Source organism: Neofelis nebulosa, chromosome 4 (assembly GCF_028018385.1).
Source record: "Neofelis nebulosa isolate mNeoNeb1 chromosome 4, mNeoNeb1.pri, whole genome shotgun sequence".
Classification (NCBI taxonomy): domain Eukaryota; kingdom Metazoa; phylum Chordata; class Mammalia; order Carnivora; family Felidae; genus Neofelis; species Neofelis nebulosa.
In genome coordinates this window covers 28,377,763-28,449,851 of record NC_080785.1, presented here as the reverse complement: position 1 = coordinate 28,449,851, position 72,089 = coordinate 28,377,763, and the positions used below count along the sequence as shown (strand labels likewise).

The window sequence follows — 72,089 nt, the reverse complement described above, 5'->3', positions numbered from 1 at the left end:
ATTGTATACACAAATTCTAGAAGTCTAGAACCCAGGGAAGTTGATATTTGAGCATAATTAACAGGAAAATCCAGGAAGCTACAGGTTGACAATAAATCGGTAGAATACGAGGATTCAGGTTCCTACACAACCATGAAAGGTACCACAACACCCAAAAGGTGGCCAGAGGACACCAGCTGTGGCATGATTTCTAATTTAGGTTTGTTCTTTTTTTTCACATGCATTAACTTGGGAGCTAGAGGGAGAAAAAGAAGATGTAAATTGGAAGCAGGCAAGGTCATTACATGCTGACCCTGGGGCCCATTTGCAAGTTCAGTTGCTTAGCCCCTAGTGTAACAAATGTTCCATCTCCTGCCCCTTGGACCTTTCATCTTTTCTGATCTAGATCCCCTGTGTTACAGCACCTGAGCCTAAGAGATCAACCACTGGCGCCAAGATGTTAGGTGTCACTCGAGTCCAAAGAACTGCCTCGTGGGCATAGATGTTCTAACCCTCCCGGTGCCAGAAAGAACACTAAACCCATTCGTTTCTACATTTCTAGGGTAACTGTACAAAGGTGAAGCAGTATGTGAGCTCTGACTTAGGGCGCTACATAGTCAACGTGACCAGAGCTGCTGAGGTATGCAGCCTTCACCTCTGCCAGAGTAATGGGAGATGCATAAGGAAGATATGGAACTCTCCGGATTACCTTCACTTGAACCCTGTAAATTACCACATAGAAGCCTCCGAGGATGGAGAATTTACTGTGAAAGGAAAAGCATCTGATACAGACCTGGAAGTGATGGAGGAGAAATTTTCCTGTCACTGTTATCAGGGATACGAAGGAGCTGACTGCAGAGAAACGAAGACGCTGGATGGCTGCTCTGGGGTTTTCTCTTTTTCCGGCTCACTGATAACACTATGCCTGCTGGTTTTAGCAGGTTATCAAAGCAGTTGGTTGTGAGATAATTGAGTTTAAAGGGAATTGTATGGCCTGTAATCACTTAGAGAAGAGAGGAAACTTAGGACAGTTTTTTTCTCTTATGAAATCCATTGAGAAATATCATAAGTAGACATTATGTATGTCACTTAACATAAGCAGGAACATGCTGCTTTATTTGACTCCGATTTGGCTGAGAAACCAGATCCAGGAATAAAATCAATGCACTCTTCTTCATTACTGGAATGTTTAAGTTGTGGTTAAACCGGAGCTAGTATATTTTAGTCTTTATATGAACGTGTGTGTGTGTGTGTGTGTGTGTGTGTGTGTACACACATATATTTAATTATTGGTTTCAAAGACTGTTTTTTCTGGCTAGCAATTTATTTAAAAAAATTTTTTTTAATCTTTATTTTTGAGAAAGAGAGAGAGTGTGAGCAGGGGAGGGGCACAGAGAGAGGGAGACACAGAATTCGAAGCAGGCTCCAGGCTCCGAGCTGTCAGCACAGAGCCCAATGCGGGGCTCGAACTCATGAAACGTGAGTTCATGACCTGAGCCAAAGTCGGACGCTCAACCGACTGAGCCACCCAGGCGCCCCTCTGGCTAGCAATTCATTAAGGACAGATTACTAATTATCTGATTCAACAGAAGAGGACACTGCAGGGTATGAACTGGTCACTCAGTCTACTGAAGAGGACCAAATGCAGAGTGTCTGTTCCAGTCTTACGTTCACACTGGGCTTCTCTTCCCCACCTGAGCTCATTGAGCACAGAACCAGGTCCTGGTGTGACTTCTCATAGGGGTGCAGAGATTGAGGCAAGGGGAGCTGTTCCCAATTCATTACAAAGCCGTCTCTTCTAATATGGTGCTTCTCTCACCCACTATGAGTCCTCTTACAGACCCTGGCAATGTAAATACTGTGAAAGGCTTCAGAATAGTATCCACACTTGCCTAGACTGACATTGCTCTAGATCCAGAAATTGATGTTTTGCTAATAAAAAGGTGGTTTGTGTCTTTGCTAAACTTTTGCAAAAGTCATCACTAAAAGAAATATTTAATAAACAGTTAAGAGACCTAGAAGTGCTATTGGGAAGGGGTCCTACCAATAAATATTTGATATTTTGACCCCATATATAAGTTTTGATCAGTGCGGTTATAAGGTCAATTTGAACTTAATTTGAATCGTGGTTTCATTACCCATCTGGACGTGTGACTCTGGGCAAGTTATTTATATTTCCCATTTTCTTGCTGACATTTGATAATATAATTCTCACCTCAGTGAATTATTCTGCAGAGTAAATGGAATAGCATGTCCCATGCATACTTTGGCTCTTAATAGATGTTGCTAATCTTCAAGTATCTCCCTTGATCACCAAAGTAATGGAAACACTTATGATAAAACAGGGTCTTGGGTAGTTTCCTCTTTCTGATGTTACGTTCTGTTTATAACCACTTATGCACTGTGTTCTCTTGAGAGGCATGTACAATTGATAGGATTTCCTTCCCCTGGAGAAAATTTCCTCCGAAGGTAAACCCAAGATAGGTATGATGCTATTTTGGAGGCATGAGAATTGATTTAGCCTCCTGCTCCACTTCTTCTCCCTTTCTAGAAACATTTGCAGCCCAGGTGTACTGTTTGAATTCCAGGTCCAGCTTGTCAAAGTTACCGACATGGTTAGGGTCCAATTTCTAAATGTGAAATACAAACAAAATGACATAAAAACCTTTTATAATACTATGAATTAAAAATATCATTGCACAGATTAACTTCTTTTTTTAATTTTTTTTTAAATGTTTATTCATTTTTGAAGGAGAGAGAGACCAAACATGAGCGGGGGAGGGGCAGAGAAAGACAGAGACACAGAATTCAAAGCAGGCTCCAGGCTCTGAGTTGTCAGCACAGAGCCTGACACGGGGCTTAAACTCATGAACCATGAGATCATGACCTGAGCTGAAGTCGGTCGCTTAATCGACTAAGCCACCCAGGCACCCCACACAGATTAACTTCTTAAAAATTAAGATTTTTTTCCAAATCAAAGTTGATATAATCACATAATAGAAAATTTGGAAAATAGAAAAAATAAGGGAGGTCACCAATAATCACTGTAACATATATTGGCAACTTTTGGTATATTTCTTTTTAGCATTTCTTCTAAAGACTTTTTTTCCATGATTGTAATAATGACATATGCATAATTTTACATCCTGTGCTTTTCATTTAACCATGTTGTAAGGAGTTTTCATGCTATTTCATAATCCTCACCGATATTATTTGAGTATCATCTTTAAAGCCACAGAATAGTCTGTCAACTGAATGTGGAAAAATTTAATCAACAATTTGCCTTAAGTTTTAAGTTTAAAAAAAATTTTTTTTTAACATTTATTTATTTTTGAGACAGAGAGAGACAGAGCATGAACGGGGGAGGGGCAGAGAGAGAGGGAGACACAGAATCGGAAGCATGCTCCAGGCTCTGAGCCATCAGCCCAGAGCCCGACGCGGGGCTTGAACTCCTGGACCGCGAGATCGTGACCTGAGCTGAAGTCAGACGCTCAACCGACTGAGCCACCCAGATGCCCCAAGTTTTAAGGTTTAAATGTCAAGCTTTTACTACTTAGCCACCTAATCAGAGAATATTTCCCAGATTACCCTCCTAATTCATTCATTCACCTAATATTCAGTTTTTACATTAATCAATTTATTAAGCATTACTTATCAGGTACTATTGAAACATATCCTTGAACAAAACAAAGAACTTTGTCTTCTTAGAACTTACATCTAGATGGACATTAAACATACCAATTAGCAATTTAAAATATTTTTTAAGTTAAAAAAAAATTTTTTTTTGAGAGAGAGAAAGTGGGGGGAGGGGGAGAGAGAATCCCAAGCAGGCTCCATGCTGTCAGCACAGAGCCCGTTGTGGGGCTCGAACTCATGAACTGTGAGATCATGACTTGAGCTGAAATCAAGAGTTGGATCCTTGCCGACTCAGCCACCCAGGTGTGCCCCGTTAGGAAATTTATATTAGATATGAAATCTATGGGGAATAAAAGAGAGAGCAGAGTGGGGAAGGATGGGATTTTTCATGTATTGAGCCTCACTGAGCAGATGCTGTGTGAATGAGAGAGAGTTAGCTATGAGGATGTTTGGGGGAACAGTATTTCAGGCAAATGAATCAACGGGTACACATTTGATAGCTGGTGTGGTGTATTCAAGGAAGAGCAAAGAAGGCACTAGGGCTGGATCTTCTCTTCACCATTAACTTCCTTTTATTTTTTGGTTGGTAGCATTTATCACCATCTGACATAGTGTATATGACATATTTGTCTCTTTCTTTCTTCCCTTACTAGAATGTAAACTAGAAAAATGACAACTTCATTGTGTTCAGTATTTGCTAGAACACTACTTGCTACAGTGCCTACCACATAGTATATGTCCAATAAGTATTCTGAGTTTTTTTCTTAAATTTATTGAAGTACTCCCTACACCTCATGTGGGGCTCGAACTCATGACCCTGAGTCTGAGTCACATGCTCTTCCAAGTGAGCCAGCCAGGTGCCCCCCAGAATTAATGAATCAATCAATGATTCAGAAATCTGAATCAGTGGAAGCAATATATTTGTCATAAGTTTTTTTTTTAATTCTGCACATTAATAGTAAGTTATTGCAAAGCCATACTTAAGCATTAGTGTTCTATTCTAATCCTAGCACATTAGCCTCTGAAATCTGTAGTTTAACTCCACTGTGAAGATCTCAGGCCTGAAGAGAATAAATCGCTTGGCAAAGTCAAAGAGTCAGTTTGTAAAAGAACCCAATCTGGGGGTTAGGGGATGAGTGAAATAGGTGATAAGCATCAAAGAGTACACTTATTACGATGGGCACTGAATAATGTATAAAATTGTTGGATTACTATATTGTATACCTGAAACTAATATAACACTGTATTTTAACTCTACTGGAATTAAAATTAAAAACTTAAAAAAAAAAAAAAAGAAAGAATACTTCCCACACCCCCAGCAAAAAACAATAACAAATAAAAAAAATGCCCAATCCAGAATCCGAGTTGCCTAATTTTCTTTCACCATAACTGGTTGTAATGGAATCCAAATATATTCATTCAGCTTTGATTATGAATTCAATGCATTTCAAAAAATTAATTTGGGCTACTATTGCTAATTATGTTCAATCAAACTCCAGATATTCCAGTTTTAGATCCTCTGTTTAATTTGACTCACTTCTGGAAAGGAAATATACATCCTGAGCTGCTTTAATGGACAATCTTTAGATTGTCCTAACTTCCCTTTACGGAAACAACAAAGTACTTAGCCTCTCTAAGCTGCCATATTCTCTTTTATAAAAGGAAGATAATAATGGTATCTTTTGTCTTTTTATACAGATGTAATGAAATCAAGTACGTAAAATACTTAGCATAAAACCTGGCACATAAAAAATCCCTAGCAAATGTTAGCTATTATTATCAAGTACTTTCAATATTGCTTCCCATAAAAACTGTGATAGGCAATATTATCTCTATTTTGAAGTAGAGTTATGTATGATTTAGAGTATTGAAATGACTAACTTAATATCACAAAGAAGTATCAAAGCCTGAACCCTTTTTAAGGAAATTTAAAGTAGTTATCTTTTCATCAGATCTCAGCAGAATACAGAAGACTTATTTGTACCAAGTTTATTTTTACTAATTTACGGGGATACATAAATTACAAGCATACTGATTCTGTTTTCAGATAATCCATGCTTTTTTTTGACCCCATGTAGGAAAACTGTTAAATTAACCAATCTACTAGCAACGTACCCTTAGCTTGCATAGTCTAAATATCTAAATGCCATTTACCTATAAAAGAAACCAGCGTCTCTTAGGAGAATGTCTGATTCTAGGTCTAAGACAGGAAATGTACAAAATCTGAAACATCTTGTTATACCATTAAGCAAGGATGCTATCAAGGATCACTAGACTTGTATCATAAATACTCACTAGCCAACATAAAGAGTCTTCCGCTGCCAAAGGTGGGAAAATTCAAGAATCACTAAAGAAATAACTGCAGTGGATTGAAATGCATGAAATGTATTTAAATCCATGAGGTCAAAGAGATATTAAAGAAAAACCTTCATTGACTGCTTTGAAGGATGTTAAGGAACCAACCTATTATTCTGAAAACTGGTAAATAACAGGAAAGAATCAACCATTTATTGAGCTATTTCCTATATGAACTCTATATACCTCAGGGTAACCAAATAATGGAAGAGGGAAATTTTCTTTTTGAAGCCAACGAATGAAGAAGGCATGATAAAATTAGAATATAACCATTTTGCGATTCCTAATGAATTACTGGCTCAGGCACAGATCATCAATGGCTGCTAATATCATGAAAAGAGATAAAGCCAGACATTACCTACCACCTAACTGAAGTATATAACACTAGCTAAGAACAAATCCTTCCAGAAATCAAACAGAAATCTGATCAGCCTTCTACCAATTCACAGGAAGCATAAGGAACAAAGGAAAATGCAGAACAACATGACAGGGATATAAAGATCAAAATTCATATCCTAGGGAGATTTGTAGGACAAATAATCCGGTTTTATCAACAAATACATTGTGAAGGAAAAAAAAAAGGAGAAAGAGCCAATATGTATATCAACATGGGCTTGTTAAATGAATTATAGTAGATTTATACAATGGGATAACATTCAGCTTTAAAAGGGAATGAGGAAGTTCTCTGTAGGCTGCTGTCAAAAGACGTTTAAAATACAGTTGTCTTGTTTAGGCTTCTTTTTGACTTCTGTCTAATCACATTGGAGGAAACTCATGACCTTATACATTAGAAATGTATTTCCAACCACATTTTAGAAAGACTTCCTGGAGACAGCTAAACTAATCTAAAGTTTCTTAAGGTCTAGTAGGTATTGTACTCTGAGGTATACAAACACAAGGGCCATAAGTGATTGACCATCTAAACTCAAGGAAATGATAATATCATCAAGAAAAGGGAAACAGAATAAACCATTATTAAGCCATGTACCTCAAATAAAAGTAATATATATATCTATCAATATTTTTTAGAAATTTGCTTATTCTAAATTTGGAGTGGCAGCTCTATTATGTTATATTTTAAAATGATAGAATAAAATTTAATAACAGGAAAAATAAATACTGTGTCAAAGTGAATGTTAATATTGTGCTTTTTGTTTCTACTAGAGAACTAAATGTAAACACTTGCTGCTTCCTTTGTCTTTAAGGTTAATTTTAAGAACTTGGAAAATTTTTAACGTTGCTGAACATCCGTTTACGAACTTGATACTTTGTTCTTCTCTGCAGAGCCAGGAACCATCAATTTTTCACTTCAAATATCCCTTTTATTATGCAAACTTAGAACTCTGTTCTTTGTGTCTGGAAAGTAAAAGTCTTAGGTCTTCATTGAGACCACTTACTCCATTTTGTTCTACTAAGATACTAAGAGAAGTAATTTTATGCATTCAAATTTATTGATACCCCCAAATAACTTATAATTCCTTTGTCAAGGAAAAATAGATAATAAATGTACTACATGTTGGAATGTGTTTGCACTCCTAAGTATAAGAGCATGCTATACTCTCACTTAGGAGCATTTACTCATTTTAATTTGTGTGTATTCTTATAATCTATATTTCCCCCGGGATATATGAAATCTGCCCTTCCCCCTTTTTAAAAATATTAATTTATTTTGCCCTTTGGAGGCAGATAGTGCAAGACTGCTCTACAAAGTGCACAGGGGCTAAGAATCGTAAGACTCACTACTTGATCATCTTAAGACGGTAGGTGATATTCTAGCTATCACATCTGAATTCCAGGCAGCCCAACGGAAGAAAATCCAAAGAAGAAATAAAGCAAACACAATAAATCTCCTTTAGAATATTTCCCAGAAACTGTCTGGGGGAATACCTGTTTATATCCTTTGGCAGAATTTGTTCAGTTGACCCCGTCCAACTGCAAGGAAGACAGAAATGTGGTCTTATTTCTGACAGCCATTTGGCTAGTTTAAAATCTATTACTATTAAAAAAGAGAACAGGAGATTGGAGAATAACGGACAGTCTATGCCACTCCTATATCCTGTACAATGGACACTTTTTTCATTCCACTTTCTTTTCCCCCTGTTCACCAAATCTTCCTGAACAGTGGGGACTATCTTGTTCACCATTGTATCTCTAGGCCAAACTCAGACCAGGCACATAGGAGGTACTTGAAAAATGTTTGTTAAAACAGAGAATAATAATTCAGTTTTTCCTAGCCAGAGATGCATGTTAAAATCACTTGGGGAGCCATCCCAAAACAAGTACTCCTAGGCCTACCACCTCCTGTGGAGTCAGAAGTCTTGAGCTGACATCATATTCTGAAAAAGCTTCCCAATCAACTATAATGTGTATTCCTAGTGAGAAAAACATTAAAATATATAATAAGAGAAGAAAAAGTAATGTAATCTTTAAAAAAGAAACAAAAACATTAATTGGTATTCTGCTTCACATCCTAAGTGGTAGAGACAGAAAATAGATTGTTCTTAGGGATTGTGAGAGCCGTGATGCTGGGATGCCTGTCTGTCCCTCCTTCCTTCTTCTTTCTCCCTCTTTCTTCTTTCTTTTCTCCTTTCCTTTCCTTTTACCTTCTCTTCTTCTAGTTAAATTGGCATTTCTGTCCAGTATTTTAGTTCTTTTCACTTTAATTTCCCTAATTAAACATCATTATTATTTTTATTAAATATGGACATAGTTTGATTAGATTTACTTACATATTGACCTTTTATTCCCTCATTTTACTATTCTATATATCAAACTTCTGTCTAGGATTACTTTCCTTATTGCCGAGGATCATTTTTTTTTTTTTTTTTTTAATTTTTTTTTTTTCAACTTTTTTTTTTAATTTATTTTTGGGACAGAGAGAGACAGAGCATGAACGGGGGAGGGGCAGAGAGAGAGGGAGACACAGAATCGGAAACAGGCTCCAGGCTCCGAGCCATCAGCCCAGAGCCTGACGCGGGGCTCGAACTCACGGACCGCGAGATCGTGACCTGGCTGAAGTCGGACGCTTAACCGACTGCGCCACCCAGGCGCCCTACCGAGGATCATTTTTTATAGTTCCATTAGTGAAAGTCGACTGGTGGAGAACTCTCTGGGTTTTTAATTTGTTAATTTCTTAATTTTACCCTTAATGTAGAAAGATAGTCTTGGTGGGTATAAAAGTATAAATGGATAGTTATTTTCCCTTAAGATTTTTGTAGATCTTTATCATAGTTTTCTATTGTTTTGGGGGATAAAAAACTTCTTTCTATCCAATTGCCTTCCTTTGTAAGTAATCTGGCCCATTTTACAATGTTATGTCTCGTTTTGGAGTTCTATAGTTTTGTTTAGTGTTTTTTTTTTTTCCTGCTTATCCTGTTTATCATTTGATAGTCTTTTGCTTAATCATTTTTATGATTCCATATTTTTACTTTTTAGTATTTAATTTTTACTTTATTTAGTACTTAATATTTGATAGTTATAATTCCTTGAACATTAAGAGATTCTATATCTGTTTTTTTTTTTTAATTCTTGCTAACCTCAGCAATATTAGCTTGTTATTTGTGTGTTCGGTAAGTTTTGAGAATGAATCCATATTTTGTTGATTTTAGTCTGTGAGAATTTTAAGTGTCAAAATTTGGGTTGCTTTCCTCTAGAGAAGAGAAGATTTTTTTTTTAATTTTTTAATTTTTTTTTTTATTTTTGAGACAGAGAGAGACAGAGCATCAGCAGGGGAGGGGCAGAGAGAGAGGGAGACACAGAATCTGAAGCAGGTTCCAGGCTCCAAGCTGTCAGCACAGAGCCTGATGCGGGGCTCGAACTCACCGACCGTGAGATCATGACCTGAGCCGAAGTTGGACGCCCAACTGACTGAGCCACCCAGGCGCCCTGAGAAGATTTTTTTAAATTATACAACTTGAGATATAATTCACATCTTATACAATTCATCAATTTTTTTTTTTTTTTTTTGAGACAGAGAGAGACAGAGCATGAACGGGGGAGGGGCAGAGAGAGAGGGAGACACAGAACCGGAAGCAGGCTCCAGGCTCCGAGCCATCAGCCCAGAGCCCCACGCGGGGCTCAAACTCACGGACTGCGAGATCGTGACCTGAGCTGAAGTCGGACACTCAACCGACTGAGCCACCCAGGCGCCCCTACAATTCATCAATTTAATTTGTTATTTGTTATTTGTTATCATCAATTTAAAGCATCCATGTCAATGGTCTTTACTATAGTCACAGAGTTGTGCATTAATCACCCCATTAAATTTTAGAGCATTTTTATCACCCCACAAAACCCCCAAGCCCATTAGCAGTCAGTATTCATTTTTCCCCAATCCCTCCCCTCCAACCCCAGGGAACATGCACATGCCTGAGAGTGGCAGGTGGAAGAAAGCAGCCCTAAATTGGGTAATGCTCTGTCCTAGAGAAGTGTTTGTCACTAAAAGAGTCATGAGTCTTTCAAATGTTCTCAGCTTGATACTTACAAGATAAAATTTTACTTCACAAGAGGTAAAAGCAAGACCTTTCCTTAGTGGAGCCTATATCTTCCAAGAAGAAATAGTGTGAGATGCTAATGAGAGTCAATATCAGGGGCTATTTTCCAGTTGCTCCCCAGAAATATAGCAAAGACGTTCTTTATTAGCAATGTTAATAAAGCAAGGCTAAATTTAGCAAGGCTAAATTCTGTGTTCCTTAACCAAGATTAAGCATCCTCTTTTCAATCCATTGCCTCTTTTCATAGACTCCCAAGATCTAACCTATAGTTACTTATTTGGCCTTCAACTTATTGAAAACTGACTTTTCCCATAACTTTGGCACCATCAGGTTTGATTGTGAAAATCCAGGAAGAGGTGAGGGAAAGGAGAAAAAAAATTATCCATGAATAATCATTAGTGACTAGGTCAGGTTGGACTAAATTGTCCTGATGAGGTGGATTTCTTGTGTTGCTTAGTTTTATAATTAATCACAAGTAAATAATAAGAGATTTCCACATTGAAATGTTGGGTTTAAACTTCTCTATTCTTTCCTTTTGTTGACCCTTGACCCACATATTATTAATAGACACTAGCAATGCCACACAGATCCCCCAAGGTCCCTTACATAATTTGTTGTGCATCCTCCCTTCCATATTCAGTGTGCTTTCCATCCTCACTCCTTCCCGTTCAGTGTGGTTTTGCTTCCCACAGCCCTTCATTAGATCCTCTGTGTGAGCAGGCTTATACTGCCCTCCTCAGGAGTTTATTGAAATTACACCATTTTTGTCTACATCTCCTTTCTTCTGTTTCTTTCATTCTCTTGAGTGCCTTTTCCTGTGAAAACTTCCTTAATAAATCACTGCACAAGAAACCTTATCTTGGGTTAGCTTCTAGGGAATCTAACCTGAAATCTTTTTGCTCTCCAAATATTTAGAGTCAAGCATAAAAAAAGGAAGTTTGCCTTTTACATGGAAGCAGTATCACAGACAAGTTTAAAATACAAATTGGAGAACACATTTAGAACATGTGGGACTCCTGGAGTGGCTCAGTTTGTTAAGTGTCTGACTCTTGATTTTGGCTGGGATCATGATCTTGTAGTTCCCGGAATGGAGCCCTGTGCTGAGCTCTGCACTGACAGCATGGAGCCTGCTTGGGATTCTCTTTCCCTTCTGCTCTCTGCCCCTCCCCTCTCACACACACACATGTGCTTGTGCATGCATGTGCACTCTCTCTCTCTCTCTCTCTCAAAATAAGTAAAGATTTGCAATAATAAAAAATAAATAAAATAAATAAAATTGAACTTTCCTAAAAAAAGTGCTCTCTTTAAAGGACACTTAAGCAAATGAATTCAAAACAACCCAAACCTAACATGGGAAAAGGACATAGACAGAAAATCACAGCAAAGAAACTATGAAATGGCTCAGTTTTTCAGAATAAAAGAAATAGCAATTCAAGTGACAATGAGATACCACTTTTGCATTACTTAGATTGGCAAAGCCTTTGCAAAGCGTAATAACATAGTGTTAGTTTGGATGTGGAGAAATCAGCCTTCTTAATTTTTGGAGGGAGTGTTAACTGTTAACTGATACAATATCTTTAAGAGTCCACATTACATATTAACTTGAAAATGGACAAACCTTGCCTTTTCAACCCTGATTACTTTTTCTCATTCTTCTTTTTGAATTTTGTAATAGCATTTGCTTTAGTCTCAATATTTGTGTCCCTTAAAAATTCATATGTTGAAATACTAATAGCCAGTGTGATTGTATTAGGAGGTGGGTCTTGTATTAGGAGGTCCATGTATTAGGTCATGAGTTCTCATGAATGGGATTAATGCCCTTATTAATGCCCTAATGGGAAAAGACCCCACAGAGCCTGCTCACCTTCTTCCACCATGTAAGGATACAAAGAGAAGTCTGCAATCTGGAAGAGAGCCCACACCCAACTATGCTGGCATCTAGATCTTAGACTTCCTGCCTTGAGAACTGTAAGAAATAAATTGTTGTTGTACATAAGGTACTGTGTGGCATTTTGTTAGAGCAACCCAAATGGATTAAAACAGTATTTATTGCTCTAAAATTGTCTCTTTATTTACTTGCTTATTGTCTCCTCACACTAAATGCAAACTCCGAAGAGCTTGTCCCTTATCCTCCCTAAGTCCTACATGGTGTCCTCCATGCCCGTGCTTCACATATAATAAATGCTCCATTTAAAAGAGTTGAATTGGGGCTTTTGAATGCTCAGTCTGAAGAGAATGTGACTCTTGATCTCGGGGTTCTAAGTTTGAGCCTCATGTTGGGTGTGGAGGTTACTTAAAAATAAGATCTCTAAAATATAAAATAAAATAAAATAAAATAAAATAAAATAAAATAAAATAGTTTAAGCAATAAATTAAGTAATCAGCACCTATGGTATAGCTTGAGATGCCCCAGTGACTCTAGGACATCTCAATATTCTTCTGCGATGTCTGAAATTCTCACTTGGGCAAATAATGAAGACACTAAGGGAGCCTATTAAACTATTATATCATGAAAATCTAAGAAAAAGTAAATTAGCTAAGGAGTTGGAGCAAGAAACTGAGGTTGTGGGCCAGGTAAGATCAGAATCATAAAGTAGATCTTAATTAATTGCAAGCAAGTGGGTGGCAGACTTTGGCAGCAGTGTGGAAAGCCTTACTTAGGTTGTAGAGATGATAACCAAGAGAAGATTTAAGATAAAGTACAGAGGAGAAACCAGAATTGAAACCAAAGCAGATAGAGTATTACAGTGTTCACCAGAATGTTCTAAGCATTCTGGGTGAAGAAGGGGAGGCATTGGAAGTGCCAGCCAATTTAGGCAAATTATGACAAAAATATTGGAGACTCCCTAGTTTTGTCACCAGTAAGAATATAGAAGGGGCCAGGGTTGAGGTATGCAACAATTCTATTCCTTCTGCTGGTACCCTATATTGACTACAGACAGCAATGCAACTAGAGACTGAGGGTTTCTGGACACAGTCTAGTTTTAGTCAAACCTCTGGTTTGGGACCTTGGTTCAAGCCACACCTCTTTGGGCTCTTTCTTTCTTTTTTTTTTTTTTTAAATTTTTTTATTTTTTTTTATTTTTGGGACAGAGAGAGACAGAGCATGAACGGGGGAGGGGCAGAGAGAGAGGGAGACACGGAATCGGAAACAGGCTCCAGGCTCCGAGCCATCAGCCCAGAGCCTGACGCGGGGCTCGAACTCACGGACCGCGAGATCGTGACCTGGCTGAAGTCGGACGCTTAACCGACTGCGCCACCCAGGCGCCCCACTTTGGGCTCTTTCTAGAGTTCTCTCCTTCAGATGTTAAAATTTGATTCTAAATCTTTGAAGATAGCCAGAAACATCTCACACATCACCCCAGGTAGCTTTTTGATGAAACAAATCTCTTGAACTGAAGAACCCACCTGGCCTCACAGCAACTGGTTTACCTTCCTCCTTTGAACTGCTGAGCTAAGGCCCTCCAAGACTTTGGCAACAGAGTAGATATGGTTCTGAAATCAGAATCTAAGGGATTCAACTGAAATTTGCTTGCCTGAGGAGGGGGAAGTGAGTAGTATCTATAAAACAGGGACAACGCTTGTGCCTACTACCTCTTAGGGTTATTATTAGGAAGAGATGTGTTAATAAGTATAGCGTGTCTGAGAGAGAGAAGGGAAGAAGGGAGAGGGTGGGAAGGAAAGGATGAACATTAAAATGTAGTGTTTATTTAACTGTCTTCTCAGATTTGAGACTGAGGCTAGACTCAAGCCACTGGCCCTTTGTCCTCTGTTTCCTCAACATACTTTAAATGACAAAAATGCGTAGGCTTGGTACTGATGAGCCCATAATTCGCCCATTCCACTGCCTGTTCCTGAGAAAGTTACATGACAAGGATACACTTAAATTTATCACTGTTGGCAAAATTAGAAGGTAACATACATTAACCAGGAAGTAAAAGACCACCATAAATAGTTCAAATTTACCTCTAATTTAGGGAAAGTGTCAGTCTTTTAGTCTAAAGGACTTCTAACTTCTTAGGTCCTGTGATACGGAAAGTTCGTAACTATGAACACAGCATTTCCATTTTCCTGTTCAAAACTGAGCAAATGAAGTAAAAATATAGAACCTAATTGCCACATTTATCTAATCATCTGGAGTAAGTGAACAAAAAACAATAGCTGTGCAAAAATATTAATCAAAGAGGGGCGCCTGGGTGGCGCAGTCGGTTAAGCGTCCGACTTCAGCCAGGTCACGATCTCGCGGTCCGTGAGTTCGAGCCCCGCGTCAGGCTCTGGGCTGATGGCTCGGAGCCTGGAGCCTGTTTCCGATTCTGTGTCTCCCTCTCTCTCTCTGCCCCTCCCCCGTTCATGCTCTGTCTCTCTCTGTCCCAAAAATAAATAAAAAACGTTGAAAAAAAAATTAAAAAAAAAAAAAAAAAATTAATCAAAGAGTACCCATTCTGTTAAACTTCCCTAAACCAAAGCAAGCTGGTGGTTTAGAAGTCAGAGGTCTGACTGCAACGAGGTCTAACTAACTGCGTACCTTTAAGGATACTTAGATTGGACTTGAATTCCTTTTTCTCAAGTGAGGTTGATTCTAATAGCAAAGTATAATGATTAATTATGCCAGTGGAACTATATCCATATCTACATACTGTACTAGACAATTAAAATATTCAGTTTCCCTCCTCAGAAAATATCTTCTTTCATATATTCATCTCCGTAATAATAGTGACTTGTCCAGCAAAAAGCAAGAGCTTCAGAATTAGCTAGAACTGGGTTGGTGGGCAAGTTATTTAATTTTTGCTAATGCTTACTTCCTCATTTAGAAAATGAGGATGATAATTCTTACCCCAGAGTGTTATGGAGACATTTGAATGCCATAATTAATTGTTTAGTAAAAATCCTTAAGTGACTTCATAATTCATTATTGATTATCTGATTTTAGGGACTTGGTTGAAACTGCTTTCCTGTAAACAGTCTCTTCATGACATTTTAATTAGAGGCTTGCTCTACTTAGGTTAACATTTAAGATATAACAAATACTGCACATTTGTTTAAAGCAGTTTAGACACCCAATAAATACTACTTGTATCTTGGATTTTTAAAGTTGTAGCTATTGCATATTAGGAATTAAAAACAAATGAGCCATACTCAATTGAATAAAAACAGTATTTTGGGGGGCACCTGGGTGGCTCAGTCAGTTAAGCATCCGACTTCAGCTCAGGTCATGATCTCGCGGTTCATGGGTTCGAGCCCCGCATCTGGCTCTGTGCTGACAGCTCAGAGCCTGGAGCCTGCTTTGGATTCTGTGTCTCCCTCTCTCTCTACCCCTCTCCCGCTCATGCTCTGCTTCTCTCTCAAAAATAAACATTAAAATAATTTAAAAATATTAACAAATAAATAAAAACAGTATTTTTTCCCTCAAAATTATAAACATTCATTGAGTAAAGTACTAATTATATTCAACCTCAAGAGACTCACTGCCCTTTAATTATGTTGACAAGTGAACCTGTGCCTTGGAAGTTTCTTTTTGAATCTTTGAAGTTATCTCGTTATCTGTTTGTTTTGTGTGTGTTTGGTTTTTTTTCAGCAAAAGAGTAGGTTTCATAAAGATCTTGTCACCATCCCCCGACCTCACACTTGGCCCATCCCCCAACCTCATAGTTGGTCACAACTCTTCAAAAATTCTGAAGCAGAATTTCTGATGCCGAAATTCTGTTTTCCCCATTCTCTCAGAATTCCATTTTTTCTTGTGCCGTCTTCCAGGAGGTGAGTCTCAGGGACACTCCCATCCCGTCATAAAGTAGCCAGATCCTTCGTTGCCAGTCACTCTGATTTCCTGTTTCCCTTGTCTCAGGTGAGACTCCTAGGGCACTTCTGTGCTCTCCTCGGTTCTCGGTGAAGAAGTACAACTGCTGCCTGCTCTTCTCATTTTCAAGGGTAAATGTGCTCAGGTTTTTATGGACTAGTGTAGGGGGACAGAAAGAACTATAAATATTAATGAATCCTTATAATGGCATTACAAGGTTGACTTTGCAGCTAATTTTTCTTTTTGGATAGCACCTGTCACACATTTTGATACATGTGATGTACTAGATGTATTTGTTTATTTTCGTACCAACAGCAGTAATGGTTATTAATGATTACTCGTATTCTCCTAGATGTGGTAAACATGCTAACAGCCAAAAGAAATTTGATGCTGAGTAATAATTTGTTAATTAACTATTGCTTCTTGGAGTTTTGGGACCCGATCTGCCTCCTCTTCTGTGAAGTGGAAGCAGAGCTAGCTGGTTTGGCCAAACTGATGCATAACCAGCAAATGTTGCAGAGATGTCTGCATTCTACGCTAATAATTGGTCTTGCTATTCTTTGTTTTAAATGTCACTTATTCTTGTGTCACTTACTTATTCCACTCATCCAATTTAAACGGTCCAGATAAATGACATTTGACAAGGTAGAAAAATATTTCCATCGGGCTGAGGGAAGAGTTTGAAGGCTGAGCTTGAATAGGTTGCTTTCCGAGTGGACTCCTCCACAAGATGCCAAGAAGCAATCACAGGCGAATTCATGCAAGGCACAGTAACGGCCAGAGCCAGTTGATCTGCTGGTAGAGTCATGATCCGGGAGACTTTCTCATGCAGGTTCCCTCGCAGAATGTGCCGGGTGCTGATGAATGCCATTGGTAAGGCACGGCCACGTCATCGGATGTGGCTCCACTGTGGTATGAATTTGTTGAGTGTCTCACTTCCACCAACCAGAACAATTCCATAATGCTCACATATTTAGAGTAAAAAATAACTTTTTTTTTAGTTTCCTAGAGAAGCTTTCATGTTGAAAGGTCTATGAATCATTAAATAGACCTTGGACTTTGCCTCCTTTTGTCATGCTTTTCCCTGCCTTTCATATAGAAGAGGGTGGGGGCAAGGGATAATATTAATAATAACAGGAACAACTTACTTTTTTTTTTTTTTTTTGGTATTTACTATGTGTCAGGTCTCAGGGAGGAACAAGAAATTGCCTTTACCCTGTTAGATTCTATGCCTGGAGCCTATAAATTGAACTGACAAAAGATAGATTAACGGGAGAAAAACATACAAACCTTAGTTAATATTTTTACATGTACATGGGAGACTTCATGGTAGTTTAGTCACTTATAAACGTTTCTTTGAGGAGTCTTCAGACAGATTGGATTCTTTTCTGGTTGCTGAAGAGATTAAATTAATGAGATCGGAGAACTTGACCAAGGCCACTTAATAAGAAAGGGCCTGTTCTTGGTATTCAAAACCCAAGTGTGTCAGACTCCAAAGCTTTTGCTATCAGAGTGGCTTGATCCATTCCACAGTAAAAAATACATTTTCTACTGAGACCCAGTGTACACATATGTAAGTATATAACGGATGGAAAACGGTTCATAAAATAATATCCTCCTACATGTGATGGTGGTATTCTGGTGATTCCTATTCTGACCTGCCCTATTCTATCCTACCCCAGTCATTCCACTCTAGTCTGTTTCACTTATTTATTTATTTATTTATTTTTAGAAAAGTGCTCATTACAACCAATTAAATCAGTTTTATGGCCCACTAATAGTCTGTGGCCTGCACTTTCGGAAAAACATGTGAGGAATAGGCTTACCCAACATCACTTTCTTGGATAATCATGTTCACAACTACTCTCCTAAAATGCACAGGACTGCTTAGGTGATGTTTTAGCCTTTGTTCTGCCGTGCGTTTTTGTAATTATGCTTTGGCCACAGGTGGCCTCAGTGTGGAGGCGTTATCTGAGCTTCCCTATTTCCTTGAACTAGAAGCATGTGATCTCCTCTGAGGCCAAGTGGCAGCAGCCTCCCAACCTATAGGTGAAGATAAGGGGCCGATATCATTGTAAGGACAACTTTCACGGAGTTTCTAAAATTTGAAGTAAATTTTGCTGCTATGACTCTTCCTCTTACCTTCTGTCATTTTTTACATTCTTTCGAGGAGAGGTAGAGTCATGTTACACCCCCAAACTTCTCCGTATCATCTAAAAATTTCAATATCCACAGTAAACATTTCTTTGGCATTCTAGGACTAGGAATTCACAATCCCTAAATTTTTCTAGCGATACTCCTAATCTAATTATATATACTGGCTTTTCTGGTTGCTGTAAGTCAAAAACAACTGTCTCCACACCAGACTACAGCTGTGTTTCTTATAGTTTGGGGTAAATGCAAATGAACCATAATAAGCAAAATTTCATAACATAGGTAGTCCAGCAGAAATAATATGCAAGTCTAGATTTTACAAGCTTCCTGTAAAAACTACTTCATAGAGAGTGAGATTGATCTAGGTATTACCAGTATATCTTTCAAGAGTTAATACCTAAAGATTGAATAATGTGAATCTTCCAGCTCTCGCATAGTAGAGCTAAAAGTGGAAACAACGTCTCAATCCTTTTTCTGGATCTGGGCTCCTTAACCCCTTGGCTGTGGGTGTCACTGGCCTTCTGGTCCCAATGGCAGATGAAAGACTCTGTTAAGATAGAAAGAAAAAAGTTAAAAGTGAATGTATGAATTAAAAAAAAAAATTAATGTTTTTATTAGGAGCCTGCTATCTCACTAGGTGCCAAATATCTTAAATTGATAAGAAGGAAAATAATTGTCATATTGTCTTCTGAAACTGAGCTCGTATCTTGTTCCTTTTTTAAAAAAAAATTTTAATGTTTATTTACTTTTGAGAGGGCGAGAGACAGAGTGTGAGCAGGGGAGGAACAGAGAGAGAGAGGGAGACACAGAACCAGAAGCAGGCAACAGGCTCTGAGCTGTCCGCACAGCTGTCAGCTGTTTGTGTTAGACTATAGCGCTCACTTCGGCAGCACGTATACTAAATCGTATTAGACCATAGTGGCCACTTGGTTCTTTGATATAATCCCATGTGTAGATTTAGTAACTATAACTTTGACAATTCAGAGAAATAAAACCCAAAAGTCATTTGACTGGTCCAGGAAGAGAAACATTGGTTACTGCTAACAGAAGACCAAATGTGAACTCATAGCTCACGTTGTAGCTAGGATACCTTTGTGAACTTCATTGCGCGAGTCACCAGTAATCACAGAGGTACTTGGTACTCCTAAACTTTGACTTGATTGGTACTAAGGCCTTTTGCCTATTTTGCTAGGCAGCCGAGACATTGCAATTACAGGGAACTAGGGCTGGTCCCAGGTTTATGATGGTGGGATATTGGGTTGATGGCATGTCAGGCATTACCAAGCTCAGTCTGGGGCTTGGCAAGTGGCATTGCGGAGAGGATCTCTAGCAAAGCTATTGTGTTTTAACTAGCCTCTAGAATTTAGAGACTCTTTAAGACTTTTTTCAATTATTCCAGTCATATCTGGGTGTGTCAGTGCCTCATGCTTGGCTATAGAAGACATAATTGTCTTCTGAGTAATGTTTGAACTCTGTGGCTTCTGGATGCTATGCTTCATTTTTTGTTTGAACATTTTCATTTTAAAGTGGTACCATAAGCCATAATTTTGAATTTACTGAGATTCCAAGTACATTGAGTTCATTTACTTAAATAATGATTTACTCATCAAGCATGCATAGTAGTGGGGACTGACAAAGATTCTCTATTGACTATGATAATCATGCTCATTGAACTCTCTTTTTGACTAAGTCTCAAACGATGCTGAGTTTCTGCATCCTTCCCTGTAGAATCTAGTTCTAGTAAGAATCCTGTTAAGTCAGTTTAGCAAGAATTCCCATCCTTCACATCTGGTCACCTGGGATATCTGATTAGGTCTCCTAGTTTCTACTATCCTCCAGGTGATGCCTGATCACCCTGGTCTGCCTTTAGCAAGAATCCTGTTAGGTCAGTTTAGCCAAAATCTTCCCTTACCCCAGATGTTCCCTCAGTAATTTTCTATACACCGCTCCCTCCCCCCCCCCCCCATTTTGCTCCATGGCCGTAAAGTCCCACTTTTTCTTGTTGTATTTGGAATTGAGTCCAGTTCGATACTGAGGTCTCTTTCTCTTACTGCTCTGGTATTTTCTTTGCTGGCTTTGTAAATTCTGGATGATACATTTTGATTTTTGTTTGAACATCTTCATTTTAAAGTGTCCCCATTGGCCGTAATTTTGAGTTTATTGAAATTCAGAGTATATCAAATTTATTTATTTAATTAACGAGCTCATGTATGTATCTATTGAGTATCAATTAAGTGGCTTGGAAATTTGAACAACAACCTAATCTTACAATTAAGGGTACATTGTATACATTCTTTCATAAGGTCTCTGGGGTCTACAAAGACATTTTGGACACAGAATGTCATTATAGGTCCATTCATGTTCTTTCCAAAGGAATTTTCTTCTTAGAATAAGATGAATTACTTTCTTATTTTCAATTAAACACTTTTGGTATTAAGCTATCTTGCATCTTCAAAGCTGAAATATTAATATCTTTTATAACATATCAATATAACTTGCTTAAGGCTTCAACATTTAGAATTCATGCTTAATCATGCTGTGGTTTTCTGGCTTCTGAGATGTATTACTTTCTAATTATATCATGGCTCAACAGGACAAACTTTTATCGCATAAAATGAACATGTATAAATTATATCTCTATGTTTTACTATATCAGTTAAATAAAATTTGATTTGGGGAACTGCTTTTGAGAGATTTTGTTATTTATTTGGCTCTCTTTTTTACTCTTCTCCTCTCTCCCTTCCCACCCTCGGGAAAGGAGCAGGCTTCAGGAAACTAGTGTTTTCCTATAAGTAACAAATGTCAAACATGGCTTTCTCTATCACTTTGAAAACATTAATGCTAATTCATTTTAATTTTGTAAGGAGAAATTACTTTTCCAGTAGATGTTGTACTTCCTTGAAACCAGTTCATTCTTCATCTATACTAGACTACGGGAAATCTTTCATTAATTCAAACAAATGCTTAACAGTCAAAACAACTGCAGTTAGGACTTGTTTTACCATTGGGTTCTTAAACTCATTTCAAATGTTAATAAAAAATTTATGGCATTTTTACATAAATTTTCCATCCTTACCAATCCTTTTTGTTGCTATAAGTCACTTGAATTTTCTGGGATTCAACACACACACACAGGTCCTCCTCCCTCCATCACACAACATCTTAAAACATTAAGTCTTTCCTTTTTTAAAAAAAATTTTAATGTTTATTTATTTTTGAGAGAGAGAGAGAGAATGAGAGACAGAGCAAGAGCAGGGGAGGAGCAGAGAGAGAGGGAGACACAGAATGTGAAGCAGGCTCCAGGCTCTGAGCTGTCAGCCTGGAGCCTGATGTGGGGCTTGAACTCATGAACAGTGAGATCATGACCCAAGCTGAAATCAGATGCTTAACCAACGGAGCCACCCAGGAGCCCCAAGTCTTTCCTTTTTAAAGGTTTATTTAGTTTTGAGAGAGAGACAGACAGACAGATTATGAGTAGGGGAGAGACAGAGGGAGAGTGAGAGCCAGAATCCAAAGCAGGCTCCAGGATCTGAGTTGTCTGCATAGAGCCTGATGTGGGGCTTGAACCCATGAACCATAAGATCATGACCTGAGCTGAAGTCGGATGCTTAACAGACTGATACCCAGGTGCACTGAGATTAAGTCGTTCCTTAATTGACTGGGTGAAGAGTTCCTTTTTCTTACCCAACATGCTGAATAGTGAAGAGTATTTAGGTTTTTCTGGAGCAATTTCTGACCTGCTGACATTTCAGAGGAAAATTTTAAAATTTTGCTTCAAAAATAAGTTGTCTGTTTTTCTTTCCACTGCATAGCCCTATAAAGTGTCTGTGAAAAAGAATTAGAAGTTCTGTAATGTGCCTGTTTTTTTTTTAAAAATTTTTTTTTTTTCAACGTTTTTTTTTTTTAATTTATTTTTGGGACAGAGAGAGACAGAGCATGAACGGGGGAGGGGCAGAGAGAGAGGGAGACACAGAATCGGAAACAGGCTCCAGGCTCCGAGCCATCAGCCCAGAGCCTGACGCGGGGCTCGAACTCACAGACCGCGAGATCGTGACCTGGCTGAAGTCGGACGCTTAACCGACTGCGCCACCCAGGCGCCCCAGTAATGTGCCTGTTTTTAAAACTACCTCTTTAGTAGAGGTAGTTTGACACTTAGTGCTTAGTAGTGGATAAATGGACTAAGAATGAACAATTTCTGGGGCGCCTGGATGGCCCAGTCGGTTAACCGTCCGACTTCTAGCTCAGATCATGATCTCACAGTTCGTGGGTTCAGGCCCCATGTCGGGCTCTGTGCTGACAGCTCAGAGCTTGAAGCCTGCTTCGGATCCTCTGTCTCCCTCTCTCTGCCCCTCCCCTGCTAACACTCTTTCTCTCTCTCAAAAAATAAATAAACATTAAAAAAATTAAAAAAAACTAAAAAAAGAATGAGCAATTTATTTTTCTTTGTTTTTTAGAAGATTTTATTGTCAAGTAATCTCTATACCCAATGTGATGCTCAAATTTACAACCCCAAGATCAAGAGTCATGTGTTCCACCAACTGAGCCAGGTAGGGGCCCCAAGAATAAGTAATTTCTTTAGCCTTGAGGAGCTCCAGCCTGTGCAAAAATTATCTGTGGGAGACACTGACAAAGTTAAGACAAAAGTAGCAGAAGGAACCAAAGGACAAGAATAATAATGATAATACTGAAAACACTAATACTAATACTAATAAAGGGAAAGGGGAAGAAGGAGTTGATTGAATGCCTCCAAAACTAGTATGAACTTCTCTTGTTTCATCAAGTGAATCATCATATCTATTTCTGGCCAAGTGATTTATTAAACATAGCTTAGTAAGAAATTTCCTAGAAAAAAAATCTTGCTTGAAGGCGCCTTTCTTTGCTGAAAGCATGAATAAATTTTTGCTGCAAGAGAAGAAAACTGCACATGGATTTTTCTGCTTGGGGGATGTTATGTTGGTCTCTTAAGTTTGCTCAGAACTCAGCTTAGATTACTATAACTTGTAACTGGAGGTACAAGTCAGCCTTTGAGTTGAAATTAGAGACCAAGTAGAACTTCAGAAATGATACACAGCCTATGAAATGTAATTAGTATACAAAGGCTACAAAAAGAATAAATTTGGGGCTGGGAGCTAACTCGAAGTTTTGCTTTGTACTTTTCATGTTAAAGAATGATTTCCAAAGTATTTATGGAAGTAATTTAGATACATTAAAGTTACCTTTAGCATCCTGAGGCTAGGGGCTATTTGATGAGTATTGTCACAATGCATGTGTCATGTTCAGTTGTTCTGGGGACAGTAGGGTAATGGGGAGTGAGGAGGTGCCGTGGAAAGACATCTTAAACCGTGGGGCTCTCCATCTTTTCCCCTCCCTTCAGTTCTCATTTGCTTTCACCAAAGTTATAATCTTGGCTTTATCAGTATTTGTCCACATTTCTGACTTTTCACCTTTATATTTATAATAATAATTTATATTCAAAATCTATAATAATTTTAATAGTAAGAGAATTGTATCCAAATTCAGTTCTTGGGCTGTCTGAGTGGCTCAGTCAGTTAAATGTCCGGCTCTTGATCTCAGCTCAGATCTTGGTCTCAGTGTCATGAGTTTAAGACCCGAGTTGGGCTTGTAGCCTACTAAAAAAAGTAAATAAGAATATCAGACAAGAGGTGTCCAAAGACAGCCCTGTGACTGACTTCTACATCTATTAATTATGATTTTCTAGAAACAAAGCATTTGTTCTGGAAATAAAGCATTTGTTGTGGAAGAGCAGATCTTACAATTAAGCCAAGAAATGTAGCTGTTTTGTTTGATTTTTTCTGTCTGTGACTTTCTTCTCCTTACCTCAAAAATTCCAACTGCTAAGTCCTTCAAAAAGTAAAACAAGAACCCCTTGAACAAGCATCCTAGTGAATAAACAGTAAGAAGGCGGATGGTTCTTTTTCTCTTTCCACTAAAGAGAAGCTGAGCTTCAAATCTGTTCTGGCAAGATTCTGGCGTTAAATTTTTTTCTCTCCCAGTTTTTACTTGAAAAACTATATGGTAGTTGAATGAAAGAAAGTTAGAAGATCAAAAATATGTAGGGGCGCCTTGGTGGCTCAGTCGGTTAAGCGTCCAACTTTGGCTCAGGTCATGATCTCATAGCTTGTGACTTGGAGCCTTGTATTGGACTCTGTGCTGACAGCTCAGAGCCTGGAGCCTGCTTCGGATTCTGGGTCTCCCTCTCTCTCTGCCCTTCCCCTGCTTGAGCTCTCTCTCTCTCTCTCTCAAAAATAAACATTAAAAAATTTTAAAAAAATCCCATATTTATTTAAGCATCTCATCATTGGGGATTGAAGTTGCTTTTAATATTTTCTCATGTCACAAATGCCACAATACATAGTGGTTAATAATACACTGTAAGTGTCTGTACCTACCTACATAGTTTTCATTACAAAATAATTTTGGACTAATTCTCAGATAAAACATTCCTGGCTCAAAGGTTTAGCTAGCATGTGTTCCAGTGATAAAATTTCTTTACAGCAAGAATAAGAATTAATTAAATAGGATTTGGGGTGTAGTCAAATCTTGAGCTTTTAAATTTATTCTAAGACAAAATGATTTTTTAAAGGAATATTAAATACTTGCCAATGCTTTAGGAAGACATTAAAACCAACAGGCTTCTGGCCTGGACACTACTGAAGACAAGTTTGGTGGTTGGCCTATGAAAGGACTTCTGGGTAAATATTACTGTTAGGAATTAGGGGGATATCAAAGGCTTAGCAGGAGTGCTTTAAAAGGGCAATTATTCAGACAATGAGCAAGTAGGACACTTGAGAAGCAATCTCATAAGTATAAATTGAGAACAAGCCTTATACATACTAGTGGAGAGATGCTAATTATCTGGAGTTAAGTCAGGTAAGATTTTTCTAGGGAGATGAGATTCCTGTGTTACGTCCCTACTAGATGCTCTAAATAACAGATGTTTTCTAGATGCTAACCCAGGTCTTCTCCAGTTCTGTGCCCCTAGGCTTTGTCCAGAGATGTATGAAGAAGAGTTAAATTTGTTTCATAAAAAAATTTACATATTTTTGTACCTACACATAAATTGTGTGTGTGTGTACACAGATGTCTATGAATATGTACGTCTTTTATTTAACCTTTTACTCAATTTACTTTCTCTTGTACTAACACAATAATGCAATTCCATAGTTTCTGTCTTCCTCTCCCTTTTTCTCTCCACAGAAGGGGGTCCTGCACTCCATGCCTACACCTTTTTATCTCCCCTTGTTCACATACACCTCGATCCCACCAAGCTGTCTCCCAACACCTGTGGAGATCCTTATGCCACTCCACAGATTGATTTTCTGGGTGTTCCAAGTGATCTGACCTCAATACAACTGTGTTTGAGAGGAAATCCCAGTCCCCCTATTTCCCCACCATCTTAACTCCTCCTCTATTCAATTTACTTTGAGATATGATGGAGCACTATTCCAAATAACACTTAAATTTGTTCCTCAGTAGGAGATTTTGGTTAATTCAATAGTTTCAAGCACACTTTTGATCTATTACTTCTGGCAGAAGTGACTCTACCTGCCCCCGTTCAGGAAAAAAAAAAAAAAAAAGAAATCTCATGATTCAATGAAAGGTTGTTTTCAATTTTTGACCTGCCACTATAAAGTGGTCTTTCAAGAAATAACAAACCCAAATGAGAAGTTCAACTGAAATTAATTTTTATTGAACAGGCTTTTGTTAAGATATTGCTTGACACAGCATTCTGTACAAGTAGGAAGGCAAAATAAAAACAGCCACATTCACTTCTCTGTAGGCTCAGTAATGATCAGGGTAGATGGGACGAATGTTAGCTATTACAGGATTTGTATCCTACAGAAAAGTAAGTAACTTTATTGACTCAAACACAAGAGCCCTCCATTTTCAAAAATTGAATTAAACTCCTGCACTTAATGTTAAGAGCTTGGTAAAGTTTACAGTCTCTGATACAGAAACATCAGGTAACAATATATTCTATATTTTCTTTTTTTTTTCAGTTATAGATGAAACAACTTGCAAAACATTCTTGAAACACGAAGCAAGAAGAGTAATATTTAAAAGTAACATGATCATTATACGTCTTTATCCATCAATGTGGCTTCATTCCACTATCTCTTTTCTGTGCTTATATCTTGCATGAAATATTGGATAAGCCAAAGTGCGTAGGAAGAAATTTTCATAGTCATTCATCTCTGCAATGGGAATGCTCATGTTCAAGCGTATCTTCTTTAGGAGCTTTGTGGAGTCCAGTGGAGCAACACAGGCAGTGTTTACCTTCCTTCTGATTCCGTGTTGCTTGACTCAGGATTTCACAGCACCCCCTTTAATCCCAACTATTTCTTTCCTCTGGGGCTGGAATGTCCCAACTGAACGTTGTGCTACACAGTTTAATGTGCAGCTAGATCTGAGCCTTTTCTCTATAACAGGAAGCCCCCTAAAAAGTGCCACTGGACAAGCCATTACATTATTTTATGCTGATAGACTTGGTTACTATCCTCACATAAGTGAAAAGACTGGCCAAAGTATACACGGAGGAATCCCTCAGTTGGGATCCCTACAAAAGCACTTGCACAAAGCCAAGAATGACATTTCCCATTACATAGACACAGAAGGTGTGGGCTTGGCTGTCATTGACTGGGAAAACTGGAGGCCTATCTGGGCAAGAAACTGGAAACCTAAAGATATTTACAAGCGTCTGTCTATTGAATTGGTTCAGCATCAACATGTACAACTTAATGACACAGAAGCAGCCGAGAGAGCCAAAGTAGATTTTGAAAACGCAGGAAAGTGTTTCATGCTAAAGACTTTAAAATTGGGAAAATCCCTTCGGCCAAATTATTTATGGGGTTACTATCTTTTTCCTGATTGTTACAATCATAATATTAAGAATCCCAGTTACGATGGAAGTTGCCCTGATGTAGAATATAAAAGAAATGATGAGCTCAACTGGTTGTGGAATGAAAGCACGGCCCTTTTCCCATCCATTTATTTGAATAGCAAATTCAAATCTTCTCCAAATGCCTCTCTCTTTGTCCGTAATCGTGTTCAGGAAGCCATTCGGGTTTCTAAAGTATCCAGTGCTAAACAGCCACTTCCGGTTTTTGTCTATACCCGTCCAGTTTTTACTGACTTGGATTTAAAATATCTTTCTGAGGTGAGTAAATCAAGGTGTAAGGGCTATGAATCAGTGTTCACAAATGGTGTCTAGGGAATTCAACATTATTTTTGAAGGGAGTGAAATTTGGCTTTAAATATCCTTTAGGAATATGCACACAGGTGGTAGTTCTGCATTATTATGTGAATAAGAATATATTTCTTATATAAGAATATATTTCATTTTAGTGTAATCATATAATATCTTAGCAACAATGAAAAAACTAGATAGCACAGACGATGTAGTAATTCAGTTCCCTTTCTTTTTATTTCATGGGTCCGCCCTTTTGTCAATAAGCAATTAAAATAATAACAGAAAAATCTATTTTTGTTATAGTAGGGTAGTGGTGGCATGAAAGATAGAAATAGATAGTGGGAAAATATTTAAATTATTGCTTTGATGTTACTGTCCTATGCATAACATTTCTATTTTATTTCTGTTAACTCTTTCTGTCACTTTGCCAGGGTGACCTCGTGAATACAATCGGTGAAACTGTTTCTCTGGGTGTCTCTGGAATGATAATATGGGGAAGTCTCAATTTCAGCCAAAATGTGGTAAGTTTAATCGATAGGAAATCGATGAAAACATTTCTACTTCTTTTTTTTTTAATTTTTTTTTTCAACGTTTTTTATTTATTTTTGGGACAGAGAGAGACAGAGCATGAACGGGGGAGGGGCAGAGAGAGGGAGACACAGAATCCGAAACAGGCTCCAGGCTCTGAGCCATCAGCCCAGAGCCTGACGCGGGGCTCGAACTCACAGACCGCGAGATCGTGACCTGGCTGAAGTCGGACGCTTAACGACTGCGCCACCCAGGCGCCCCAACATTTCTACTTCTAATGTTCTTGAGAATCGTGGTGGTACTGAATCATGAAATCAGTACTGTGCTTGGCACATAGTAATGGGTGCTCAATTAATACTGGTTGCATCAAACTATCCTTCATTTGCGTGGTTATGTTATATGGCAGAAAGCATTGTACTTGTTTTCCAGTGAGGAAACAGAAATTCAGTGAAATTTATTCAAGTTCTCTAGGCTATCTGCCTAGTAAGTAGCAAAAACAGGACTACAGTCTCAGTTTTCTGACATAGTGTGTTTTTCTGCATTGTACTGTGACATCTCTCTCCTCAAAAAAACCTGTGAGCTAGTCAATGAAAGAATAGTCAGTTCATTCATTCATTCATTCCAGTTTATTAGGCACTTACTTTACTTCCTCATTTAGTCATTCAATGGCAGTTTATTACAGGGGTCAGCAGATGATGACCATGGACCAACTCTGACCTAGTACTTGCTTTTGTACAGCTCAAGGGCCAAGAGTGATTTTTACCTTTTCATTTTTATTATTTTTTTTCTGAAGACTATGCAAAATTTAATAGAAAGAAAATGTTTCTATGCCCCGCAAAAAGAAAAGTGTGAAGATACAGGAAGCAAAATGTTTAAAAGTATAGGTGACTTAAATATATATATATATATATATATATATATATATATATTAATGTTTATTTATTTCTGAGACAGAGAGAGACAGAGCATGAGTGGGGGAGGCGCAGAGAGAGAGGAAGACACAGAATCAGAAGCAGGCTCCAGGCTCCGAGCTGTCAGCACAGAGCCCGACGCAGGGCTCAAACTCACAAACCGTGAGATCATGACCTGAGCTGAAGTCGGTAGCTCAACTGACTGAGCCACCCAGGCGCCCTGAGGTGACTTAAATGTTTTTCTTTACACTCAACTATATTTTCCTTTTTTTATCATTTATTTTTTAAAATTTAAATCCAAGTTAGTTAATATCTAGTGTAATAATGATTTTAGGAATAGAATTTAGTGATTCATGTAACACCTCGTACTCATCTCAACAATTGTCCTCCTTAATGCCTATTGCCCATTTAGCCCACCCCCCAACTCAACACCCCCTCCAGCAACCCTCAGTTTGTTCTTTGTATTGAAGAGTCTCTTATGGTTTGTTTCTCTGTTTTTATATTATTTTTGCTTCCCTTCCCTTATGTTAATCTGTTTTGTATCTTAAATTCCACATATGACTGAAATATGATACTTGTCTTTCTCTAACTTATTTCGCTTAGCATAATACACTCTCACTCCATCCACATTGTTGCAAATGGCAAGATTTCATTCTTTTTGATTGCCAAATAATATTCCATTGTATATATATACACCACTCCTCTTTATCCATTCATTAGTTGATGGACATTTGGGCTCTTTCCATACTTTGGGCATTGTTGATAGTGGTGCTATAAACATTGGGGTGCATGTACCCCTTTGAAAGAGCACTCCTGTATCCTTTGGATAAATACCTAGTAGTGAAATTGCTAGGTAAGAGAATAGTTCTATTTTTAATATTTTGAGGAACCTCCATACTGTTTTCCAGAGTTTTGCACCAGTTTGTATTCCCACCAGCATTGCAAAATAGTTCCTCTCTCTCTGCATTCTCCCCAACATCCGTTGTTGCCTGAGTTGTTCATTTTAGCCATTCTGACAGGTGTAAGGTGGTATCTCATTGTGGTTTTGATTTGTATTTCCCTGATGATGGGTGACGTTGAGCATTTTTTCATGTGTCTGTTAGCCATCTGGATGTCTTCTTTGGAAAATTGTCTATTCATGTCTTTTGCCCATTTATTCATTGGATTATCTGGTTTTTGGATGTTGAGTTTGTAAGTTCCTTATAGATTTTGGATACTAACCCTTTGTCTGGTATGTCATTTGCAAATATCTTCTCCCATTCTGTCAGTTGCCTTTTAGTTTTGCTGATTGTTTCCTTCGCTGTGCAGAAGCTTTTTCTCTTGATGAGGTCCCAATAGTTCATTTTTTGCTTTTGTTTCCCTTGCCTCTGGAGACATGCCAAGTAAGAAGTTGCTGCGGCCAAGGTCAAAGAGGTTGTTGCCTGTTTTCTCCTCTAGGATTTTGATGGCTTCCTGTATTACATTTAGGTCTTTCATTCATTTTGAGTTTATTTTTGTGTATGGTGTAAGAAGTGGTCCAGGTTCATTCTTCTGCATGTCGCTGTCCAGTTTTCCCAACACCATTTGCTAAAGAGACCCTTTTTTCCAAAGGGTATTCTTTCTTGTTTTGTCAAAGATTAGTTGGCTATACAGTTGTTGGTCCATTTATGGGTTCTCTATTCTGTTCCACTGATATTTGTGTCTCTTCTTGTGCCATACCATACTGTCTGGATGATTACAGCTTTGTAATACATCTTTAAGTCCAGAATTGTGATAACTCCAGCTTAGTTTCCTTTTTCAGGATTGCTTTGGCTAATTCAGGGTCTTTTCTGGTTCCATACAAATTTTAGGATTGTTTGTTCTAGCTCTGTGAAGAATGCTGGTGTTATTTTGATAGGGATGGCATTGAATATGTAGATTGTTTTGGGTAGTATCAGCATTTTAACAATATTTGTTCTTCCAATCCATGAACATGGAACGTTTTCCATTTTTGGTGTCTTCTTTGATTTCTTTCATAAGCTTTCTACAGTTTTCAGTGTATAGATTTTTCACCCCTTTGGTTAGGTTTGTTCCTAAGTATTTTTTGTTTTTTGGTGCAATTGTAAATGGTATTGATTCCTTGATTTCTTTCTGTTGCTTCATCATTGGTGCATAGAAATGCAACCTATTTCTCTACGTTGATTTTATATCCTGCAACTTTGCTGAATTCATGTATCAGTTCTAGCAGTTTTTTGGTGGAATCTTTTGGGTTTTCCACATGCAATATCATGTCATCTGCAAAGAGTGAAAGTTGGACTTCCTCCTGGCCGATTTGGATGACTTTTATTTCTTTGTGTTATCTGATTGCTGAAGCTAGGACTTCCAACATTGTGTTGAATAACAGTGGTGAGAGTGGACATCCTTGTCATGTTCCTGACCTTAGGAGGAAAGCTCTCAGTTTTTCCCCATTGAGGATGATATTAGCGATGGGTCTTTCATATATGGCCTTTATGATCTTGAGGTATGATCCTTCTAGCCATACTTTCTTGAGGCTTTTTATCAAGAAAGGTTGCTGTATTATGTCAAGTGCTTTTTCAGCATCTATTGAGAAGATCATGAGGTTCTTATCCTTTCTTTAATTAATGTGATGTATTGCATTGATTGATTTGTGGATATTGAACCAGCCCTGCATCCTAGGAATAAATCCCATTTGATTGTGGTGAGTAATTCTTTTAATGTATTGTTGGATCTGGTTTGCTAGTATATTGTTGAGAACTGTCAAATCCATGTTCATCCTGGAAATTGGTTTGTAGTTCCCCTTTTTAATGGGGACTTTGTCTGGTTTTGGAATCAAGATAATGCTGGTCTCATAGAATGGGTCTGGAAGTTTTTCTTCCATTTCTATTTTTTGGAAAATCTTCAAAAGAATAAGTGCTAACTCTTCTTTAAATGTTTGGTACAATTCCCCTGGAAAGCCATCCAGCTCTGGACTCTTGTTTGTTGGGAGATTTAAAAAAAATTTTTTATACATTTATTTATTTTTGATAGAGACAAAGCACAAGTGGGGGAGGGGCAGAGAGAGAAGGAGACACAGAATCCGAAGCAGGCTCCAGGCTCTGAGCTGTCAGCACACAGCCTGACACGGGGCTTGATCTCACAAACTGCGAGATCATCACCTGTGCTGAAGTCAGATGCTCAACCTACTGAGCCACCCAGGTGCCCCTGTTGGGAGATTTTTGATTACTGATTCAATTTTTTTACTGGCTATGGGTCAGCTCAAATTTTCTATTTATTCCTGTTTCAGTTTTGGTAGTTTATGTTTCTAGGAAATTGTCTGTTTCTCCCAGATTGCCTAATTTGTTGACATATAATTGCTCATAATATTCTTTTGTTATTGTTTGTATTTCTGCAGTGTTGGTTGTGATCTCTCTTCTTTCCTGTGTGATTTTATTTGGGTCTTTTCCTTTTTCTTTTTGATCATACTGGCTAGTGGTTTATGAATTTTGTTAATTCTTTCAAAGAACCAGCTCCTGGTTTCATTGCTCTATTCTATTGTTTTGTTTAATTTTGTTTTTTGATATCATTGATTTCTGCTCTAATCTTTATTATTTCCCTTCTTCTGCTGGTTTTGGGATTTATTTGCTGTTATTTTTCCAGCTCTTTTAGGTGCAAGATTAGTTTGTATATTTAAGACCTTTCTTCCTATTTTAGGAAGGCCTGGATTGCTATATACTTCCCTCTTATGACTGCCTTTGCTACATCCCAGAGGTTTTTGGCAGTCATGTTTTCATTTTCATTGGCTTCCATGTACTTTTAAATTTCCTCTTTAATTTCTGGGTTAACCCATTCATTCTTTAGTAGGATGTTCTTTAATCTCCAAGTATTCATGGTCTTTCCAAATTGTTTCCTGTGGTTGCTTTCGAGTTTCAAAGCATTGTGTTCTGAAAATATGCAAGGTATGATCTCAATCTTTTTGTACTTGTTGAGGGCTGATTTGTGACCCACTATATGTCTATTCTGGAGAATGTTCCATGTGCACTCGAGATGAATGCGTATTTTGTTCTTTATTATGGAATGTCCTGAATATATCTGTTAAGTCCATCCAGTCCAGTGTGTCATTCAGAGTCATTCAGAGTTTCATTGTTGATTTTATGCTTAGATGATCTGTCTGTTGCTGTAAGTGGGATGTTGAAGGCCTCTACTATTATGGTATTATTATCAATGAGTTTCTTTATGTTTATGATTAATTGATTTACATATTTGGGTGCTTCCCATTGGGGGCATAAATATTTACAATTATTAGATCTTTTTGGTGAATAGACCCCTTAATTATGATAAAATGCCCTTCTTCATCTCTTGTCAGTCTTTATTTTAAAACCTAGTTGGTCTCATAGAAGTATGGCTACTCCAGCTTTCTTTTGATGACCATTAGCATAATAGATGGTTCTCCATCCTCTTAGTTTCAATCTGCAGGTATCTTTAGGTCTAAAATGAGTCTCTTGTAAGCAGCATATAGATGGGTCTTGTTTTCTTATCCATTCTAATACTCTGTGTCTTTTGATTGGACCGTTTAGTCCATTGACAGAGTGAGTACTGAAAGCCATTGTGTTGCCTGTTGAGTTGGTGTTTCTGGTGATGTTGTCTGGTCCTTTCTAGTCTTTGTTGATTTTGGTCTTTTTTGTTTTGTTTTGTCTTTTCTCCACGCAAAGCATCCCCCTTAAAACTTCTTGCAGGGCTGGTTGAGTGATCATGAACCCCTTTAGTTTTTGTTTGTCTGGGAAACTCTTTATCTTTCCTTCTGTTTTGAGTGACAGCCTTCCTGGATAAAGGATAAAGGAAATATTCTTGGCTGCATACTTTTCCAATTCAGCATGTTGAATATATCTTGACATTCCTTTCTGGATTGCAAGTTTCTGTGGATAGGTCTGATGCACACGTGATCTGTCTTCCCTTATAGGTTAAGGTGTTCCCCCCCCCCCCCCCCCACTGTTCATAATTCTTTCCTTGTCTGTGTATTTTGTGAATTTGACTGTGATATGCCTTGGTGACGCTCAGTTTTTGTTGAATCTAATGGGAGTTCTCTGTGCTTCTTGGATTTTGATGTCTGTGTTCTTCCCCAGATTAGGAAAGTTTTCTACTATAATTTGTTCACATAAACCTTCTGCCCTTTTTTCTCTCTCTTTATCTTTTGCGATTCCTATGATTCAGATATTATTCTTTTTTAATAAGTCACTGAGTTCTCTAAGTTTTGTATCGTGATCTTTTGCCCTTGTTTCCCTCTTTTTTCCTACTTCTTTATTCTCCATAATTCTATTTTGTAAATCTATGATTCACTGCTCTGCTTAGTCCATCTTTGTTGTTGTGGCATCCATTTGAGATTGCATCTCAGTTATAGCATTTTTAATTTTGTCCCGACTAGATTTTATTTATCTCCACAGAAGGGGAGTCTATGCTTTTTTTAAACCCTAGCTAGTATTCTTATTATCATGGTTCTAAATTCTAGTTCAGATATCTTGCTTATATCTGTGTTGATTAAGTCCCTGGCTCTCATTTCTTCCTTGTCTTTCTTGTGGGGTGAATTCCTTCATTTTGTCATTTTGGAGGAAGGAAAAAATAAAATAAAATTAAAATTAAATAATTAAAAAGAAAACAAAAAAATCAAATAAAGGAAACTAGATTCTGGGTGAGTTTTGGTCTGCTTATTGAAAAAAATCTTGAGGGGCGCCTGGGTGGCTCAGTCGGTTGAGCGTCCGACTTCGGCTCAGGTCACGATCTCGCGGTCCGTGAGTTCGAGCCCCGCGTCAGGCTCTGGGCTGATGGCTGAGAGCCTGGAGCCTGCTTCCGATTCTGTGTCTCCCTCTCTCTCTGCCCCTCCCCCGTTCATGCTCTGTCTCTCTCTGCTTCAAAAAATAAATAAATGTTAAAAAAAATTAAAAAAAAAAAGAAAAAAGAAAAAATCTTGATAGAATGGAGAAAAAAGGGAAAGAAAAGGAAGAAAAGGTAAGAAAAAATTTAAAAATTAAAAAAATTATATAATAAAATAAACTGAAATAAAGAGAATGAAATGGAATAAAAAATTTTAAAATAAAAAATAAAGTAAAAAAATATTTTTCTCTTTTTGTCAAGTTCTGTGGCTCAAGTTATGCAATTTTTTGTATTAATCCTCAGATCAATTTCCTAGGTGTTCAAAATGGTTTGGTGCTGATCTGGCTGCATTTCAGGGACAAGACAGTTTCAGGGTCTCCATGCTGCTCCACCATCTATCCCCATTATTAATTAAAATTTTTTTTAATGTTTATTTTTTGATAGAGACAGAGTGCAAGTGGGAGAGGGGCAGAGAGAGAGGGAGACACAGAATCTGAAGCAGGCTCCAGACTCTGAGCTGTCTGCACAGAGCTCGACATAGGGCTTGAGCTCACAAACCATGAGATCATGACCTGGGCTGAAGTTGGATGCTCAACCGACTGAGCCACCTGAGTGCTCCCCCCGTCATTATTAATTTTTTAAATGTTTATTTTTGAGAGAGAGAGAGAGAGAGAGAGAGAGAGCATGAATGGGGAGGGGCAGAGAGAGATGGAGACACAGAATTTGAAGCAGGCTCCAGGCTCTGTGCTGACAGCTCAGGACCCACAAACAGTGAGATCATGATCTAAGCTGAAGTTGGACACTTAACTGACTGAGCCACCCAGACACCCCTGATTTTAACCTTTTTAAATGGATGGGAGAAAAAAGCCCCAAAGGAACAGTATTTATAAGAGATGAAAATTATGCAAGATTTAAATTTTAGTGCGTTATCAGTAAAGTTTTATTAGAACGTAGTCATGCTCCTTAGTTTAGGTGTTATGGCTGCTTTTGCAGTGCCAATAAATAATTGAAGAGCTATGGCAGAGACTGCATCATTCAAAACGCCGAAATATTTACTGTCTGTCCCTTTACAGAATACTTTTGCTGACCCTTGGGTTATTGAACATCTCTTATGATTAATGCCAGATAATTGTTTAGGTGTTAAAAATATAGTAGAGAACGAAGCAAACTCCCTTCACCATGGAGCTGCATCCTCACAAGTGGATATACAACATAGAGAGGATACATCAGGTAGTGATAAACATAATAAAGAGCAATGAAGCAGTGTAGGCAGGATACAGAGAGATAAAATGGTGTTATGGGGCAGTCTGATGAGGTGCTGTTGGAGCAGAGATCTGATGGAAATCAGGGACCAAGTCTCTGGATGCCTGGGGGTGGTAAGTGCAATAACCTTCAGGCTGGAATGTGCTTGCCAAGGAAGACCCAGGAGGTCAGTGTGACTGGAGTGCAGTGAGCAAGGAAGACAGAGGTAAGAGGTGTGGTCAAGTGAGAGGCAGAGCGTTGGATATAGGGCTTCCTAGGCCACCATGTGGCTTTTACTCTGAGATGGAAGGCCACTAGGAGGTTTGAGCAGAAGAGTTGCAATCTCTGGCAAACATTTCTTACTTAGCTGAGTTGAAGATTGATGGTAGCGGGGCAGGAGAGGGAGAAGGGAGAGCAGGTTGTTGATGGCTTGCACCACAGGTGCTGGCATGTGTTTTAAATATAACCTAACAGTAGAACAGAGAGGATTGACTGAGGGATCAGGTGACAAGGACAGATAAGAGAAGTGGTTAAGATGACTCCCAGGCTTTTGGCTTGAAGGAGTTGCCTCTGAGATGGGAAAGACTTTAGTAAGAATGGTTTGGTGGGGGTTGGGCAGGGAGGAAAGAGCCGGGAGTGGCAAGAGGGTGCATAGGCAATTGGGAATTACTTTTTAGAAATATTACCAAATTGTTCGAAACTCCTCTAAGGGAGAGGAAAAGGAAGTCTTATTTTCCACAGGTTATATTTAGTATTGTCTATTTTAGGTAAAGTTCTGAGTAAAACTTGTCCCATTAGGAAAAACATGTCTATTTTTGTTCAATATAGATGAATTGTATTCATTTTCTCCTAATGCATTTCTTTAGTTCAAAAAGCCTTTAACTGTCATCACCTAATCCTTTTCCCGCTTCCTTTATTTTCAACTTCGTTTAATTCTCTGTAGCGGGTCTTTCTCCCCCACCTCTTCAATCCTCTTGAGTCAAAACAAGAGTAAAGCTGTCGTCTGGACACTGATGAATTGGAGCTGAACTTTTTCTTCTCTAACAGATGTGGAAATACTAGCCATGTAGGTGCCAGGGAGAACATCCCATGAAGTTCACCACCCAGGGTCTTCTCCTAGGATCTACAGAGAAGAGACTTTATACGGCACTCTAAGACCAGAAGAGACCTTTTGATCTTTTGTCCTTCAGATAGACTCGTTATATTGTTACTTCATTTATAAAAGTACTCAATAGTAGTCACCTTTATGAGAATCTTTCAAGGTAATCTGAACGCTTCTACCTACGTGGTAGAACTCTGTTATCTCTGACTTGATCACCCATAAAGAGAAATAACATAAAATATAAGTTTGGAGAAAGGTATATGTCCCTTTTGCAAATAGTTCATGTCAGAAAATTATTTAAAAATTATAATTTTCCCGAATATATTGTAATTTTCAGTCACTGTTTCTGAAACCTTTAAACTCTTTTCTCAAGGATCTTATTAATTCTATGATGGAATCACTTATAAATTCTCCATACTACTTACATTTTTTTTTTTTTTAAGAACTGAGAACTCCACCCTTAATCCGATGAGGAATGAATCAGGCATTCCCCAATTATTAGTATGGTGTGACATACTATTTAATTGTCACCCCTGCTTTTTTTTTTATTGCACTTTAATATTAGATTTACATTGTTCTACCATGACAGATCATCTTCAGTTTTAGTCATACAGGGACTGTTCTTCAACCTAAATATGGTTATTTTTACCTAATGACACTGCCTTGAAATTATCCCCTGTGGACTTTGTTTTATGTATTTCTGCTACTTTCCCCAATTTATGATTATTTTGAATGATTCTGAATGTTAGTTCTATCATTACTTCCGCTTTTTTGCTATGCCATTTGTAATCAATAGAATCATGGATTACTTGTCTTATTTCCTCTGATTCACTGGCAACTGGAGAAACTGGTAATTGCAGGTTTAATGACTAAAAGTGACCTAAAACGATTGTTATTCGATGTAAGCGAACTATTTCCTTCTATTCCATTTTGTTAGATCGAGTGGTGTGCCAGGCAGCTCCTACTGGTCCCAGCTCATGAGACCTGATTGTTAAATATTCAGAAATTTTGTGAACTGATTGTTAAACACAATCATTATTAAAAATTAAATTATAAAGACTTAGAATGAAATTAATCACATTAAAAACAAAAGTAACAAATACTCAAAATGTATCAGTTACGTACTTCACTTTATTATCATCCATCCTGTTGAGGTTATGTACGTCTGTTGCATCTGTATAAGCAGAAAAGGTATGTACCAGTGTGCTTCTCCTCACCATACTTCCATTCTGTATGCTTGATTCCCAATTCTTCACTCAGTGATTTCAGGTTGATAGCTTAAAATTGGCCATGGTATATGTGTTTGCACCATGGATATTGACAAAGTCTAAAAACCAGGTCCTATCTTTTAGAAAGCCAGTTTTAGATCCTTCCAAAGACTATATCTTGTGTGCGCGAATGATTCTCAAACAGTTCTCATCCTTCACTCCTCTTTTTGCCCAGCTCTGGTCTCTTAGGTCACCCAGACCGTTTTCTGAACTCTGTAAATTCTCCTATATCTTGGCCCTGGGGATACAGTGTTGAAGAATTTTGACAAAGTGTCTGCAATCATGGAGCTTATATTAAAGTTGGAGGGATAGAAACCATACACAAACAAGAAAAATATTTGATGTGATAAGTACTATGCAGAGAATTAAAATAGATGTAAGTAGATAGGAAAGGTGTCTGAGTTTCAATTAAAGCTACAGTCTGATCGACAAGATTAAGTGACCGTGCTAAACATTAGAGGAAAGAGCACTCCAAGCAGGGGGGACAAGTAAGTGCAGTTTGAAACGAATGTGCCATGCTTATGAAACAACTAGTATGCCTAAGGCAGAGTGGGTAAGGGAGGGGCGCTCGAGAGGAAGGAAGGGTTACCTCACACCAGGCTGTATATAAGTTGGAAGAAGTTGAATTTTATTCTAAACACCATGCAAAACTAGGATTAAGAAGAGGTTTTCTATTGCTGCCATAATAGTGACAACATGCTTGGTTTAAACAAGAGAGAATTATTATGCTACAGTTCTATAGGTCAAAAGTCCAGCATGGATCTGAAGGGGCTAAAATCCAAATGTTCGTAGGGTTGCATTCCTTTCTAGGGGAGGAGCCTCACTTGCTCATTGGGGCTGTTGGTAGAATTCATTTCCTCATGGTTGCAGCAAGGAGATGTCTATTTCTGGCTGGCTATGGCTAAGAGTCATTTCCAGTTTCTAGAGGCCACTACATTCTTTAGCTCTTGACCCTGTCTTCTATCTGCAAAGCCAGCAATGCTGGGTTGAGTCTCCTTTACCTTGGAATTTGTTCTCTTTCTTCCATCTCATTTTTTTAATCCCCACTGGAAAATTTTCTACATTTTTAAGGACTCATTGATTAGATTGAGCCCATCCAGATAACTCGGGATAATCTCTCCATCTCGAGGTCCATACTCTTTTTTTTCTTTTCTTTTTTTAAAAAAAAATTTTTTTTTTAACGTTTATTTATTTTTGAGACAGAGCATGAACCGGGGAGGGTCAGAGAGAGGGAGACACAGAATCTGAAACAGGCTCCAGGCTCCGAGCCGTCAGCACAGAGCCCAAGGCGAGACCGAACTCACGGACCGTGAGATCATGACCTGAGCCGAAGTCGGCCGCCCAACCGACTGAGCCACCCATGCGCCCCTCTTTTTTTTCTTAATGTTTATTTTTGAGAGAGAGAGAGAGAGAGAGAGAGAAGGAGAGAGAGAGTGAGCACATGAGCAGGGGAGGAGCAAAGAAAGAGGGAGACAGAGGATCCAAAGTGGGCTCTATGCTGACAACAGAGAGCTCACAAAGGGCTTGAACTCACAAACCGTGAGATCATGACCTGAGCCAAAGCCGGACACTTAACCTACTGAGCCACCCAGGTGCCCCTCAAGGTTCATACGCTTATCTGTGAGTCACGTCTGTAATGTTCCTTTTGTCATGTACGGTAATAATCACAGTATCCAAGGCAATAGGGTATAGACATTCTTGGAAGACCCTATTCTTCCTACCATCTATGGCATCATCTCAAGGAAGATAACAAGAAATAGATTCAAATGGAAGCTGCCAAGATTCTTCGACTCACCTTCTGACCCACCACCACCACTTCCTTTGGTCTGCTGGGGACTGGCATAGCCAGCTCACTCGACGAAACTGCGGATCATGAAAGAAAGTGACTATCTTCTGTGTTTTTAAAAAGACAGTGTCCCAGTCTTAGAACGCACCAGTCTCGAGATGAATCATTTTCATTACTCATCACGCGTGCTCTGACAAATACGTATATTTGTAAAAGAGCTGTCATAATTCACCCATAACATTTAATATAAAGTATACTCAGTTGAACCTGGTTAGTTGTTTTGAGTTAGCAGTTGAGAAACCTCTCTTTCTCATTCTGTTTAAACTTGTCCCACAAATATGAATCTTATTATATTTATTTATAATTTATTCAGGGCTAACCAATGACACATACTGGGCCTCATGCTAAGCACTTTCATATACATTGTATGTTTCCATCTTCACAACAACCATATGAGGTACCTGCTATAATTATCCTTATTTTACAAATGATGAAGCTGAAGCATAGCCAGGTTAATTGACTTGTTGACTGATAGGAAACCAAGACTTAGAAAGCTTGAGAGAGTCCCGAGGTCATACAGCTAGTCATTAATAGAACTGTGACCAGTCAGGGAAGAGGGGCCTCAGAGACCATTTTCTGACCACTTGCTCTGCCATCCCGCCCCATTAGTTTCTGAATTATTGAAGAAGTCCAAGGCTAGGTTAAAGTTAAGGTTCGACTGGTCAGTTATTCAGCGACATGAAATGGCACGTGAAACTTACCTACAAACGTACAAAAACAGTTGGCACAATCTCGCTCGAGAGGGTAAAAAAGATAAACTATTTCCTACCTCTTGCTGGGTCTTGTTTTATCATGTTTCCTTAGAAACCGCTTACATAGTGAATTAATCCACGTCTGAGCTAACTTGTCCCTTGATATTCTAACCTTCTTATAATTTTACAGCAATCTTGCACAGAGCTTGACAGTTACATGAAGAATACGTTGAATCCTTACTTAATCAATGTCACCCTAGCAGCCAAAATGTGTAACCAAGTGCTTTGCCAGGAGCGAGGAGTGTGTGCAAGGAAAAATTGGAATTCAAGTGACTATCTTCACCTGAACCCAGTCAGTTTTACTATTCAACTTGAGAAAAGTGGAAACTACACAGTGCATGGGAAACCCACACTGGAAGACCTGCAGGAATTTTCCAACAAATTTTATTGCCTTTGTTATGCCAATGTCAACTGTAAGGAGAGAGCTGATATGGCTAAGATTCATACCGTTAAAGTATGTATGGCTGAAGATATCTGTATAGATGCATTTCTAAATGCAGAACCCAGCGATTACCATTCCAGGTGGAAGAAACATGACACTCTCGGCAGTATCTTATCCTCCATCTTACCTTCCACAGCATCTCCATGTGTTCCTGGTCAAGATCTCAGTAGGTGCCGCCAAGCCAGATTTCTAGCTAGAGAAACTAGAGCCGACTCCAAAACCACCCAAGTGGGCTATTAGATTGTATCCATTCAAAACAGAACAAAACAAAAATAAACAACCTCTTCAAGTACAAGTTCAGTGCTTATTAAATTTTCTATCTACATACATTGTTTTAATATATTCCACATTTATATACATATATATTTTAATTTTTTAATATTATTCATTTTGGAGAGAGAGATGGTGAGAGGCAGAGAGAGAGGGAGACACAGAATCCAAAGCAGGCTCCAGGCTCTGAGCTGGCAGCACAGAGCCCGATGCAGGGCTCGAACCCACAGACTGTGAGATCATGACCTGAGCTGAAGTCAGATGCTTAACCAACTGAGCCACCCAGATGTCCCTCACATTTTTATATTTAGTAGTTTAGCTAGCTTAGATTATTTTTTTGGGCAAGTGATAATGCCTATATACTGGAAAATCTATATTTAAAATGTGAATCAAAACTCATGGCCAAGATAGTATTTTGATTTTATGAGCACAGATTGCTTTTTTCATGGTTAAATTGAACTTGTGATTATTATTAATTGCTAAACAAAGCATATGTTGGCTAGCACCTTTAATTTTCAAAATTGTAGTCAGGATAGTGTTACTTCTAAATCCATTGATATCACATTTTGATTTTGGAAATCAAAATAGAATATTGGTTATTAATGTTACAGAGAATTTGTTTTGTAAGATGATATCCAACTTTGTATTATTATTATTTTTTTTAGTGTTCATTTACTTTTGAGAGAGAGAGAGAGAGAGGGAGAGAGAGAGAGAGAGAGAGACAGAGCATGAGTAGGGGAGGGGCAGAGAGGGACGGAGACAGAGGATCCGAAGCAGGCTCTGGGCTCTGAGCTGTCAGCACAGAGGCTGATGCGGGACTCGAACTCACGGACTGCGAGAGCATTACCTGAGCCGAAGTCGGATGCTTAACCGATTGAGACACCCAGGTGCCCCCCAACTTTGTATCTTCTAATTGCCATGAATCTATAGCAAATATCTTACATACGGAGAATGTATATGTAGAAGTAACAGCTATCTGCTATATTCTTGGCTCAATCTATCAAAGACTGAATGTAAGGCCTATAACACTTAGAGGCCATTTTTCCACTGAGACAAGTGAAGATTTAAATAATGCCATTTCACTGCAAATGAATGTCTTTATAAGTAGTTTGTAATTTGTAATAAACATGTCAAGAAATTATTATGGTAATAAACTATCTTTTTAAAAAGTTTTTATTTATTTATTTTGAGAGACAGAGCACAGGAAGGCAGAGAGAGAGGGAGAGAGAGACGATCCCAAGCAGGCTTCACACTGTCAGGACAGAGCCCAATATGGGGCTCGAACTCACAAACGGGGAGATCATGACTTGAGCCTAAATCACAGTCGGGCGCTTAACCGACTGAGCTACCCAGGTGCCCTGGTAATAAACTTTATCTTTTAAAATGTAATATCTTAAGTGTATTTGTCTGTCTTAAGCACAGAACTACGGATTTTAGCCATTTCATCTTGACAGTTTGTTCGAGTTATGCTTTATAAAAAGGTAACCTTTAAACAGTGATGATCCTGTCAACTTGGTACATGGTTTAATAGGTATTCAGTACAAGTATAAACAATAGGCTTATTTTCTTTCATTCATGATGGTCTTTGATAATCTTGTGGCTTAAATGGCCCTATTTCATCTGAGCGTGCATTCCCATCTTTCATGAAGTATTTACTGAGTGTTTACTCCCTGCCAGGCTTGGTATTAAGTGTCACAGATTTAAGGTGAAATAGCATGGCTCTTGCATCAGTGAGTTTGTCGTCTATTTGAAGAAGACAGATATTGACAGTGGGAAATGACAACACAGTCTGTGATAAATGCTATTATGGAAGTTCAGCATGCTCTGGCATACAAATAAGAATTTGGAGGTGCCAGAGGAAAAATTCAAGGATGTCATGAAAGAAATGATGTGTCCACTACTCAGAAGACTGAAGAACGGTTAGAGTGGGGGCACAAGACAAAAAGAACTTCGGAAAGACTGAGTGTAGTTTTTACCGTGGCATACAGTAGATGATGACCAAATGGTGAAATCTTTTGTCTGCCAAACGAAAGTTTGGACTTTACAAGGAAGACCCTCCCAGACTTCTTAACCTGCCCTGTTTTTCCATGCCTACCTATCACAGTATGCTACATTTATCTGTTTTTACTCTCCATCACCTCCCTGTAATGTAAGCATCATGAGGGCAGCTGTTTGGTCTACTTTCCTCTGGTGAACAGTAGCTGGGACTTAGTAGGGACCCACTAATTATGTATTAAACAAATAAAAGCCAATGGGGAACCACGAAAGAATTTTTAAAAGTGTCCTTTTATTAAATTCTTATTTATTTTAAAAAATATTTTAAGTTTTATTTATTTTGAGAGACAGAGAGAAAGCGAGAGCATGCATGAGCAGGGGAAGGGCAGAGAGAGAGAGAAAGAGAGGGAGAGAGAGAATCCCAACAGGCTCTGGGCCGGCAGCACAGAAACTGATGAGGGGCTCGAACTCACGAACTGTGAGACAGTGACCTGAGCCAAAATCACAAGTCGGACACTTAACTGACTGAGCCACCCAGGCACCCCACCACAAAGAATTTTAAGTGTGGGAGTTGTCATGGCCGCTTTTCACAATGTAGGCCCTCTTGGACCAATGTTGCCCTTTTCCTCAGCTCTGTCTTTTATTCTTGCCTCCAATCACGATTCTATTGTCAAAACCATGTTTTCATAAGTAAACCATGAAAAGAGACAATTTGATAATGATCTGGGAAGGATACTCTATATGGACTAGTTTACTTAGAATACATAAATGGCTTTCAGATGATCAGGACTTAGAAAGAATGGAGGCTGCAAGACAAATTGGAAAAGGCATGGATTCTGGAGTTGGACAGTTGTAAGGGCAAATCCCAGCCTCCAACATTTATTTACTCACTATACAAGCCTGAGGGAACTAACCTTCTATTCTATATAATGGCAATGCTATATACTTTTTAGGATTCTTGAAAGGATTGACTAATATAATACACAGAAAGTATTTGGCCTCAGAACTAATTGTCTAAGTGTCTGTAGGAGGAAGGAGGTGGATATGTTTTTATTGGGTGTGGGAAGGTATCTGTATTGCTGTTGTCAAGTGGAATGTCAAAACTGTAGACTTCTTCCATAGCAGACTTGGCCATGAACCCAGTAAGAAAAGAGACCACTAAACAGAAAAAGAGAGTTAGCAGGAACAATTTATGTAATACACAACTTTATATACGATCAGGTTTACAGAAGCAAAGTTGGATTTCCTCTTAGATCCCGTATTTTCACTAAGGATCCTGTTTGTATCTGAGACACAAATGGTATCCCTGCTCTTCAGGAACTTGCATACTGATAGGGATGATAGATATGTCAACCGAAATTGTCCATAGAATGTGGACTATACAAACATTTTAAAGATGGGAGAGCTATAGAAACATAGTTTCATCCTGTTAACACAATATGCTAAAGGAATTGAGCAAGGTAGCTTCAAAAGATGCAGAATTCATTTGTTAGATACAGATTGCATCCCTAAACTCTCAAGTGTCATACAAAACCAGTCTCACAGGTACAGCAGAGGGCTTAGTTTCGAAGTTATTAAAGAAGGTACCTGCTTTTATTTTTGAAAGTGAACTGGAAAGGAGTACGGATATAAAGTAGACCATTTGGTTTATTATATAGATACATTCTATATTGTTGGAAGAAAGCAGACGTTTACTAAGAGATCATGAGTAGTAATTTAAGGGTACTTGCTGAGTAGTGATGAAGACAGGAAATGGTGTTTAAAAAAAGAAAAAAGCTCTTGGGGCGCCTGGGTGGCTCAGTCGGTTGAGCTTCTGACCTTTGATTTCAGCTCAGGTTATGATCTCACAACCATGGGATCTAGTCCCACATTGGGCTCTGCACTGGATATGAAGCCTACATGAGATTCTCTCTCTCCTTCTCCCTCTGCCCCTCCCCTGCTTACGTGCGCATGCCCCCTCTCTCTCTCTCAAAAAATAAAATAAAATTTAAAATTAAAAAAAAACAACTCTTGGCAGTGAACTTTGGATAAATATATCCATCCAGGAGAATTCATTGTTGGATTCAATATAGCAAACATTTGCTGACATAAAAGTGGCTAACAGGAAAAATGACATCCCATAGGAGTGATTAGGACAAAACAAAGAGTAGAAGTCCACAAAATGAGAAATATTTCCTTAATGCTCATCTTTATTAATGAGGTAGTCATGAAAGAAATTAATTTCCCCAATTTTTCTATAAATTGGCTGCTGGTAAAGTAATAGTGATCTTTAGATGGCGTCTGACCTATTAAGGAAGAGGACAGTTAGGTACATATTATTTTGTGTAGATATTTGAGGACTATGAGACATTTACTTGCCATGTAACTTCGCACTGCAATGGAAGAGTGACTTTTGGCCTATATCCCTTCCACCCCACTCCCAGCTAAACTCAGTGAAGGCAAAGTATGTGCTTTGGATACTGTGACGTAGCATAATTCTTGGTACAGGGAAGGTGCTCGATAAAAAGCTGAAAAAATGCAGGGGCGCCTGGGTGGCCCAGTCGGTTGAGCATCTGACCTTGTCTCAAGTCACGATCTAGACTTCAGCTTAGGTCATGATCTCACAGCTTGTGAGCTCGAGCCAGCGTTGGGCTCTGTGCTGACAGCTCAGAGCCTGGAGGTTGCTTCAGATTCTTTGTCTGTCTCTTTCTCTCTGCTTCTCCCCTTTTGTGCTTTTTCTCAAAAACAAACACAAACCAAACAAACAAAAAAACCAAAACAAATGCTTTTCTCTTTGTTCATAATGATATGTTTTCTCTTTGTTTTTTTCTCCTTTGTTTGCAACCAAAGAGAGAGGGAAGGGAGGAGGTGGAGAGAGAAGGTGGGAGAGAAGAAAAAAACTCATCTGCCCAGATGTCACAAATGTCACAAATGTCATTGCCTCTTCTTGCCTCAGACTTCCTTTAAGAAGTAAAAAGGATGAAGCCTCAAAATGGTGGTATTGTTTGGGATGTGTCAAATCCAATCTGCTGTGTACTCACAGGTTATAGTACAAAGTCACTAAGATCTTAAGGTAAACTCTTTGAGGCATTAAATTTCCTGTAAGGAAAAAGGAAAGTTTTTTGTGATAGATCTTACTTCTGTATGACTAAACTCTGTTTAACATTTGATTCAAAATGGAGCTGTAAAAGTACTCAAAATGATTCAAATTATTATTGCACATTTTTAAGCTTCAATAATTAAAAAAAAATTTTTTTAAGTCACAGGCAGTTTATCTTTCTATGACTAGATTAGGAGGGGGAAAAAAATGAAGACCCACTGGTAGCAGGAAGAAGCAAGAGACTTCTAGGGTCTGGCATTTGATGAGATAGATCTTCAGGTGCCGTGCATTCCCATTGTTTTTCCACGGCGGAACATTCAGCAGAGAGAGCACGCATGCCTGAAGCCAGGTTACTCTCATGTTCCACAATGATGTTGTTTGCAGGGTTTTTATTGCCACATAGTTGGCCGTGCCCCCAGACAAATGGGGTGCTGGTCTGTTTCCCCCAGATCTTTATCCCAGTCTCCATCCCAAGGAGGACACTGCCATTTGCTCTCAGCCAGAGAGCAAGGTTCCTGGTTTGGTTGACAACATCCTGCTCAATATGACTTTTATCATCATAGCTGAAGATATGATGACTGATTTCGCCAGATGTCCCTGGTGGCAAGCACTGAAGGGACAAGTCAAAATGGTCGAAACCATTTTGCTTTCGACATCAGGATGATTCTTTCTGCACTTGATAAGAGGGTAAGGAATCCTTTAGGCCCTGATCTGGTGGTTTTTATCACAGGGGGATTGTCATAGGTTTTCATGGTCCAGGGAATAGATGTAAATTTCTTCCAGGTTGGAAATGAAGGAGCAGAATCCAAGGGCTGGGTGGAGACACGCTCTGCCTACAGTCAGTCCCGTTCTCCTCACATCCGGGCCCCAGCAACGCTCACTTCCATCCCGGATGTTAGCAGGTGGGGACCTCACTTCCTGTAGCTCTAATAACTTTTTTTTAAAGTTTATTTATTTGATAAAGGAGGTGGATGGACAGAGAGAGGGAGATGGAATCCCAAGCAGGCTCCACACTGTCAGCGTGGAGCCCAATGCAGGACTTGAACCCACAAACTGGGAGGTCATGACCTGAGCTGAAACCAAGAGCTGAGGGCGTAACAAACTGAGCCACCCAGGTGCCCTTCATAATTTTGTTAAATAGAATCACTTGTACAGTCTTTTATATTATGTTGTTCTAAAATCCTTTTTGTTCTTACAAAGTCATTGCTGCTTATGGTGAAATAATACAAAATTACACAGTGGAAAACTAAAAGTACTCTTCCCTCCTCTCTCTACCAGTGATAACTCCTGGTTACAGTTTCTTCTATGTAATTCCAGAAATTTCCTAGAAATGTAAAAGCGAATGTGCGTGTATACTGTTAAAAGATAAACTGAGGCATATTAAAAATTGTAAGAGTTTATTTGAGCAAAAACTGATTCAAATCGGGCAGCACCAAACCAGAAGTGGTTAGGAGGGCTCTGCAGACAAGGACCAGGGGAAAGACTCATACAGAGAACAGAAGGGAAGCAACGAAAGGAAATTATTGATTGGCTAAAGCTTTATGCCTACTGGCTGTTTATGGCTGGTTGTCCCTAGTGTTTTAATTTTGTGACTTTGAGGCATTTGTAGGTTTAGATTTTGGTTTGCCTCTATAGGCTGCCACCGCAATGGAGCCACATCAGTCTAAGGGCATTTTTGTTTAATTTGACAATATATTTAACATAAATAGGCCTATGGTGCCCACAATGGTCTACAACTTGCTTTTCCCACATGACAATGTATTTGGAGTATCTGTAGTAACCACAATGTGCTTCACTGTACCCTCTCTGGCAATTCTTTTCAAATTCTTATTGTTGGACATTTCATTTTCTCAAGATTTTGTCTCCTCTGTCAAAAATGTGGTTAGCATTTGTATGTATATGTGTGTGTGTGTATGTATCGGCACACTTTTGCCAGGCTGATGTGGAACTGCTAATGCAAAGGGTATGTGCATTTCCATGTAGACAGACACTGCAGAATTCTCTTCTAACACGTCTGTTTCAATGAAGGAACTCAGCAATAGCGAATGAGACAAAGAAAGTTTTCCTTCCCAACACTGGGCATTGTCAAGTTCTGTCGTTACCGATCATTCATAAACTTGGTTCTTAAATACTAAAGTTCATGTTTTTTCATAGCTTGTTAAGGGCATTCTTTTTTCTTGCCAAGACATTTCTTTCTTTTTTTTTTTTTTTTAAAGAGTAAAGCTCGTTTTGTTTCTCATTTATGCCCAGACTCTATTTTAGGAGATTGTTGCCATTTCTGAAAATGAACACAGACTTTCTCAGACATCAACCAATTATAATATGAAACAGGAAACCAAAGACCAGGTTTTAAAAGAACACTTTATTTCTTTTGCCTATTATTTTTCATGGGGTATTTGGCTTTAATGATCGTTAGTATATTTTAAAAGTACATTAGTCACGAAGAGCTACAAATTCCTCTACCCACTGAATCTCATTGTTTTCATGAGCTATACAGCCATATGAAGTTTTGGCAAATAACTCTTTTGTAAGAAGTATCTTTTAAATAAAATAAGACAGTTTTTCATGGGAAGCCTAACCCCTAGTAGGAAGATACAAGAATAAGCTAATCCCAGTTTAAACATTAGCAAGTTGTTGACTTTGGGTTAGTCCCTTGCCTTCTCTGACTTTGTTTCCTCAAATGTGAAAAGCCAGTTTTTGAGAAGACTAGAAAAAATAAACAAAAGTTAGCTAGTGCAGTGCTTGTCATCAGAATGGTAGGTATTTGGAAAGTGATCGTTATTTATCTGAAGGCTTTATATAAGATCCTGAGTTTTCCCTCTATTAGATGATTTAGAGTTTACACTTGGAATCTAAGACTGGCTTTAAAATTGTCATTTTGAGGAGTATTATATTCAATAAGACGTATTTATAATTGTTCTTTACTTAAAAAGGATAAGTAGGTTTGATTTGATTGAAAACAAATTGCCTACTTCTGGCACAGTGAGTTATTAGGCCAATATGCAACTATTATCAGAAAAAAATTAATACATCTAAGAGTTTCTGTCTTTTGACTGATGTGCTGTGTTTCTAACTAGACCCTATAAAATTTTAACACATTGTGTTAATCCAACTTTGTTCACTTACTTGGTTTCCAATTATTTCATCACTACAACGCATTTTTAATAACAAACTTCAGAGTAGAAGGTAGCACATACGGTTTTTACTGAAATCTATTTCTTCCCCCACACCAACTTGCTAATCCTAAATAATAGATATAAGGACAAGGATGGGCTTGGGTTAATATATAACTATGTAACTTTTGGAGAACATATCATTATGGATTACTTTATTTTTCTCTTAATTGAAGATCAGAGAAAAGATTTCTGGGTTAGCCATTTTATAAAAGTAGAAAAAATCATTAAGATTATAGTATGTAGTATATACATATTTTTGAAAGTTGAGCAGCCAAAGGTATACTTTCTGCATCATATACAAAACTTAAATCCTTGAATGGTGAGAGATTTCAGTGACTAAAGATTTTAGTAATGTCTCATTCCCATTTGATGTTAAGAATTAGCTTTCCTGGGGCGCCTGGGTGGCTCAGTCGGTTAAGCGTCCGACTTCGGCTCAGGTCACGATCTCACGGTTCGTGAGTTCGAGCCCCGTGTCGGGCTCTGGGCTGACGGCTCAGAGCCTGGAGCCTGCTTCCGATTCTGTGTCTCCCTCTCTCTCTGCCCCTCCCCTGTTCACGCTCTGTCTCTCTCTGTCTCAAAAATAAATAAACGTTAAAAAAAAAATTAAAAAAAAAAAAGAATTAGCTTTCCTGAAATTGTCAATCACTGCCCTATCACTCTTCATAAATAAGAAGAGCTTCCATTTGTTATTCAATATTTAATTATATGTTTTACACACAACTGCCTATTTATTTATTTATTTATTTATTTATTTATTTTCGCATGAGGAAACAGAGCCTTAGATTAAGTGCTTCTCCATCGTCACATAGGTACAGCTGCAAAGAAGACCCTGGTGACTTTGACTTCCAAGCCCGTGCATTCTGCCATTACACAATACTGCTCTCCCGTCAGGTTAGGAGATGAAATAACGGTACGTAGAACTTAGGGCTGCTTCCGATTTCTTCTTTTTACTCCGCAGCACCATCTACCAACTACTGAGAATTTTTCTGAGTGCTCGACCCAGAGCGCAGGTGATCAAGGGGCACTCAGTTTCATCTGTACTTTCAATATGTAACTTCTACGGATTAAATGGGAAACTGGCATGCAAGGAAAGAGGGAGACTGGATAGGCTACCACAAGTTTGCCTCATCCTGACGTTCGTGACACACAGTGATAAACTGTACATTTTCAGCAGCAGGGGCAGGCGCATAACCGTGTCAATCCCAAGGCCTTTTCAACAATTCCATCTCTATGTCCTTGAAGCTTTTGGTTTCAGAGAAGAGAAATGATAACTGGTCACACGCTAGTCCGTTATGTCACCAGGAGAAAACCAGTCATTTTATCTTTCAGATAGAACATGAGGTATGAAGATGCTAAAAACAGAATATAAATAATGGCTGGCGTGTGGTTGCTTTAGAAGTTTTATGTCTTTGAGAGATGATTTTCTAAAAATTTGCTTACTTATAAAACTGATTTTCAAGCGATTTTATTTTTCTTCAAGTAACAAATTTAATTTGGTGAGTATTTTGGCAGGGAGAGAAATGGTGGGTGGGAAAGTTAGTGATCATATCTTCCTGTGATTGTTTTATGTATTCCTGGTGGATAAGCTGAGCAATTTTTTAAAACGTAGACTCTAATATACTAGTCGTGAAACAACATGGTGTATGAGAGAGACCGAAAGAGAGACAGAGACAGAGAGACAAAGAGAGATGGTGGGAAAGTAAGTGATCAGAGACTGAGACAGGGATGGAAGGATAGCAGGATGAAGAGAGCAACAGAAGATTAGTCAAGTTCAGGGAAGTATGGGACTTGGTAGGAGGGGGAGTTGAGGCTGGAGAGGTAGATAGCAGTCATATATGGGGGTCTTCTGGGCTATGCTAATGAACCCCAAATTAATCCTTTAGGCAGCATTGAAATGGTCAGATTTGTATTTTACATCTGTTGGAGAATGCCTGTGTGGCTCAGTCGGCTGAGCGTCCAACTGAGTGTCCAACTGTTGGAGATCAGGTCACGATTTCAAAGTTCATGACCGGAGCTCCACATGGGGCCCCGTGCTGACAGTGCTGCGGAGCCTGCTTGGGATTCTCTCTCTCTTCCTCTCTCTCAAAATGAATAAATAAACTTAAAAACAAATCCATGGAGAAGGTGAGGTAAGGAGATACGGGCTCTTTGAGCCTAGAGGCAGAAAAACCAGTTGGAAGGCTGTGGCTATTATCTAGAGCAGAGACGATGACGTCTTGAACTTCAAGGGAAGTTTTAGGGATGGAGAGAAGAGGATAGAAATAGAAATCAATAGATTGCTGGGGTGTGGGAAGGTTAGGGAAAACAAGGAATCTGATGTGACACCAGGTTTCTCGCTGGGCTATATGCCACCCACTCCCAAGAAAGGAGCAGGGATGGTGAGCAGTGTGGGGACTCATTTGAGCATGTTGCATCTGAGGTGACTGTGAGGTATCCAGAGAGTTTTGTTGTTGTTGTTGTTTTCATTTTTGTTTTTATTAATTTTTTAATGTTTATTTATTTTTGAGAGAGAGAGAGAGAGAGAGAGAGAGAGAGCAGGGGAGGGGCAGAGAGAGAGGAAGACACAGAATCTAATGCAAGTTCCAGGCTCTGAGCTGTCAGCACAGAATCTGATGTGGGGCTTGAAGCCATGAACTATGAGATCCTGACCTGAGCCGAAGTCGAATGCTTAGCTGACTGAGTCACCCAGGCACCCCTTTATTTTTGTTTTTAAGCCATATGATTTGGAAGCTCAAGAGAGAAAAGAAGGGCTGTGTCATTAATAAATAATAATAATAGTCGGAGAGATATAGTATGCCTAATATTTTGAGAAGATAGTGTCTGGAGTCAGACTACCTGAGTAATGAAGAACCATCATTTACTGACTGTGTGAGTTTGAGCAAGTTGCATAATTTCTCTGTGCCTTAGTTTCCTCATCTGTTGTGAGAATTAAATGAGTTGATACATGTAAAGCTTTTAGATCAGTGTTGGGCACATAGTAAGTACCATATACCGGTTTGTTGTATTGTTGTTATTTTTAATTCAGCTCTCATTTATTGCACACTTGCTCTGGGCCACACCTATGCTGAGAACTTAGAGGCAGTTTCTTGCTCACGCTCCATAACACTCTGTGATGGTGATACTGTTGAGTTCTAAAGAAACTCAGACCTCAGGAAGGCTGATCAGATTGCCCAAAGCAACCTACAAGAAGTAAAGGGCACAGCCAGGATGCAAACTCAAGCCTGAAGCACAACAGGAGTCCAAGGCCATTAAGGTGATACCTGAAACCATGAGAGGGTATAAAGGGAGAGGAGCCAGGAAACACCCACGTTCCTCCAGAGGTGGGAATAGGGGCAAAGAAAAGCAACTGACGACTTGCTGTGCAAAAAGCAGAAGCAGGTTAGCCAAGTCGATTGTAGCCGGAGCCCAATAAAGTAAGGATTTACTTTTCAGACTGCTTTTATAATTCCTCCTTTTCCTCTACCCCTCACATTGAGATTTTACATTTTACACTTCTGTGCATGAAAAAAAATTACTAATTAGACACACAAATCTTGACTCCTATACCAGAGGCATCACGTTATCTGATAGACTTAAAGTATGATGGAAGAACTTAAAACTTTGAAGCTCTGAGCTGCTGATCTATGTTAGAGCTGAAGAGCTTTCTCCTTCCTTAGGCGGTGGTCATAGGGATTAATAATCCTATCTGCCTCTGTGTCCCAGTTCAGTGTTACTTCCAGGGTCCCCCTAGCCTATTTTCATGGTCTTTGTCTGGAGTTCCTGGGATTTATTCTGTATATATGTTCTAGCTTGCTAGGGCTGCCCTAACAAAGCACTGCAGAGTAGGTGGTTTAAACAACAGAAATTTATTTTACCACAGTTCTGAAGGATAGAAGTCCCGGGTCAAGGAGTCCACAGGATTCGTTTCCTCCAAGGGGCATAAGAGATAGGTCTGTTCCAGGTCTCTCTCCTTGACTTGTAAATGGCCATCCTCTCCCCGTGTCTTCCATCCATCCTGTATGTGTTCAAATTTCCTCTTTGTGAGGATGCTAGTCATATTGGATTAGAAGCCACCCTAGTGATCTCATTTTAACTCGATTACCTCTGCAAGGACCTTGTCTACAAATAAAGTCACATTCCGAGGTACTGGGGTGGGACTTCAATATATGAATTTCGAAGGGACATAATATGGCCCACGAAAATATCAGTATCCTAATGATGTTTACTTTAATTGTTAAAGACTTTGACTTTGAATCCAGTATGGAAATGCAGTACAAGTAAAAAAAAAACATATTCTCCCCCACCATTTTGTAGTATCAATGAAAGGAAACAAATTTTCATTTTACATCCTCCCAGTCAGATTTTCCTTTTCCAGGCCATAAGATATTTAATACAGAAGATTTCTTCCTTGTCTTGATGAGGAATAGAGATTTGCCCTCAGTTTTAAAATTAATTTTCACGAGTGTACCTGCCCATTCAGCCAACTCTGTCTCTTGTGGTCAACATCCTTTAGGGAATGGGAAAACCATAACTACCATGACCAACATTCTGGGCATTAATTGCAGTCACTCTCCCAGGTGCTGTGGAAAGGGGGGCAGATTATAAAGATTCTCTGACCCCAAGATATGTTTAACTTCATGCTATTATTCTTAACCCTTTTTGTATCATAGAGGCTTTGGGAATCTGGTGAAAGCTAGCTTTTCTTCTCAGAGATATTTATATACAACGAGAAACAAAATTATGGATATAGCTGCTTTTGTTGCATTAGATCAAAACACTTTTATAAGAATTGTGCCCTTTCCATCCTCCTTTACATGCAAAATTAATTTCAGGCAACTTTCTAAAAAAATAGGAAGAAGGAAAGAAAGAAATCCAATATGTGCAAATAAAATTAAACCATAAAGTTTGTCTTTGCTAAAAAATAAACTTCAATGAGAAGGCATCTCTCCCATGGCTTGAATGAGAAGCTGAAATTACTGAATAGGGTCTGGCGTGATGTCTAGGTACCTTTCTGTAGACTTTCTGCTTTGACGGGAACACAGGCTGAAAAGCTGTGCTCACAATGGCATGTTGTGGCAAACAGAATCAGTTCATGTTCACAAAAGACACAGTGGGCTTATCGTAAGAGAACGCCAAGATATTCCAAGATTATCTGACGTGGATAGTGGATTTATGTTGTTTAATTTCCACCGGCTTCACGTCACTGAGTTTCGTCTTCAGCAACGGAATGCTGTTGATGTCAGAAAAGGGAAGATTAGGAGTTCATGTTTCAATTTTCAGGTTGTCTGATCAGAAGTACTTTAAAGAGTTGCGGGGTTTCAAGTTGTCAGCATATTTCTGTATCACAGATTTGTAAAAGAGAAGGAGTTCATATTCTGCTTTCATTTCATGAGAAAACATTTTGAAAAGGCAATGATTCAAGGCACCAGCATTAACAAAGTTGATACCTTACCATAGACAAGCAGGGCCAGAGAAAGCAATGGGTGTAGAACTTACTGCATAAAGATTCTTCCTCTAAGCTGTGTCACAAGCACCACAGATGTTCTGTCTATTCACAAAGTGCCCAACGAGTTATATTTGCAGAAGAAACTTCTCAGCATTTCAAAGATATTGATGGATTTGAAATTTCTGAATGGACTTGCTAAATAGGAGTTTATTTTTGAAGGCATCAGCTGGCTGCATAAAGCAGCTTCCAATTCCTCCATTGGATGCCTCAAAACATTATTTTTAAAAAGTCGACCATCATGGAATAATTTCATTTCTTTGGAGGTACTGCTTTAACCTGTCTCCTTTGCCCCAAACCATATACTAACTTGACCATTTTGGGGGTACCCAGATTTTACCACTTACTTTGTTGTTATTTTAAGAGCAGGCTGATTCATTAGGGCCCACCCAATTTTGGTAAAGTCTTGACTTTTCAACCCTAGTCTTCTTTTCTTAGAAAAGATCTACACTTGCAAATTTTTGGAAGAAAAATTATGAGATACTAGTCCTGCATTTTTGGTTTCGCGTTCCTTCCACTGACAAGAAGTCATCCTGCCAAAACAACTTGGGCTGTGGTGTTCTGTCACACGTAGGAGGAGGCAGAGCCAAAAAATATTTGGTATTTCTTCCTTATTATTTTCTTTGACATTTTCTAACTCAAGCCAATCCTGATGTAAACAAAGACAGATGCTCATCATCATAATGGCAGGGCACATATTTTAATTCCTACCAGTGGAAAGCTGTTCTGACATATGCCAACACTGATGAGGATACAGAGCATGTCTATAGGAGCAGCCATAATAGACACAGAAATAATGTATTCACTAAGGTGTTTGGGGGAAAAAAAATCACATAAAAATTACTGTTGTGTGTGCGTTTCTGTCCCTGTGTACATTCAAATGCATATCCATGTGCCTGATTCACAGACCTCCCTCTGATGCCCCCACCATAGACCCCAGGTTAAGAGTGCTGGCATAAATGAGTGGACCATATCTTCAACGAAACCCCAAATCCAGTGTGAGTCCAATGGTGGGAGAGACCCACTTTCCTGGTAGTCTTAGAAAAGACCTCATAAGTCCCCAAGAAGATAACTTTGGAGCTACAACTTGAAGACTGAGCAGCAGTTTATTAGGGTGAGAAGAGGACCAAGATAGAAACTGAAAAGGGAAATGCCATAACCGGGGAAGTTCCGGTAGTGCGTGTGGATGACTCTAAGAAGCTAAGGGTTATGTTGGAAATGTTTAGCTATCAAGACAGAGAAAACTACTCAGGCTTGAATTTGAACTCTGCTATTTTTCTACATGACCCTGCATAAGTTTTGTAATCTTTTACCTCCATCTCCTCGTTTTTGATATGGGGATGGCAGATGAAAGTCAGCATGTGCTGGGACCTTGTATTTGTCCAAATAGGATTTCTTTCAACCCTCCTTGCCACACCAAGTTTATGGACACCTGATGAAAGGGGATACAGCCACCCTCCCCTTCATTTAGGGTAAATAGCGATAGTAATAATAGTTTTGGTAATTCTAATAGCTGGAATAGAACGAGCCTATACTCTGTGCACGTGTTGTATTAAGTGTGTTGCATGCATCATCACGTTTCACCTCAAAACATCTGAGGGTAGAAGCTGTCATCGTGTCCGTGATGAGGAAACTGAGGTTTAGATAGGTTGAGACATAGCCGGAATTCCTCAGAGAGCAGACATAGAGCCAGCCTTATGTCAGGCTCTTTCCTCAACCCACCCTGTTTTAAATTTCCTCCTAAGCTAGTCTTCTTCAATTATGTCCAATGAGCTCCAATTATGTCCAATGTGCCTGGACACACCCTCTCTGGTCAGCCTCTCAGGCTGATGCTTCCCTTGGATGGTCTAGTCACATTTGATTGACTTCTTTCCATGAGGCTGCTTCTCAGACGATCCTGGCTGCACACACCTCTGTGTGCAAATGACACATGTCACCACTTGACCTGGCTGCAGGTCCTTATGTGTCTGTGAGAGGGAATTCAATGCACTGCTGAGCTACTGTCAAGACCAAGTAAAATACTTTCCCCTGGAACATGCTAGAAATTAGTGCCCCTGTTACCTCCGAGTGACATAAAATTGTGTTAAGCAAAAGCTGTGACTGCCCCGGGTCTCACTTGTATGTTGAGAAAATTGACCATGGGGGAGGACAGAGAACAAGAGGGGGGAAAAAGGAACAGCAAAAAATAAAACATTTTCTAAAATGGTGCTCATGGAGTGGAGGCTAGGTGCTTCTCTGGGATCTATACACACACCATGGTGGGTTTCTTTTAATTTCTTTTAAGGAATTTTGTCAAGTTATAATCAACTAGGGAGCTTGTCCTGCCTGAGGGAAATGACTCCAGTTGGAGCTAGTTTGACTTCACTGTTTACATTTCTGAATTTCCTCCCTTATATCTTCCTCTGTCAATGAGCTTATCTACCCAGCTCAAGGTTATAGGAAGAAAGTATCTTACTTGATATCTTAGTCTCTTTGGGCTGTTATAATAGAATTCCATGGGCTGGGTAGCTTATAAACAACATAAATTTATTGCCCACAGCTCTGGAGGCTGGGAAACCCAAGATCAATGCACCTGCATGGTCATGTTTTGGTGAGGGCCTCTTCCTGATTCACAACTGGCCCCTCGTCTCTGTGTCTTCACATGGTGGAAAGGCTAGGGAATCTCTCTGGAACTTCTTTTACCAACACACTAATTTCATTCACGAGGGCTCCACTCTCATGAGCTAAGCAACTCCCAAAGGCCTCATCTACTAATCTCAGTCTGTGGGGGAGTTAGGATTTCCCCATCTGAGATGCAGGGGGACACAAGCATTCAAACCATGGCAGCTAATTTCTGCCATTTTTGTTTATTTAGGTTGATTCTGTGAAGTAATATGGTAAAGAGTAATAAGGAACAGAAGCAGAAGATTGATCTTGGGGCCTGCCAGCCTCAACTTCCTGACCACCCCACCACTCTCAAGATTTGGGCTAAGGGTGCCGTCAGCCACAGCCCTGTAAACCTCTTGGACTCATTCCTGATTCCAATTTGAAAACTGTCTTATGCTCTCTGCCACGGTGGATGTAATCTTTCTTCCTGCTGAAGATAGTATATTGCAAGTCACCCAGATGGACCTTCTGGGTAGCATCATCTGCTTTTCTTAGTGTCCCTCAACCACGTTTTGACTATACAATATATTTGGGGCTAGACTGTATGTCACAGGAAAAGTTACAGATATAAATGAGCAAGTTACTTCTTTCAACCAAACAACCGAAGAGAAACTTTTGTCTGAAATCTCATAGATCACGTCTTTACCATAAAAAAAAAATACTCATGTGAGCTCTTGCCTATATTAACCATCGGATTTCCTACATGAAAGCCTCTAAATGAGAAATTCAGAACAAAGGAACTGCTACATTTATGTTCGCAGCGCTGTGGACACAAGACGGAACACAGTGCTACCAGCTCCTTGCATTATGGCCGCCTTTGAAGTGACAGCTGACCACAGCTTCATCTCAGTCCGTTCCTACCCTGAGGAAGTCGTTTCAAAAGCCCAGTCACAAGAGCTTGTTATGCGCTGCCATGTTTACGATGATAATGCGCAGCCACGCTGTCAAGGCTGCTTCCTCTGCCCGAGACCAGGCAGGTTCTCAAAAACACCTCAGGAACTTGTCACGAGTCCTCGCAAATCCCCCGTGAAGTGGAACATCTTTCATCTTCCTCCCAGCAGGAGGTCAAACATTTGTGTGCCTTGTTTAAGGTCACAGAGAAAGAGAAAGGCAGAGAGAGCCAGAGCAGATGGAAAGAACTGAGCGTGATGTTGGACCAATCTCGACTAGCCCCACAGAGTCAAGGAGGTGAGCACAGGTGGGATGCAGCAAGGCTGGAGGTGGTTTTCACAGTGATGATGTTGCAATTCAGGGGACAGGGATGCTGGAAGTATGTCCTGTGTCTTTCCCTGAGCTGAGAAGGCATCAGAGAACGGGGTGGGATGAGGAAGAAAGCGGGATCTGTCCTGGCGGGGTACAGGGCACAAAGAGACACCAGGGCTGAATGTTAAGTGATGGGGATCGCAGGGTGCCAAGTAGGAAAAGAGGCAGGGAAAGGTTTGTTTGGGGTCTGGGTCTTCATTTGTGTGGATGAGTGAATGACGACATGGACAGGTCAATACCATTGAAAGAAAAGGTTACTGTTACTCCCAGTTCTACTAGAAACAAGAGGCACGGCTCCCACACATGGACACGTGAGGAACAGGAGGTTTGTGTTGGGAAGCAGAGGCAGGAGTGGGTGTGGGTGGGGGAACGCTTAGGTCGTGGCCTTTGTTGGGGTTTCTGTGGGAAAGGCAAGGCAGGACAGGGTCAAGAGTTTGTAATAGGCCATTTTTGTCAGGCTTGGGGATATAAGGGTGGTCTCCAGCTCCTGGGTGACTCAATTGGTTAAGCATCTGACTTTGGCTCAGATCAGGATCTCACAGTTTGTGCGTTCGAGCCCCACATTGGGCTCTGTGCTGATAGCGTGGAGCCTGCTTGGGATTCTCTCTCTCTACCCGCCACCCCACCCGCCTCCTCCCTCCCTCTATCTCAAAATAAGTAAAACTTAAATAAAAAAAAAAAAAGATTTATAGGGGTGGTCTCTAGTTGCCTGGTACCTGGCCCTGGTACGATTAAGACAGAGGAATATTGCCCGCTGGGGTGTGCAGACCAGATAGAGGAGAGAAAGCTTTGGATTGCTTCATTTCCTTATCAAATAGCATGCCCTTTGCTGTCTCTAGGAATTGGCTAGCCCTGGGAGGAGCAGTCTCTCCCCAGACAGAAAGGTGTTTCAAGATGTCAATATGTGATAATACACAGAAAATTAAAAAACCTGATTAATATACGATTACCTTGGATTTATCAGGGAGGAATTAGTATTTGTGGCAACCATTTCTTCTCTAATAAAAAGATGTTAATAAATGTCTTATGTGACACACATGATTATCATGAGAACAAAACAAGGTAATGGATAGTAGATGGAAAACACTTTAGAGAGTGAAAAGGTCATGATATGACATAAGATGTCAGGGTCTTCCAGAGAGTCTCCCTCCTCCGCCCTGTGCTGTCATCAGGAGGCTCTGCCCAAGATAAAAAAGCCCTTTGATAGCCATCACACATGGCACCTGGGAAAGTAACCACCCCCGCCCAAATTAATTCTATCCATCTGAAGATGTGTCACGGCAACTCACAAGTCCATCAAATGAAGATATATATCTAAATGGAGCAAAATGTGAAGAAAAGAGGAGACGTACGGCTAACTCTACTATTCTTGCTGCATAGCTAGTTAGCATGGCTATGAATCAGGCAAATGCAGGTTTAAGATCTGGATCACACTTCTGAACACTTCTGGACCCCAGGTAAATGTCAACTCCTGTCTACGCCTCTTTCACCAGTACAATCAAGAAATTCTGATGAGGATAACATGAGCGAAAGCATGACAGAATTTAGTGAGATGCTTGGCATACAGGAAGTGCTCCCTGATGATAATAATAATATTAATAATAATTAGTAACTCATTAGCTGATTTATTATTATCATTAGGGTTATTCCTCACTTAGTTTGTATATAACTTCTACTTTATCACTGCTAATAATTTCCTCAAATTATATTTCCTGGGTGAAGTTTGTTATTCCCATTTAATAAACATTGAGTGCTTTAGGATTAAAGATATGTATTTTAAGATCAGTGAAGACCTGGAAATTCCCACCCTCAGTTCCTAGAGGGTGGGAAGAGTTGCCAGCCATCCCCTAAATGTGGAGGATGTCATCCATATTAGGAATCTGCTCAACTACATTCCAATCTCTAAGAAAATTATTCCATTAGAAGCACATTCTCTATAATACATTTGTTTCTTTTTCAGAGATCATTTCTAACTTGATAGCTCATTATTTTCCCCTCTCGTGATCTTACAACAATGACACTCCACAAAGTAGTTTCCTTACAGGTGTCCCACAGCCCATCTTTATACCCCTGTGGGGACTCTGAAGACTAACACTTGACCAAGGAATGCCTTTGTTATTGGCCAATGTACTTGTGAAGTCTGTGTTTTATTTTTCCATCAAAGTCAAAAGGGAATGCAGTAATACATATTCCCTAGAGAGATGAGATCAAAACAATAAGTTCTATAGTTTGTTGAACATGTGAACTATTACATTTTTCATATCAGTATTATTATTGAGAGAGAAAGAGAGAGCATGCATGTGAGAGGCAGGAGGAGGAGAGGGAGAGAGAGAGAGAGAGAGAGAGAGAGAGAGGATCTTAAGGAGGCGCCACGCCTGATGCAGGGGCATGAACGGTGAGATCATGACCTGAGCCGAAATCAAGAATTGGACACCGAAACTACTGAGCCACCCAGGTGCCCCTAAAATGTTCATTTTAAGGTCAAAGCAGATTATAGAATATAATTCCTACTAAAAACTTTAATGTGAGAACATTCAGCAGGAAAAAACAGCTCAGAAGAAAAGTTACAATTCATCAAATTGCATAGGGTTGGTTTAGGTTATAGAAGTAAGGTAAATAAAAAAATAAGGATAAATAAAAAAAACTTAAAAGACATCTGATAAACAAAGTAATGGGAATTACCTAAAAAATAAAACAAATTTTATCTGGAATAAGATTAGTATACTAATAAATGTCCTCCTTAATAGAAATATGTAGAGTTGCATCAGGTAATTTTTTTTAGCTGAAATTCAGTGATTCTTTTGGATCACCTGTAGCTTACAGCTCTATCAGTTCCTAATTACTTCCACAATTGATGATTATTACTATAATTTTCTTTTTTTCCTTTTTATAATAATTGTCTTATTGAAGTATAGCATACATTCAGAAAAATCTACAATCTACAGTTCAAAGAATCTATAGTTCAAAGCATTCTCACACAGAAACACCTTTGTGTTTTTGTCCAGTCACTGTCCTCTTCATCAAAGGTCATCACTGTATGGCTGTTATCATCATAGATTTGTTTTTCTACTTTATAATTTTATAAAAGTAAAATATACCCTTTTGTGGCTGCCTTTCTCTGCTCTGAACATTATTTTTGTGAGATTCATTCAGTGTTATAATGGTAGTTTGTTAATTTTCATTGTTGTATAATATTCTATGGTATGACTATCCTATTCACGATACTATATTAACTACACTATACTATATAATCTCACTAATTTATATAATTAACCACTCCTATGTTATATCTAGGAGAAATGTGTAGAATGTGCACCAAAGAATGGGTTCCAATATGCCCATTAGAAGCACTAATCCAGCCTAAATGCCTATCAGCATATTTTCTTCCCATCTGGTGGCTTGCACTTTTCCTCTCTTAATGGGTATTTTTAAAAATCAGAAGTTTATAATTTTTCCCCTATTTTCAAATTGAAATTTTAGTTAGTTAACATACAGTGCAATATTGGTTTCAGGAGTAAAATTCAATGATTCATCACTTACATACAACACCCAGTGCTCATTATAACAAGTGCCCTCCTTAATACCCATTACCCATCTAGCCCATCTCTCACCCACTCCCTCCATCAACCCTCAGTTTGTTCTCTATGACTAAGAGTCTCTTGTGGTTTGTTTCCCCTCTTTTCTCTTTTCCACCTCCCCTTCCATATGTCCATCTGTTTTGTTTTTTTTAATTCCACACATGAGTGAAATCATATGGTATTTGTCTTTCTCTGATTGATTTATTTCACTTAGCATAATACATTCTAGCTCCATCCATGTCATGCAAAGTACAAGAGTTCATTCTTTTTTATGGGTGATATATATATATATATATATATGCCACTTCTTCTTTATCCATTCATTATTCAATGGATATTTGGGCTCTCCCCATACTTTGGCTACTGTTGATAATGCTGCTATAAAAATTGGGGTGCATGTGCCCCTTCGAATTTGTATTTTTGTATCCTTTGGGCAAATACCTAATAGTGCAATACCTGGATCGTAGGGTAGTTTTATTTTTAGTTTTTTGAGGAACCTCCATACTATTCTCAGGAGTGGCTGCACCTGTTTGTATTTCCACCAACAGTGCAAGAGGGTTTCCCCTTTTTCTGCATCTTCACCAACACCTGTTGTTTCTTGTGCAAATTTTAGCCATTCTGACAGATGTGAGGTGGTACCTCATTGTGGTGTTGATTGGTATTTCCCTGATGATGAGTGATGTTGAGCATCTTTTCATGCATCTGTCAGCCAACTGGATGTCTTTGGAAAAGTGTATATTCATGTCTTCTGTCCATTTCTTAACTGGGTTATTTGTTTTTTGAGTGGTGAGTATGATAAGTTCTTTATAGATTTTGGATAGCAACCCTTTATCTGGTATATTGTTTGCAAATATCTTCTCCCATTCCGTAGGCTGCCCTTTAGTTTTGTTGAAGAAGTTCCTAATTTTAACGTAGCCTGATTTATCAATCTTTTTCTCTAAGGATAGTGCCTTTTCTGTCCTGCTTAAGAAATCTTTGCCTAGACCAAGGTCATCAATAAATTCTGTTAACTTCTAGAATTTTTATTGTTTTAATTCTCGTATTTAGACTTGCCATCTCCCTAGATTTTATTATTTTCTATGGTGAAAGTAGGGTCAAGATTAATTGGATATCCTTTATAGATGTACAATTTAATGTTTATTTATTTTTGAGACACAGAGACGGTGTGATCAGGGAAGGGTCAGAGAGAGAGGAAGACATAGCATCCAAAGCAGGCTCCAGGCCCTGAGCTGTCAGCACAGAGCCCAACGTGGGGCTTGAACTCACGAACCGTGAGATCATGACCTGAGCTGAAGTCGGCCGCTCAACAGACAGCCACACAGGCGCCCCTATAGATATACAATTTAACTAGCACCATTTATTAAGGCCATTGTTCCTCAGTGTCACCTTATCCTACTGGTTGTGAATAGTGCTAACCAAGTGGAGTAAAACCTGAGAAGAATGTTTCCTTTTCCATCACATACACATCTTCATGTTAAGTGTCTGGAATCTATGATACAAAATTTCTCTAAATTTTTGTTGTTGTTAAGGCAGACTTTTTAAGATGCATTTAATGATCTTTAAACCAAGGCCACTACGAGATTCAACCAGTCTTGGATTTTTGCCATAGTCTCAAGAAAGCAACTTAAATTGGTTTTTGTTTTCCTTTTTTCTTTTTAAATAGTTGTCAGGAAATGAAAGGGATAATGCTTGAGGTCAAACTTCTTCCCCAAGATAAGATATTTTTGCTGAAAAAATCTGTACTTCCATAAAAAGAAAAAAAAAAGCAGACTTCTCACTGAAGTGTAATTAGCAACATGGAACTGGAAGATGTTTGTTTCTTAGGTTATTAAAAAAGATTTAATTTCTTTTAAATTTATTTTATTTTTTAAAATGTTTGTTTATTTATTTATTTATTTATGTATTTATTTATTTAGAGAGCAAGCAGGAGAAGGGCAGACAGTAAGAGAGAAAGAGAATTCCAAGTAGGCCTCGCACTGCCAGCACAGAGCCCGACCCGGGGCTCGATCTCACGAACCATGAGGTCATGACCTGAGCTGAAACCAAGAATCTGATGCTTAACCGACTGAGCCACCCAGGTGCCCCTGAAAAAATTTAATTTGTAAAAAAAGTCTTGATTTTCAAGTTTCAAAAAAATTGCACACTTTGCTCAGGTGTCAGGAGAGGCAGCCTCACAGGTTGACAGAGTTGAAGGATACTGGGTTCTGAGCCAAGCTCCAGATTTCCCATTCCTGCTTTGTCACTAGATATTTTTTGCTACTCGTTTTCATTTTCTCCCTTCATACAATTAAGTGATCCTGGTCAGTACTTTTTTTTCCTGCTGTGACTGTGTTTCATTGTGCAACCTACACGGATGTACATGCCTGTCACCATGTCACAGTCTGGCCCCTGTTCATTACTTTCGTTACCCTTATTTAGGAAGCTTTCCTGAAGGCAAGACAATAAAAGGCTGCTACAAAGGAATAAACTTTCATCCTCTGTAACTTACCAAACATAATTTTCAAGTCACTACTATTAAAAACTCACTCATAACCACATTAAGCTGAGAAGTTAGAATAGCCTATAATTCCTCATGAACGCTGCTTTTTTTTTTTTCTCAATTTTTGCTACCCCAAACCCTAGACACTATTGGCTTTTCTTGCAGTACAAAGAGTGCTGATTTCTTCCAGTAATTCTCAGGAAATGTGAAGTTCCTCCTCCGTGTCCTCAGTTACTTCCACCTTGTAACCAATGGCAGGTATTTATTTGCCAAGAACTTAAAGGCTAAATTTCTGATTGTGAGACAGTGAAATTAATTTACAACTCGTAACACCATATTTCATTGAATCGAATACTCTGTCTTTGTAAGATGCAACATCATTTTAAGTTCCAGTAAGAAAGAAAAAAAAGTTCTCCATTAAATCATAAATGATCAATTGTAAGACCTACCGTATTAAAAAATATTAACATGCATAAAAATGTCTTGGAGTCTATGAAATACAGTAATCATATTAGTTCTCCAATTAAATGATTTGCTGCATCATATCCAAGAAAAAAATAGAGGTAAGAGCATGATAGCTCCCGAACTCTGCTGTTTGTTAGAAATACAGGGTGGAGGGCACCTGGGTGGCTCAGTCAGACTCTTGATTTGGGCTCAGGTCATGATCCCAGGGTCGTGGGATTGAGCCCTGCACTGGGCTTCATGCTGAGCATGGAGCATGCTGAGCTGTCAGCACAGAGCCTGATGCGGGGCTTGAACTCACGGACCGTGAGATCATGACCTGAGCCGAAGTCAGACACTTAACCGACTGAGCCACCTAGGCGCCCCTGACTGATTATTCTTCTTTCTATTTTTCAAGAACTATTACTAAGTTAACAAGAATGATATAAACATAGTGTACTGTAAGTACAGCAAGTCATTTGATAAGCTTCCTATGATATCCTTGAGGACTTGATGATGAAATATGTACTGGATAATATGAAGTGAATTCATATCAAAGCGGATCAAAAAGCGGGGTTTTATCCTTGACCCTATCTTATTTATCTTTCTCACAAATGATTTGATTGAAAACATAATAACACGTTTGTCCAATTGGAATGTGACCAAAGCTAAGAGAGCTCACGAGCACTACAATCAAACTAAGATTGGCTGTATGATCTTGACATGCTGAACATCAGGGGGAAAAAAAAACTTTAATTGAAAAACTGTGAGCTTTAATCTGGGGGCACCTGGGTGGCTTAGTCAGTTAAGTGTCCAACTTCAGCTCAGGTCATGATCTCACAGTTTGTGAGTTCAAGCCCAGCATCTGGCTTTCTGCTGTCAGCACCGAGCCTGCTTTGGATCCTCTGTCTCCCTCTCTCTCTGCCCCTCCCCTGCTCACTCTCTCTCTCTCAAAAATAAATAAAAACATTTAAAAAATATATAAGCCAAACTGGTATAGTATATGTATAGCTGAGATGTCTGAAAAGCTCTTGAGCATTTTAACTGATTTGAACTTTATCATTATTATAAGGTATAATGTAACTGTTGAAAAGCTAAAAGTATTAGCATGCTGCCAGGAAGCTCACCAGCTCCCTTAATAGAATAACTAATTCCCCAGGCTTGGCAGTAGACAGAGAGTCTCCAGATAGAAATGAGCAGTGGGACGTCACAGCCTTTCTCTTACCCTTTAAGAGATTACACTGGTACTAGGGCACCTGGGTGGCTCAGTCGTTTGAGCATCAGACTCTTCACTTCGGCTCAGGTCATGATCTCGAGGTTCGTGAACCTGAGCCCCGTGCTGGGCTCTGCGCTGACAGCCCAGGGCCTGCCTAGGATTCTCTCTCTCTCAAAAATAAGTAAATAAACATTAAAAAAAAAAAAAAAAGAGATTACACTGGTACCAACAGCCGTACCCTATATATCCTTACTCTGGCACAAGCTATAATTTAATGAAAGGTGCTAGAAAACTGGAGAGAATTTGCACACAAAGACTACCTTACACAATCAGCCTCTGGGAATGGCTTTTTTTTAATAGCAGAACCTTGGCTCACCTCAGGATCCCAGGTGGGGGTGACCCCCTCCCTACCCAGCCATAACATTGGGTTTCCTCGCTAACCGTGCAGTTGCCTTCCTGTGCACTAATTTCCCCAACAACAAAGAGTCCTCCAAACACTTCTAAAGACCCCACGTGGAGTGAGGAAGATGGTCCATTTCTTTCTCATCATAGATCCCTTTCCCAGGGCTTAATTTTACTCCCTGGATGTATCTTTTCCATTAACTATTGACATTGGGAATGACCAGCTCATCACAGTGAGGCCCTGATTTCTACTCTTGTGATTGGCATGAGAGCACACTTTGGCTTTACAAGGACAACTGTGTCATAACACAATAGTCCAACGTTAGTACGAGATACACACATATGGGCAGGGCAGGGTTGTCTTTTCTAACAAACCATAATATTATCTGCAATATTTGATTTTGCAGTACACCAAATCTTGAGCGTTATATCCAGTTTCTGAGTATCAAAAAGAGAGACTTTGACAAACTGCAGTGTTTCCCAAAGAAGAAGCTCAGTTTGAAGAAATTGGAGGAGTGAAGCTTGCACGGTAACCAGGGAGATGATAGCTTTGTTTAAATTCCATTTAGATGAAGAAACACCTGAAGGATGTCTGAACTTAAGGTTTCTTTCCTCTCAAAGATCTCTGACTCTCGACTTCTTCTATGTTGTTCTAGACAGAAGTATGAAGACCACTGGTATAAGATACAAGGAAGCCGACTCTGGTTCAATATGATTAAAAACAAAAACTCTCAAATACCTAGAATTTCCCCCATAAAAAAGACTGCCTTATGATGTGTGCTATCTATTGTTTCAACTATCTTAAGAATTCTCTTGGAAGAAGAACTGGTTACTGAGTGGTAAATAGGGCAGCGTCTGCAGCTGGATGGCTTAGATCGAATCCTAGATCCACCACTTACTACTTGTGACCTTGGGCATGTTGTTCAAACTCTATTTCTCAATATCTTTGGCTGTATCATGTGAATAACAATAAGGTTGTTAGGGGGATAAAATGAGCTATAATTGACAAATTCTTGGAACAATGGACGGAAGATATTAAACACAGTAATTGCTGGGTGTTACCATTTTCAACGTTTCTGACATTCTTCACAGATAAGAAAAACTTCATTAATATAATACTCAGACAGGTCAAATGCTGGCTGATGGGTTTCTTTGGCTGTGTGCTATGATTTAAATACCAATTTAGTAGAAATAAGGAAAAGACATTAAATCATTTGATGCTTTTATAAAGAAATTTATAATTTGGTGCATTTTAGGTGACTTTGAGTTATGTTTGGTTTAGCATTCAAAAAAAAATTAAGTACAAGAGTAGTAAATACATGAGATCATGACTGAGCCAAAATAAAAACTCGGACGCTTAACCAACTCAGTCACCCAGGCACCCCTGAAATAACACTTTTAAAAAATACCGAGTGACACAAGTTTCTCTGCACCACATCTCTTTTATATCAACCCTACATCTACAGGTTAGCAGTGTTTACATTTCTGTTCTTTTTCACTTGTATGTATGTTGCTTACATATGAAAATGAGCTTATTATCATAGAATTGTTTTCTGAATTTTTTTTAAATTGTGTACTCAATGAAGGCAAAAGGAAATGTTGAGGAAATGATGCTATATTTTAAGTCAGGAAAGCTATGTCAGATAATCCTTTTCTTTCAATTAAAAAAATGTTCTTGATATGCATAACATTTTCCTTCATCTCCATTGAAGATAATGTAGCATGTAAATTATATAAGTAACACTAGCATCAATAATGAGTATTTATTTAGTGCTTATCACATATTGGTAAGATCTTGGGCTTAGTGTTTATTCTACGTTATTATTCTAACAAAACCCCTAGAATAGTCCTGTGTTAAAAAGAAAACCAGAGGCCCAAAATGGAGTCACTTGTGCTAGGTCATGGCACCAAACCAAATTAGGTTAATACCTAACCTAACTGCAATTTCAATCACTGCTCAAAATGTACTCTTAAATAGGTCAGTCAGGAATTTTCTGGTCAGCATCGATAAGGTAGTCTGTCACATGGACCCTTCTTTGATCACCCAAAGCGAGATGAGGTAATCCACCCTGTAAGACCTTTTTGCCACCAAAGGAGGGTGACCGCACCTGAAATAATCCTTCTTCCTTTTTGTGATTTCCTTGTTGTGGCTTTAAAAACCTTTCCCTGGGGCGCCTGGGTGGCTCAGTCGGTTGAGTGTCCGACTTCAGCTCAGGTCACGATCTCGCGGTCCGCGAGTTCGAGCCCCGCGTCGGGCTCTGGGCTGATGGCTCAGAGCCTGGAGCTTGCTTCCGATTCTGTGTCTCCCTCTCTCTCTGCCCCTCCCCCGTTCATGCTGTGTCTCTCTCTGTCTCAAAAATAAATAAACGTTAAAAAAAAAATTTAAAAAAATAAAAAAATAAAAAAAAATAAAAATAAAATAAAAACCTTTCCCTTTCTATAGCCCTTTGGAGCTCCCCTCTACTTGTTCAGTGCTGCCTGATCCATGAATTAATTAATAAAACCACGAGATCTTTAAAATTTTCAGTTGAATTTTTATTATTTGACTCCTGTGAGGTAACTCTTACTACCGCGTGTCATAGGTAAGGAAACAGAAACACGGATTACAGATGTCGGTAAACAGCAGAACTACAATTCTAACCCATGTCAGCCTCAAACCAAAATTTTGCTGTTTAACTTGCCACTGTTCCCAAGTATGCATGGCACAGTTGTAAAATGCAAGATCATTTTGGATAGTATGAACATAAACATTTTTTATTTTAAGAATTGTGTATTCATTTTAAAGCATTTATTTTACTTTTTTATTAAAAAAATTTTTTTAATGTTTTTATTTTTGAGACAGAGAGAGACAGAGCATGAGCAGGGGAGGGGCGAGAGAGGGAGACACAGAATCTGAAGCGGGCTCCAGGCTCCGAGCCGTCAGCACAGAGACCGACACGGGGCTCGAACTCAGAGTGTGAGATCATGACCTGAGCTGAAGTTGGACACTCAACCGACTGAGCCACCAGGTGCCCCTAAGGCATTTATTTTAAAGAACTACTTCTCAGTAGGTCTCATGAGATGTAAGGGTACTGATCAAGAAAGAAAAGGATCCTGACATTGGAATGGTGACATCTGGGAATATTTAAAGAAAGCTAAACCTCAAAGTGGCCTAGAATCACTCAACTTTTCTCTTCTCTGTTTTGAGGGAATAATTCTAATCCCTGGCTTTGCTGGAAATAGCTAACCATTTCCCCCTTATTAAGAAGGTGATGGCTCGTAACTAGTTTTAAGAATATGAATTTACAGAGCCTCACAGATAAAATGTAGATTTAGATTACAAAAAAAGAAAAGTTACAGCCAAAATTGACTGATTTATATTCTTAAAAATCTTAGTTGTTTCATACATTCCTCCAGTGTAATAATTATTTCTCAGAAGCTGCTGTGGTAAGTTACAGTCTTAGCTCCTGATCCCTTGACTTCAAAAAGAAGACCGTATAGCAGGGGAGTCAGAAAATAACCCAATAATTTCCCAGCCAATATAAAATGGCATTTGTGACATATACGTCAACGGATGGCCTGCTGGTCTATGAACAGCTATAATAGGTCTGCCTTATTCAAGGGAAAATATTCCCCGATGGGTTAGAGGGAATAGAAGCAGGAACAAGCATTCTAAGTAGGCAAAATAACGTGTAGAAACACTGCACACACAAAATAGCATGCACACACACTATAGTGGCAGGGATAATTCAAGAAAGGGCTTTATAGAGGTCTTAAGGTAGAGAGGGCAGTTGGAACAAGGAGGCACGATATGAGACTAGCTTTGTTAAAGAGACTTCCCTTCAGTGGTAAATCTTATTCTTCAAATTTCAACTAACATTTTAATTGCAATGTTTTGTTTTAATTGCACTTAGGTTTTTTAAATTTTATTTTATTATTTTAATTTATATCCAAGTTAGCATATAGTGCAACAATGATTTCAGGAGTAGGTTCCTTAATGCCCCTTATCCATTTAGCCGAATCCCCCTCCCACACCCCCGCCAGTAACCCTATGTTTGTTCTCCATATTTAAGATTTTCTTACGTTTTGTCCCCCTCCCTGTTTTTATATTATTTTTGTTTCCCTTCCCTTATGTTCATCTGTTCTGTGTCTTAAAGTCCTCATATAAGTGAAGTCATATGATATTTGTCTTTCTCTGACTAATTTCGCTTAGCATAATAACCTCTAGTTCCATCCACGTAGTTGCACATGGCAAGATTTCATTCTTTTTGATTGCCGAGTAATACTCCATTGAATATATATACCACATCTTCTTCATCCATTCATCCATCAATGGACATTTGGGCTCTTTCCATACTTTGGCTATTGTTGATAGTGCTGCTATAAACATGGGGGTGCATGTGTCCCTTCAAAACAGCATACCTATATCCCTTGGATAAATACCTAGTAGTGCACTTGCTGGGTCGTAGGGTAGTTCCATTTTTAATTTTTTGAGGAACCTCCATACTGTTTTCTAGAGTGGCTGCACCAGCTTGCATTCCCACCAA

The 72,089-nt window shown here is 38.9% G+C and overlaps 2 protein-coding genes and 1 pseudogene across 3 annotated transcripts in view; 2 read left to right on the top strand and 1 right to left on the bottom strand.

The window, feature by feature from the left end:
* HYAL4 (hyaluronidase 4) overlaps nucleotides 1-1,159 on the top strand; it is a 12,464-nt gene extending 11,305 nt beyond the window's left edge. The window contains exon 3 of the mRNA XM_058723479.1: nucleotides 542-1,159. Coding sequence (XP_058579462.1) covers nucleotides 542-943 — 402 coding nt within the window. The 3' untranslated portion in view covers nucleotides 944-1,159. The remainder of the gene's footprint in view (nucleotides 1-541) is intronic.
* A 15,052-nt stretch (nucleotides 1,160-16,211) lies between these two features.
* SPAM1 (sperm adhesion molecule 1) lies at nucleotides 16,212-41,831 on the top strand. Of its 2 annotated transcripts, none has more exons than XM_058724428.1 (4): nucleotides 16,212-16,305; nucleotides 26,433-27,589; nucleotides 28,054-28,143; nucleotides 41,225-41,831. In XM_058724428.1, exons 2-4 carry the CDS (start codon nucleotides 26,633-26,635, stop codon nucleotides 41,774-41,776), a joined length of 1,599 nt encoding a protein of 532 aa, XP_058580411.1. In that variant the 5' UTR covers nucleotides 16,212-16,305; nucleotides 26,433-26,632; the 3' UTR covers nucleotides 41,777-41,831. The 2 variants fall into 2 exon arrangements, with proteins under 2 accessions (XP_058580411.1, XP_058580412.1); XM_058724429.1 differs by having other exon boundaries at nucleotides 16,304-16,388.
* A 5,220-nt stretch (nucleotides 41,832-47,051) lies between these two features.
* Nucleotides 47,052-50,039, bottom strand: LOC131508532 (gametocyte-specific factor 1-like; annotated as a pseudogene).
* Nucleotides 50,040-72,089: the final 22,050 nt, after the last annotated feature.

What these genes read in the sequence shown, in the direction of transcription:
- SPAM1 (XM_058724428.1), top strand. Translation starts at nt 26,633, where the DNA reads ATGGGAATGCTCATGTTCAAGCGTATCTTCTTTAGGAGCTTTGTGGAG. An exon ending in ATTTAAAATATCTTTCTGAG is followed by an intron (nt 27,590 to 28,053) that starts GTGAGTAAATCA and finishes TCACTTTGCCAG; the next exon opens with GGTGACCTCGTGAATACAAT. An exon ending in TCAATTTCAGCCAAAATGTG is followed by an intron (nt 28,144 to 41,224) that starts GTAAGTTTAATC and finishes ATAATTTTACAG; the next exon opens with CAATCTTGCACAGAGCTTGA.